The 72,089-nt window shown below is 34.1% G+C and overlaps 2 protein-coding genes and 1 long non-coding RNA gene across 4 annotated transcripts in view; 1 reads left to right on the top strand and 2 right to left on the bottom strand.

Moving 5' to 3' along the window:
* The first annotated feature begins 33,164 nt into the window (after nt 1-33,164).
* Nucleotides 33,165-56,321, top strand: LOC149531592 (mediator of RNA polymerase II transcription subunit 15a-like). The gene is made up of 4 exons (XM_089810680.1): nt 33,165-33,348; nt 48,604-48,682; nt 54,642-54,753; nt 55,634-56,321. The coding sequence occupies exons 1-4, from the start codon at nt 33,309-33,311 to the stop codon at nt 55,763-55,765; spliced, it is 363 nt and encodes a 120-aa protein (XP_089666806.1). The 5' UTR covers nt 33,165-33,308; the 3' UTR covers nt 55,766-56,321.
* A 7,348-nt stretch (nt 56,322-63,669) lies between these two features.
* The window catches only part of LOC149531590 (uncharacterized), a 19,888-nt gene continuing 11,468 nt past the window's right edge, over nt 63,670-72,089 (bottom strand). The window contains exons 3-5 of one of the 2 annotated variants that reach the window (XR_016358912.1): nt 64,274-64,342; nt 64,026-64,152; nt 63,670-63,951 (exon numbers count right to left, since the gene is read on the bottom strand). This is a non-coding gene — a long non-coding RNA (uncharacterized LOC149531590). The remainder of the gene's footprint in view (nt 63,952-64,025; nt 64,153-64,273; nt 64,343-72,089) is intronic. The other variant, XR_016358911.1, reaches the window with a different exon arrangement.
* LOC149531591 (uncharacterized) lies at nt 67,368-69,189 on the bottom strand. Its single transcript, XM_089810679.1, has 2 exons — nt 68,198-69,189; nt 67,368-68,100 (listed from the first exon to the last, which is right to left on the bottom strand). Exons 1-2 carry the CDS (start codon nt 68,567-68,569, stop codon nt 67,951-67,953), a joined length of 522 nt encoding a protein of 173 aa, XP_089666805.1. The 5' UTR covers nt 68,570-69,189; the 3' UTR covers nt 67,368-67,950.

Below are 72,089 nucleotides of genomic sequence, written 5' to 3'. Positions count from 1 at the left end.
CTTACTCAGATGTTGAAGGAATTTATGCAGAAAAGGGTATTAATCGAGCTCACTCAATTAATGAATAAAAATTGAACAAAGCTAGTGTTGACCGAGTTCACTTAGTTGCAAAAGGAATTTTACAAGTTTGTAGTGTTAACTAAGCTCATGTTGGTTAACATAGAAAATTACTTTAGAATTAGTTTCTATGAAGCTAGGTTGGCTACCAAAGGATTTTCTTATTTTGGCATGTAAAGATTAATTGTTTTAACTATTGATTCTATCTAACTATGGTAATGAATATTAGTTATTCTAATTTGTATTTGAGCCAACTTGACAATCTAGAAGGTATAAGGAAAAGTTCAAGTTATGATTTCAAAGTGTGAGATATGCAAGTTGAATGAATCGAAAGAGATAAGAAGAAAAGAAGAAAACTTGAAGGATAAGTAGGTATCCTTGTGGAGCAAAAAAGTGTTATTCAATCAGGAAGGATCAAGTATAAGATAGAACAAAGATCTCTAATCAGTAATTTAGTTGCATCACAATCAAGTCATTTCTTTGTTACTCTCTAACCATTGTAGCATAGATTATTGTAAATCCTCTAACAAAGTGGAAATTCCATTGAATTCTTTCAAGACCTCCTACAAGGCCACTCCTAATAGAGTGATTAAATCCTTTAAGAGGGTCACACCTAATAGTGTATTTTGTAACCTTTAACAGGGTTGGCTCCTAACAAGGCTCACTTTAGAAGAGTGAAAAATAGTAACTAGTCACATTGGTGGTTTTTCCCATATTGGATTTCCACATTAAATCCTAGTGTCATATGTGTTCATTTCTTTTCTCTCATGCATGAAAAACTAAATTTAAGTAATTACTAATAACATCTTAAGGATAATTGATTACCAAGTTTCAGCAATTTCTGTATGCTTACCGAGTATCATCAATAATTAGTTTTGTTAGTCTGAATTTTATAGTTGATATCTAAGGGATCTGGATTTATTATAGTGGTAACTAATTCACCTCCCTCTTAGTTACTCCTCATATATTTCTAACAATTGGTATAAGAGCTTTTGGTGCTTGCAGAGAAGGTTTCAAGGACCTAAGCCAAAGATCTTTCAAGGACCTAAGCCAAAGATCGGAATGTCTTACAAAAGAGAGATTCCAAAGCTAAATAGAGACAAATTTGCAGCATGGAAAGGACTTATGAGGCTTCATTTGGCTACCATCAATGATTCGGGTTGCAAATATCTTGATGAAGAATACAAAACTCCCACTAGAACATTATTAGTTGAAGATATTGCTGGGAAAAAGAACCATAAAATCATAATGATTGATATTGCATCTGTTGTCAGCTATGTTGAATTTGATGAGCTCAAAGACTATAAAACTGCTTTTGATATCTGGAACAAACTAAAATAAATCTATGGAGGAGATGACAATGTAAGAAGAGCCAAAGAAGAAAGCCTTAGAGGACAATTTGATCAAATGAGGTTGAGAGAAGATGAAAACTTTGCAAAATATGTGGAAATAATCAAGTCCAGTGTAAGTGCAATCAGAGCATCTGGAGGAGAAATCAAAGAAGAAACTATTGTAAGTAAAATACTCAAAACTTTGCTTCCCATCTATGCAATTAGAGTGTCTTCTATTCAAGAAAAGAGATGTGATCCAAATAACAAGATAGGCTTGGATGCCCTAGTAGGAAGATTGATAGCTTTTGAACTAGACAACTTTGAGAACTATGTTCCTACTTCCAAGAATATTGAGTTTGCATTTGAAGCTAAACTCTCACTCAAAGAAAAGGTCAAGAAAATAAAAGAAAATCAATCAGGAAGTGAGTAAGAAATTGGAGAAAGTTTTGATAGTGATTTTGAAATTGTTTAAGCCCTACTTGCAAAGAAATATTCTAGGAGCAAAGGAATCTATTTTTGTTGTAAAGAAATTGGACATATTGCTACTAGGTGTCCAAAAAAAGAAAGCGAGGAAGAGAAGAAAAGCCACAAGTACAAGGGGAAGAAGGAATTCAAAGGTCACAAATCCTAGAAAGACAAAGGTAAGAAAACTTGTTTTATGGCTAAAGATTCTAATAAAAGTGAAGATGAAATAGTGTATATTATTGTGAAAGATGAATTTGATGATGGGGATAAGATGACACTTGTCTCTCATGTTAGTAAAAATGATACCTAGATCATAGGAAGTGGATGTTCTCACCATATGACTAGAGATAAAACTAAGTTTGAACATTTTGAACACTACGATGGAGGTTGTGTAAGGTTTGGAAACAATGAACCTTGTTGCATAAAAGGAAAAGGTCATATCTCATTAACCAATGAACTTGTATGTAACAATGCCTATTGGGTTGAAGGACTAGAACATAATTTATTGAGTGTAGCATAGCTAAACAACGTTGGATTCAAGGTAGAGTTCATGAATGGCAAGGCAAGACTATTGGATGATAAAGGAAATCTGATTGGATCAGGTAGCAAAAAAAAGGTAACCTATTTTATCTTGATCTTGGTGATTGCTCATGTTTTATCGCTCAAGTAGAAGAAAGTTGGTTATGGCTCAGAAGACTATGTCATGTAAACTTTGATAATATAGTCAAGATAAGAAAACTCATAAGAGTATAAGGTATTCCTAGTTTGAAGAAACCTGATGTTGGATTATGCAAAAATTGTCAAATTGGTAAAATGGGAAAGACTAGTTTTAAGAGAAAAAACTATCAGTTAGAAGATGTCTTGGAAATTGTGCATACTGATTTATGTGGACCCACTAGAATAAAAATTTATAGTGGAGAAAAAAATTGTATTCTCTTTGTTGATGACTATTCTAGTATGATGACTATGATGTACCTAAAAGAAAAATCTGAAGCTTTTGAGAAATTCAAAAGGTATCAAGGAAGAGTATTAAAAGAAACTGGAAAAATATTGAAACGCTTAAGATTAGATAGAGGTGGTGAATTCATCTCAAATGAATTCAATAATTTCTACATTGAAAGAGGAATCAAAAGACAAGTATTAGCCCTTGGTACTCCTGAACAAAATGGAATAGGTGAAAGAAGAAACAAATCCATCATGGATTGTGCAAGGACACTAATGATTGAAAAGAATGTTGCTATCAAATATTGGAAGGAAGCTATCAGCACTGCATTTCATACTTTGAACCAAGTTCAATTGAAGAAGGACTCAAAAAAAAAACTCCTTATGAACTATAGTATGGCTAAAAACCTAATGTAAGTTACTTGAAAGTATTTGGGAGCAAATGTTATATCTTGAAAGAATCTAGAAAAAGAAAATTTGATGTAAAAGGTGATGAAGGTATATTTCTAGCATATTCCTACAGAAGTAAACCATATAAATGTTTGAATTTGTCCACTCACAAAATCATAGAAAGTGCACATGTGAGAATTGATGAATTTGCAAAAAATAGTGAAATTGAAAGCAAAAGGGAGCCAGAAGATTGCAAAAGATTTGTTTACTATGAGCTTGATTCACTGCCAAATATATTTGACAAAAAGGAGACTTCATCTCCTAAGCTCTCCAAGTCTCCAATAGTTACTGAGTTGCAGGAAGTACAAACTGAGTCACAAGGACTCGAGTCACATTCACAAGCTACCAAGTTAGTGCATATCGAGTCTAAAGGACTTGAGCCACAAATAGAAGGACCCAAGCTTGAAGTTGAAATTCAAAATGAAGACAATGCAATTCATTCAAAATTCAAAGAACCTATATTGGCTAAATATGTCATAAGGGATCATGCACCTGATCAAATCAATGGAGAAAAATTAGATAGAACAATGACAAGAAGCAAACTAAAAGGTATATATTTACTTGTTGAATTTGAACCTAGAAGTGTTAAAGTGCACTAGAAAATGAAATTTGGATTGAGGCTATGAATGAAGAAATGGAATAGATAGAAAAAAATAAAACTTGGGCCCTTGTTCCTAGGCCCAAAGATAAAAATGTGATTGGTACAAAATGGGTATTTACAAATGAGCTGAATGAAGATGGAAAAGTGTCAAGAAACAAAGCAAGGTCGGTATGTAAAGGCTATTCTCAAGAAGAAGGTATTGATTATGGTGAAACTTTTGCCTCTATTGCAATATTAGAAGGTGTTAGGACTTTACTTTCTTATACATCTCATAGAGGATTCAAAGTATATCAGATGGATGTTAAATCTGCATTCTTGAATGAAATTCTTGATGAGGAAGTCTACATTGAATAGCCAAAAGGATTTGTTGATCTTGACAAAAGAGACATGGTTTGAAAATTACACAGAGCACTAAATGGTCTCAAACAAGCCCCTAGAGTCTGGTATGAAAGATTACATAACTATTCGATATGGATTAGTTTTCAAAGAACAAATGATAATAGTAGTCTGTATATTAAGGAAGGAATAGATAAGAAGATTGTGTTGGTAGAAATATTTGTGGATGATACTCTATTTACAATAATTGATGACTTATGCAAAGTATTTTCAAAACAAATGAATAAAGAAATTGAGATGTCCATGTTTAGTGATATAAAATTCTTTGTTAGATTACAGATATAGTAGAATAGAAATGGTATCTATATCACACAATCTAAGTATATCAAAGAGATACTCTAAAAATTTATAATGGAAGATTCAAGACCAATTGGAACCCCCAAGTGTACTAGACTTAAGTTTACCAAAGATGATGACTCCAAAGGAGTAGATCAGACCTTATACAGATCAATGATTGGGAAATTACAATATGTAGTACATACAAAGTCTAATATTGCCTTAGTAGTTGGGATAGTGGAAAGATTCTTAGCAAAACCCAGAGAAAACCACATGATGGCAATAAAAAGAATCTTGAGATATCTAAAAGGTACTAAAGACTATGGCTTATGGTACAAATTTGGAGGAAATCTTGACTGAAAAGTATTTACTGATGCTGATTGGGCAGGGGATCTTGATGATAGAAAAAGCACTAGTGATGGAGCATTCTTTCTTGGTAAAAGGTTGGTATCTTGGACAAGCAAGAAGCAAAACTACACATCCCCATCCATAGTAGAAGCAGAATATGTGGTTACACTAGTGAATTGCTCTAACATTATTTGGTTCAAATAATTGTTGGAAGGAATGAAGGTTGAAATCAAAAATCCAATAGTCATGTATTGTGATAACACTAGTGGAATCAACATATCAAAGAATCTAATGATGCATTCTAAAACAAAGCACGTTTCTATAAAATATTACCTTGTAATAGAATTAGTATGGGACAAAGAAATTAGATTGGAATATGTGCATAGAAAATAACAAATTGTAGATATATTCACCAAACTATTACCTAAGGATGCATTTTTGTATCTAAGAGATAAGCTAGGGGTCATTCCCCTATCTGATGCTCACTAATTAAAATTATCTTTGACATGTGTTATAAAAGAGGGAGAAGTTTACTATCATATCTTTTTGAAATTTTGTCGTTCCAAGAAGAAGAAGTTAAGTAGTTCCTTCATAGAGGAAGAATACTATAGGAAAATCAAAGAAGGAGAAACTTTCTGATAGAGGGAGTCTTACTCTTAATTTTATTGTGCTATGACATGTTGTGTTGCCATCAATGTTAAAGAGGGAGATTGTTGGATACAATTTATTAATTGTGTGTTGTCTTTGATGTTATACAAATGTCATATCAATTGACAGTCAGTACATGCTAAGCTCACTTGGTTAGTGAAGATAGTTTTCCTTGCCTATCGAGTGTTCCTAAGTCTACTCTATACATAAGGCAGTATCTACTGAGCTTATTCGGGCTTCGAAAAAATTTATGTAGAAAAAAGTGTTAATCGAGCTCACATAGTTAACAAAGGAAACTTCAACAAAGCTAGTATTGACTAAGTTCAATCAGTTTCCAAAGGAATTTTACAAGTTCACAATGTTAACCAAGCTCCTACTAGTTAACATAGGAAATTGCTTTAGAATTAGCTTCTACCAAGCTGGGTCGGCTACCAAAGGATTTTCTTATTTTAGCATGTAAATCATAATTTTTTTAACTATTGATTCTAGCCTACTATGGTAATGAATATTGTTTATTCTAATTTGTATTTGAGCTGACTTGACAATCTGGAAGGTATAAGTAAAAGGTCAAGTTGTGATTTCAAAGTGTGAGAGATGCAAGTTGAATGAATTGAAAGAGATAAGAAGAAAGGAAGTGAACTTGAAGGATAAGTAGGTATCCTTATGGAGTAGAAAAGTGTTATTCAATCAGGAAGGATCAAGTATAAGCTAGAATAAAGATCTATAATCAGCAATTCAGTTGCATCACAATTAGGTCATTTCATTGTTACTCTCTAACCATTGTAGTAGTGATCTAAATTCTCTTAACAGAGTTGGTTTAATAGCTATTTATAAATCATCTAACAAGGTGTTAATTCCATTGAATTATTTCAAGACCTCTTACAAGGGCACTCCTAATAGGGTGATTAAATCTTTTAACAGGGTCACACCTAACAATGTGTTTTGTAACCTTTAATAGGGTTCACTCCTAATAGGGCTCACTTTAGAAGAGTGAAAAATAGTAACTAGTTGCATTGGTGGTTTTTCCCATATTGGGTTTCCAAGTTAAATCTTGGTGTCATATGTGTTCATTTCTTTTCTCACATGCATGTAAAACTAAAGTTAAGTAATTACTGATAACATCTTAAGGATAATTGATTATCGAGTTTCAATAATTTTTATATGCTTACTAAGTATTAGTAGTAATCAATTTTCTTATTCTAAATTTTATAATTGACATCTAAGGGATCTACGATTTATTATAGTGGTAACTGATTCACCCACCCCCCCCCCCCCCCCCCTAGTTACTCCTCATATATTTCCAATAGGCACAACTCCTAACAGGGATTCAAAGTATCTATAAGCAGGGACTAATATGTAATGAATTTATTTCATTGGCTCCTAATATGGTCCATCCTCTAACAAGGAACATTTATATTAGTACATCATTTTGTGGGTACCATCCCCATTGGGGTTTTCCCTCTAATCAAGGATTGCCTTATTTAACATATTTGGTGTTATTGTGTATGAGTATCTGTTATGGTTGTTGATTATATTGCTCATATCATTAAGGGTTAATAAGGTTTATAATTGTTATAATAGTTGGATAACTAATTCATCCTCCCCCCTCTCAATTATATTAGTGGACTATACTTTCTAACAATTAGTATCAGAGCTTCAAGTCCTTGAAGAGAAAGCTTAATAGCTTTGGGAGATCAATGGTGGGTCACTTTAGAAAAGAAATTCCTAAGATTGATGGAGTTAACTATAAGGAAACTCAGGTGCAAAAATAGCTTCCTACACTAATCCTTTTAGGAAAGTATTATGCAAATTCTATTTAAATCTTTACAATTTCATATTCGATACCATGTAAACAACAATATTGTAGTCAACCATGAATCACCTTCAAACTTACCTCTACCTATCGTTCCACATAATTCTCCATCGATGGCCTTCTTTGCAAATGCAATAGATTCACCGATCAATTTGCAAGGTCCGCTCAATGACCTTCCCAAGAACCTTGAGAAATTTTGGCCAAGGTTCATCTATGGAGAAACATAGACAACTGAGGATCACATCAAGGTTTTCAAAGAAATATGCAATCGAAAATAGATTCAACATGATAATGTGGTCCTTCATTTGTTCCCATATACATTGGGGGAGGTTGCATTTAACTGGTACATGACTATTTCACTAGGATCTATTCAGAACTGGGTAGCCTTTGAGAAATCATTCCTAGATCAATTCAAAACATTCATCAGTTTGGCTATGATGCACCACCAGTTCATATCTATCAAGAGGGATCTAACAGAGACCATTTTACATTTCAATCATTGCTTTTATATGGCATACCGCAATTGGAAACACCTTACACTATACCAATTGGGGCTACAATTTAGATTTATCTAAATGCTATGGACCAACTTGCTGCTATATTCCTAAGGAGATTGCCTGCTACATATATTGATATAATAGATAAGGTCTTCTAAGAAGTTGTCACTTTCACTAAGCAGGCTAACCCAAATGGAGGAGGGATGATGGTTCCAACTCATGCCAGTAAAATAGTACCAACACATCCTATTGGAGTACAAGTGATGCCTAGTTAATTCATTCCATTAACTATGATTCCTCTACAATAGGCACTAGTTGTGCTAGTTCCAATCATTACCTACCCAGGATATGAAGCTCCAAAAGTTGCTTTCTTTGAGCAAAAGGAAGTACCAGCCACTGAGGCAAAAAATAATGTCACAACCGAGTTAGGTCAAATGAAGAAGATAATGTCTCAGATATCTAATGAGCTAACCCGTTTGAGGTTATTGCAAGGGCAGAATAATAATTTCCAAAGAACAAATGCATCCCCTTATAATAGCAACTATGGTCAAAATTAAAAGAAGAATTTTAGCGAAAATAATAATGTAGGGAATAATTTCAACCCTTCGGACCCCAACAATGGTTTCCAAAGACAAAATCGGCAATGCAATACTTGTCCAAACAATGGGAGTATCCCTGCAGACAACAATAACAATGCTTAGTTTGTGGACATAAATCAACTTGAAACTAGTCAAAACATACCCAATGATGGTAGATCATATTTTATTGGGAATCAAGAAATAAACTAGAATTTGCAATGCACCAGTAATGAGTCCCCTATGCAATTCAATGATAAGTTGTTAGAGTCTTCTGATTCTCCACAGAATAATGAAATGCTGGAACGAGTTAATGAAGAATTTGTCTTTCCATTCAATGAAGAATCAAACCCTGAACTAGCTGAGATGTTCTGTTTTTGAAATGACAACTATAATACTTACAACTTAAAAAACAGAAGGGAACCCATGACATATATGATTCCTCTTGCGTTGCAACCAATGCCTCCAAATCCAAGAGTGAATAATAATCCAGTGCCTCCAAGAGCACCCTATGTTGGACAATAATTTCAAAACCAAGGAAATGTACCTATGATATTGAAGAATCCTACTTAGTCAATAGAAAAATATAGCATGGTTGAAGATTTGAAAAGAACAAAGACCAATATATCCTTGTTTGATATGGTACAAAGTTTCCCTGATTAGAGGGAAGCACTATTGAAGACTCTTGATCATACCAAGAAGAAAATATCAATAGGTTAACACCTCTAAGGTTATGCCTACCATCTATAAGGACAAGGTCGAAGTGGAAGGAACATTCACAATTGTCTCATAGATTTAGGAGCTTCTTGTAATGTAATGCCACTTTCGATAGCTCAAAAGTTGGGAGTCACCCCACAACCCACGAATTGAATAGCAATTCAACTTGACAAAACAAAAGTAAAAGTTATTGGGGTATTGAAAGATGTTCGTATACAATTGACTACAGACCCTCGAATTCAAGATATCATAGACATACATGTGGCATAAATTCTAAAAACATACGACTTATTGATGAGCAAAGAATGGACCTAGTGCCTAACAAGATGGTTCTCAACTGATTTCACTCAACTATGACTTCCTTGGAAGGGATTGAATAACTAGATCAAGATAGACGTTGAACCAAAGCTAAAGATAATGATCATAGCGTACAATGTTTCGAATGAAGTAGCATTCCTTCACTCAAACTTAGGCTCTTACAACGTAATGTCCCTTGACATAACTTCAGTTGAAATATCAGACAATCCAAATGAAGAATCACATAATCCTACCCCATGGGAAGAGATCGTAACTCAATTCATAGATAGCAAGGTTGCAAATTTGCAATGCTCAGGGGAAGAAACAGACCCAAAAATTTTGCTCCTTCCAAGATTTTGCAAGTTGTACAAAGTAAGTCATTTATAATTTGAGTGCTCACATTGTCAAGAAGCAATTTCTTAGGTATTAAATAAGATAATGCATTTAAAAAATGGTTAGATCCCAAGTGAAATATCAAAAGGAAATTCAAGTCCTACATGTGTATTTGAAGTTATGAATAATTCAGAAGAGGAAAAAGAAGATCTAAATTTGTCATATAGTGACGTATCTTCAGATGGTGGAGCTTTGTATTCTCCTCCACCAGGGATGACTAAATTTTTAAGGAGAAGACACTTTGTGAAAGGTCAAGGTTGGACCACGGTAGTCATTCAACCTAAACCACAAAGTGATAAAATCACAAATTTGATTTGGAAAATTCAAGATGAACAAAAGAAACAAATGATCCCCATGTCAAAGGTAAACAATAGTAACTCACCAAGTCCAACACGTGAAAGAATGCAATGGATTCCAAAGAAACAATCCTTCAAAGTCCAAGTGAAAGAAAAGCTTTAGAGAAATAAACACAAGTCAAGGGAGCCGAAAGAACAACCTATATGGACACTTAGGTTTGATGGCTCTAAATGAAAATTAGGAATAGGCATAGTTATTGAACTAAGTAATCCCAAAGGTAGGTCTTTTTATGTTGCATATCGTGTATAATTTGGGTGTACTAAAAATGTTGTAGAATATGAAGCCTTCATCTGTGGACTTCTCTTTGCATTAGAGAAGTACATCAAAGCTCTCGTAATTAAAGGAGAATCTCAGCTGGTGATTAGAAAGGTTAAATCAATCTACTCTTGCAATGATAGAAGACTATTTACTTACCAAAAAAGAGTTTGGGACTTGATGGAAGATTTTGAAGCCCAAAACATATTGTCCATTCCAAGAAGGAGGAATATGGTAGGTGATTTCCTTGCAATTTTAGCAAGTGCATTACAACCCATTGAAAGAACAAAACTCAAAAGGTTTTCAGTTGAACTAGTGGTTGCCTTGTCTATTCTGGATAATATTATTAATTTCTAGGTCTTCAAAGATAATTAATATATTCTTAAGTTCATTATGTGTAATGATTTGTTCAAAGGACAAGAAATCGATGATAATCCTGATGAGAAAATCGAGGACAATGAACTAGAAGACGAAGATGAGATCATAAATTTAAAAACTAATACTATTCCCAAGGGGATGGTAGAGTTGGAACATATCTTTGACTGAGATGAATCAACACGTAGTAAGAGAACTGTTGAAGAAAAGGGGATTGAAGACTGTGATTCATGTAATCTAGGCATGAAAGATAACACTAAGTTGGTGAGAATAAAAAGGGGATGCAACCCCATGAATGAGAAAGTATGCTTTAGTTACTCACAAAGTACGAAGATGTCATTATTTGGAGTTATGAAGAGCTCAAGACATATGATCCTAACATCATCACTCATGATATTCTATTGAAGCCTGATGCTAACACTTTTTGTCAAAGAAAAAGTGAGTCATTAATAATGAAAGAAGTCTAGAAGTTTCTTGATGCTAAAATTATCTTTCCAATTTTACATTCTACATGGATTGCTAACTTGGTACCAGTAAGGAAAAAGACCAGATAAATCTGCCATTCCATAGAATTTTGTAATTTGAACCAAGCATCCCATAAAGACAACTACCATTTGTCTTCACTTGATGAAGTATTGTAAATTGTTAATGGGTCTAAGATGATGTCTTTTCTAGATGAATATTCGAGATATAACCAAGTGATGGTAGATGAGGAAGACAGGTTAAAGATCTTGCATTCACAACAAAATGGGGAACATTTGCATACATTAGAATGCCCTTGGGATTAATCAACATAGGAGCTAAATTTCAAAGAGAAATAGAGGAAGCTTTCAAGGGGCTCATAAATAAATATATAGTTATCTATATGGATGACCTAATTGTCTTTTCAAAAGACCATAGTACTCATATTGCTGATCTAAAACAAGTTTTCAACCAATGTCGTAGATATGGTATATCTCGTAACCCCAAGAAATATTCATTCAGGGTTACCAGAGCAAAGTTATTGGGTGACAATATTTTCAAAGTTGGGATATCCATTGATCCTAAGAGAATAGAAGTGATTCTAAAGTTGTCACTGCCCCATAGTCGCAAAGAGCTTAAATATTTCTTTAGGAAGATTAATTTTGTATGAAAGTTCATTAGTGGGTCTGTTGAGATACTTCGTCCCCTCAATGAAGAAGGGAGTCAAAACTAAATGGGTTCCTAAAATCAAGAAATCTTTTGAAGATATCAAAGTAGCTATCTCCACGACTCTAATACTTGTGAGTCCTGATTATGAGTTGCCTTTCAAGATTTATTCTTCTGCTTCAGAATATTCATGTGTAGGGATTCTCACGCAAAAGAAAGATAAAGAAGATGAGAGACCTATCACATTGATGAGTTGTCCACTAAATAATGCCAAATTGAGCTATTCTAATATTGACAAACAATCATTCACCCTGATAAAGGCAATTAAGAAATTTCACCATTACATACTCAAGAGTAAGGTATATGCTATTATGTTAGATCCTGATCTCAAATAGTTACTAATGAAAATTGAATTAGGCAAAAGAAGAGGAAAATGAATGGCTATATTACAAGAATTTGATTTGGAAATTAAACCAACAAAGCTAGTAAGAGGACAAGGGTTGACCAAGATGATAGATGACAATGAGATCAGACCTGACAATCAAGAACAAATCATAGTGTCTCAAGTAGACACTAATGAAGGAATAATCGCAGATGTTTGGCATCAGGATATTATGTATTACCTCTTGTACAATCAATACCCTCACTAGATGAATAGTTCCCAAAGTAGAGAACTCAAGCTGAAATGTGAATCCTACATGCTTCAAGATAGGAAACTTTACATGAAGAACTATAAGGGGAATTATCTGAAATGTTTAAGATGTGAAGAAAAAAGAGATGTACTGGAACAATATCATGACAAGTATGGCACTAGACATGGATCAATAGAGGAAGATTTTAAGATCAGGTTAGTTTTGGCCTACAATTTTGAAGGACACATTTGAACACATACGCTCTTGCCACACCTATCAAATGAGTGCCAATAGAGAAAGAAACCCAACTATGCCACTACAACTAATATTTGAGGTACACCCTTTTTCCAAGTGGGGGATGGACTTTATTGGACCAATACACCCACTGCCATCAATAGGACACATGTTCATCCTCATAGCTAAAAATTATTGCACGCACTAGATTGAAGCTAAAACTTTACAAAATTGTACAACAAAAGTGGTTACTGATTTCTTGGAAGAGCACTTGTGACTAGGTTTAGAATGTCATTCTTCCTGGAGTGCAATAATGGGTCATCTTTTTCATTGATTTTCCTTACTCAATGGGCATTGGACAATCGATTTATAATCAAGTTTTCATCTAGTTACTATCCCCAAGCGAATGGTGTGGTTGAGTCCAGCAATAAGAACTTTATTATAGTGATAAAATGCTTTCTCTTTGAGAATCCAAAAGATTGGCACACTCAATTGAAATATGCATTATGGACATATAGAGTTAGGATTAAGAATGCTTTGGGAACATCCCCACATCTACTCGTCTATAGGTAGGAACCAATATTCCCACTCAATCTCAAGATACCAGTGTTGAAATTTATGAAAGGCTATGTCGGTGATGCTGACAGAGTGTAGATAATATTGATGAATCCCTTGGAATTAGATGAGAAGAGAACATCAACTTTAGAGAAGATGTTGAAACATCAGGCTATCATAAAATGTTGGTTTGACAAGCGATTAAATCTTTTAGAATCTCAAACCTTGTTCTTCTATGGGACTTTTCACAACAAGTCAAATTTTGATATTGCTATCATGATTTAATTGTGTAGTTTTTGAGTCAAACTCATTGACTCATGTTTCATGAGTAGTGAATCACATATGAATCCATCTCTCATGAGAATAAATGGAGCACTTAACACTCATTGGATCTAGGTGATGCTCATAGAGGTGAAGCACCAAGACTTCCTAGGGGGCCACCCATCCTAGTACTAATCCATCTCGACCGTGCTTAACTACAAAGTTTCCTCCATGGTTAAACCCACTCTGCTTGCAATCCTATTTGCAAAACCTTCACCAAGTGTTGTGTCTCATGAACCGTTCATTAGAAATCCTTGAGTTTCCTCCATGGTTAAAACTACTCTGCTTGCAACCCCATTTACAAAACCTTTACCAAGTGTTGTGCCTTATGAACCATTCAATGGAAACCCCCTTAAGCTCATCACTTATCACTTGATGAGCGTAAGGGAATTTCTAATGAATGGTTCATAAGAAAAAACACTTGGTGAAGGTTTGGCAAATAGGGTTGCAAGAAGAGTGAGTTTAATCATGGAGGAAACTCTGTAATTAAGTGTGCTTAAGATGGAGTAGTACTAGGATGGGTGACCTCCTCAGAAGTCTTAACACTTCACCTCTATGAGCATCACCTAGATCCAATGATTGCTAAGTGTTCCATTTATTCTCATGAAAGATGGATTCATGCGTGATTCATTGCTCATGAAACATGAGTCAATGAGTTTGACTCAAAAACTACATAGTTAAATCCTGATAGCAATATCACAACTAAATAAGATGAATTTATATTTATTCTTTTGTAACATGAATTTAAATAGAAGAAATAAAGTTGCAAAAAATAACTTTAACATATTGTATGTATAGCTTTGAGAATAAAATAACTATATGATATGATTGTTGTATCATCTTTTCAAACTGATTATTTTAAGATTTAAACTTATAAAACTGTATTCAAGTAATTGAATCCAATCATTCAATAAGAAGTTATTTTCTTTAATATATAAAAAAAATGAGAAATTAATCCCTTGTTAAAAAATTATTTTTACAATGAATAATCTAATAAACTAATGAGATTAATTGGTATTCAATCTATAATAAAGTGTAGTTTAAATTAGGTCTTCAATTGTTGTTTGTAAATTTTAAAATTAATTATTTGAAATAATTATCTTGAAATTTGATGATGTGAGTGTGATAAAGTTAACATTTATCTTTTTTGGTTAAATCTGACAACCAAATAATAATAATAAACATTGTATAAAATATTTCCTAATAAATACTCTTTAGAGCTACAAGGAAATATAAACATTTTTAGATGTATTAAATTAATTTTTAATCATTTTGTAATGATATCTATTGACATTTCTTTAGATGGATTTATTTAAGATATCTACACTAGCAAGATAAAAATTGGTTAAATTTATATTTGAACATGGTTTGGAATTGACATAAGAATTAGTAAGATTAGAGTCAATTTTCTTAACATTTAAATTGAGACAGTGTTAGTGAAATGACTTAAGAAACATGACTCAAAATAATAATATATTTTGATATATGAATGTTTAAAATTAAAAAGTAATAAATAATGGATTATATTAAAGATAAATATTTATATAAAGATAGCAAGAAGATAACTTCAAATAATAGTATATTTTAAGAGATAGAAAGTATTTAAATGACCAATCTATAGTTATTTTCCAAATAAAAAGGTGGGAAAGAAAATAATCCCACAAATACTTCAAACATGGATTCTTGCATTTATCTGATTTATTAAATTTGATAGTATTTTTGTTAGATTATAGATTTAATTACATTTTTAAAATAATAATAATATAATCAAATGCAAAAAAAAAACTTATTTGAAAAAAAATAACACACTTATATTTCAATAGTTGCATGTTTTTGTATGTGCAATGATAAGCCAATAGGAGTGATATGTTAAATGTAAAGTATCATGCATGAATGCAACATATATTAGTTATGTATTGTCAAAGCCTATGGTTAAATTAGATAGCCCATAAGGACTATAGTTCTATTAGGGGTAGAATTAGTTAATTATATGAATGTTGGTATTTAATCAAGATTAGTCTTTCATCAGGGTTACATTTTTACATAGGATTGAAATATGATCATGGTTTACTTATATTTAGATTAGTTTTTGATTTTGAGGTAAGGTTTAGTTATAAATAGTTAAGAATCATTTACACAAATTTGTTATAAGGTATTTGTATTTACCTTTTATCCCACATTGGTTGTGTTTGTAACTTCTTGGGTGGTAAGTGCCTATTTAAGCAAGGTATATGAGAATTTGTAATCAAGCTTCAAGGTGTGATCTCTTCTTAGTAAAAGCTTGGAGAGAAGGAGGAAGCAGAGGAGTGAGTTTTCTTGAGTCTGTGGATAGAACGTCAAATGTGAGGTAGTTTACAATAGAATTGTGGTGGAGTTGAGAGTTTGTGAGGAGAGCTAGTGGTTGTGGCTTACAAACAAGGAGATTTCTTGGCGGGCTTGCAAGCACAAGTTTAGATCTTTCTTGGAGATTTCTACCAGAGTGTGGATCTAGACTAGCTAGTGTTTGGGTTGGGTCTTGAAGGATCTTACAGAACTGTTATTGTAATTGCTTTATAATTGGTCGTAATTGGGAAGACCTTGTAGCCCAACACATTACATGTAATAGTTATTTTATGAATAAAGAGTTGTAATTTGTATTAGATTGTGTATCTTGTGTGGTTATTTGTTGGGGGCTAGGAAATCTCCTTTGGGGATTATCTTGCCTTGCACTACGTCAAATCCCTGTCGTAGTACGGGATGGGGTTAAGGGGCAACACCGTCACATTGGTTTTTTTGGGGTAGCACCCTCGAAGCAAAAAATGAGCTTACACTGTAAACGATATCGCCTACTATATTTCTATTATTCTAGCCTTAATTTTGTAAGTAAGAAAAATGTTGTATAAAAAGGCTTAGGGTTAGGGATTTTTCATAAGGTGTGATGTGAAAATTGGTTCTTGCAGTAGTATTGAGCTATAAGGGATTACAAATTGCAATCAGGTTATAATCACTGGATAATAATAATATTAGACTTCTTGTTGGTGGACGTAGCATAGGGATTGGGTGAACCATGTTAAATCTCTGTGTCTTGTGTTCTCTTATGTGCAATCTATTATTTTCTGATATTGGTTATATTTGCATGTAACTATTATTCCTGTCTGAGGTTAATCCTAAAAAGTGGTATGGCTATTTTAACATCAAGCTACTCCAAATGTAAATCTTCGATAGCCACAATACTTAAAACACTATAAATAGAAGTCATCTTAACAATAAGAGAGAATATCTCATCAAAATCAATGCCTTTTTTCTATACAAATCCTTTTACAACTAACCTAGCTTTAAATCTTTTCCTACCTCCATCCTCTTCTTTTAACCCATAAACCCATTTATTCTATAAAGCCATTTTACCTACAGGCAACTTGCATAATTCTCATGTCTTATTTTCCAGCAAAGAGTCCATTTCTTCTTTCATTGCAGACTCCCACTTAATCTTAGTATCCCCTGCATAACTTCATGATAACATTCAGGTTCATCATCATCAGTAAGTAAAATAGAATACAAGGAAGAAGAAAATATTTATGGAGGTCTACTTAGCCTTGTTGATTATCTAACATTCATTGGTGTGTGTGGTATTTGTTGTTGCAGTTATTGCACATCATGAGGAATTGCTGGAACATCATCTTTTGGAGTATCATCCAGTCCTACATAATCATCTTCTTTCTTCTGATGTTGTTGCAACAGATCTTTGTACAACACGTTCTCATTGGATATGACATCCCTACTTCTTACAATTTTGTGATTTTGAAAATTCCAAAGCCTATAACCAAATTCATCAATGCCATATCCAACAAATACACATTTCTTTGACTTAGCTTCTAGCTTGGTTCTATTTTTAAAATCTCTATGAGCAAATGCCTTTAAAAAAAGAATAACTCACCTTTTTACCAGTCCATGCTTCCTCTGGAATACCACAACCCAAAGGAGTAGAGGGAGCTCTATTAATCAACCACATGACAATATTAATAGCCTCTAGCCACATGTATAAGGGCAACCCAACATGCAACCTCATGCTCCTTGAACACTCCATTATAGTCTTGTTCATGCGTTCAACCACTCCATTTTCCTATGGAGCCCTTGGAACAACTTTCTGTTTATGAATACCATTAGTGGAGCAATAATCTTCAAATTTATGACTGCAATACTCACCACCATTATCAATTCTAAGACATTTTAATTTCTTTCTGGTCTCATTTTCAACCAAGCATTTTCATTTCTTAAAAGTTTGAAATACATTAGATTTCTGTCTAAGGAAATAACCCCATACTTTTCTAGTTGCATCATCAATAAATATAACATAATAATGAGAGCCACTAAGGGAAGATACCCGAGCTGGTCCCCATACATCTGTATGCACAAGCTTTAATTTCTTCCTTCTATTTTCTTTCCCAATCTTCACAAAACTCACTCTCTTTTGTTTTCCATACACACAAATTTCACAAAAATCCATATTAACACATTTTAGACCTGATAAAACATTATTTGCATGCAATATTGTCATACCTTTCTCACTCATATGCCCAACTTTGTTGTGCCACAGTGTTGTATCAGAATCTACAACAACTATCTGTTCTCCCTACTCAACTACAACAACTATTCCTGAACATTCAGTTTTCTCTTAAACAATTAAAGTAGAAGAAACAATATGACCTATACAGAGATATAAGTTGCCTACTTTCACAGATTTTGCTACTACAAGGAATCGTTTGAAACCTTGCAATTTTTATCATTAAAAGTAACTACACAACCCTCATCACAGAGTTGCCCTGCTGAAATTAAATTCCTACTCAGCCTTGGAACATGTCTTACCTCATGTAGTAGCCAATGATTCCCAATCTGCAACTTAATCTTAACTTTTCCCTTTCCAACAATCTAACAGGGTTCATTATCCCCCAAATAAACAAGCCCAAAATCCCCTTGGACATAATCAATGAAATAGCCTCTATGAGGTGTAGTATGAAATGAAGCACCAAAATCTAAAACCCATGAATCATCACTATTTTGTAAAGATAGAAGCAAAGCATCCTCTTTGGAATTGTTACTTACCACATTTTCCTCCTTGTTCCCTTCTGGTTTATCTCCTTTATTGCTCTTTCAAGTCCAATAATATTTCTTCTTATGCCCTATTTTACCATAGTACCAGCAATCTCTCGGTCTTCTGGATTGAGACCTCTTCCCCTTTGACATTCCTCTTGATTTCCCATGATTTCTAAAATTATTTCCTCTCTCAATTATTATGCCTTTGCTTTGTGTGTTCAAAGCACTTCCTGATGTAGATCTACCTGAGGATTTTCTACGAGTTTCCTTACTCAAAATAACACTGATCACATCACCATATTTGAGGGTATTAGATCCAAAAACAAAATTACTCACAACCATTACCAAGCCATTCCAACTTTTAGAAAAAGAACACAAAATCAAGAGAGCCCTAATTTCTTTATCAAAATTAATACCCATAGAAGATAATTGACTAGTAATAGTATTAAACTCATTTAAATGATTTGCACCAGATCCACCTTCTGTCGTCTTCATATTAAATAAATGTTTTATGAGAAATACCTTATTTGAAGCGAGGGGCTTTTCATACAATTTCGCTAGGGTTTCTATCAACTCTTCTATCATCTTCACTTTTGTAATATTAAATGCCATTGATAGTATCAAGCATAACTGAATGCTTCCAGGTGCATTTCTATCTAAAAGATCCTAGTTGTCATTTCTCATATATCCCTGATTCTTGATTTTTCCTTCCAACAACTTCCATAAATCCTTTTGATAGAGATAGTCCTCCATTTGCATCTTCCATAACTGAAAGTTCTTCCCATTAAACTTGTCAACCCTTAGCTTACCCTCATTTTCCATTGCTCCCACTCAACCATGAGATCTTCCTACAGAGGATTGTTAAAAAAAATGACAACAGTTTGGCTACAAAAATGATGACCATCTGGCTCTAATACTAGTTGTTAGGATTAACCTCTGACAGAAATAACAGAATGAAGAATACATGATCTATTGCACCTAGATTTAAAGGTTATTGTTACGGTTGTCAAAAGTTTGGACATAGAGCATATGAATGGAGATAATGGGGAAAACCCTAGTTGACAAACAACAATGTACCTAAGAAAGTTTGTTCTAATTGTCACGAGATTGGACATGTGAATAAGAATTGCAGGAACCGAGTACCAATACCAAACAATGTACAGAACAAGGGTAAAGGAAAGTGGATATTGAAAAAACAAAGAAGGAGATGAATCAAACTTGGAAGAAAAGGGTGGAAGATGGAGACAGTGGAACAAATGAAGTTAAGGTCACCCTATCTAATGGAGAAGGTGATCACACCACCTCAAACTAATCAAAAAAGGTATGTAAGGAACTATAAATTTAATAATTTATCTTACATCAATTACTAACATAAAATGTGTTAAAGTTCATATCTAGACAAGTAAAAATGCATAATAATATATCTATGAAAATAATAGTGCAAAAGAATCATTTACACAAATTTTTATATTTTTTAAAGCAAAAATGGGCTATCCACCATATATATATTTATAATGATTTTGATTCAAAGACTCATCCAAAAAAGAATCAGGAAAGAAAACCCATACTTCTCGTCATTACATATATTAGAGGAGAACCTCGATTTACAATTGCCCAATCAAAAAGATAAAATCATGTACATTCAAAGTTGGAAACCAGAAAACATAAGATGATGTCCAAAAACCCAAGGCAAGTAGCTCCAATTCAGACTGTCATTCTGCCACAACTCCAAATTTCATCAACAACTAATTATTCCTCAGAATCTACATTTGCGGTAGTAGGTCCACATGAATCGAAATGCAGGAGATGCATCGTTGGTACTTTGCAAATGAGAAATCCATTTTGATTCCAAAATTCAGCACATCTCAATGACAAGAATAATAATGATATAAAGAGCTTATAACTTTGCACATACGTAGCCAGAGAAATTAGCATCCCATCAGAGAATTCACACTGGATATTAATCGAAGTAGATAGCAGATTCATGGGAAATGAAAGGATGGGCATCTTCTATTGTGGTGACTGATCAGGAAAGTACTATACATACTTCATAAATTCTTTGGGGCTTGGGACTATTTTATCAAGATTTTGGGCCGACATGTAATTATTAATTATAACCCTAAAGTAGTTTAACACTTGTATAAAAAGGGCTTAGGGTTATGGACTATTTTATAAGGTGATGCGAAAATTGGTTTTTGCAGTGGTATTGAGTTGTAAGGGATTAGGAATTGTGATCAAGTTGTAATCAGGTTGTAACCCTCTTTGATTGAATATGAGACATTCCCTCTGGCCCAAATTAACTGGTCTTCCTGTCTAGAAAGATAAACCACTGAACTTGAGAGTAGTTAACAAAATCTGTCTTGATCAAAGGATGAAATAGGCAGCTCCCCTAGGTCCTTCCAAATCACTTTTTTGGATAATAAACAAACTATAGAGACAAAATCAATAAGATATTTACCCCATGATTTTTCCAGAGAGACGATCAAGATATCCATTGGGCCAAGTTTAAGAAGAGGAGGGAATCCATTCTAAGAATCTCTCCAAAATTTGACTTGGAGGCCATTGTTTACCTCCCAATATATATAGTTACAATGTCTCTAGATGTCATCATAAATTCCCATAGTGTCGATCCTTTCGGGGGATCTTGCAATGAGAGTATTGTTGAGGGGCAACTATTATCTAAGTACTTGTATTGCATTATTTGACACCATTTATTTTGAGGTTTAGAATACATTTGCCAAACTAATTTAGCACCAAAGGCTTTATTTCTTTGTACCAAATCATGAATTCCAGCCCCACTCAAAGATTTCACTTGAGCCATATCTTGCAAAGAGATGAGAGGTATTTTATTTCCTCCATTTATGTTTATAGACCATAAGAACTCTCGAATGAGCTTTTGTATAGTCTAAATCACTGAAAGGGGAGCTTTTAGCACTGAAAGATAATAGTTTGGGATATCAGACATCACTATTTTGATGAGAAGAATTTTGCCAGCTAGTGAGAGTCATCTGGCTTTCCAAGCCACACCTCTAGATTTAATTCTATTAATTATGGGAGACTAGTAACTTGCTTTATTAGCCCCGATGAAGAAAAGAATGCCCAGATACACAAACGAGAGATGATCTTGTGAGAACCCCAAAATATTAACAATCCTTGTAGAAATAATTTGATATGTATTAAAAATATATATCTTTGATTAATTCTCATTAATTTTTTATCCTGATACAACTGTATATAAGTCCATAACATGTTTGATCTACTTGGCTTCCTTCACATTGGATGACCCAAAAAGCAATGTGTCATCAATGAACAATGAATGTGTAATCAAAATTTCTGAATTCCCAATTTTTTGTACCTTGCCAATGGCTAAGAGCATGTTGTTGTTGAATAAATATATTGAATGCTTGTGCCATTAGAAAAAAATATGACCAGGGACAAAGGATCTCCTTGCCTGACCCTTTGTGTCGAAGAGAAGAATCCTCCAGGGACTCCATTTATAATAATTGTGAACCATGCTCCCAAAATACAAGCTTTGATCCATTTACAACAATTTTTTGAAAATCTAAATCTTTGGAGAACTTTGAAAAGGAATTCCCAACATACTTGATCATAAGCCTTCATCATATCCAATTTAATGATGAAATTTGAAGAGTTGGAAGAATTAATTGAATGTAGAGCCTCATGGGCAACTAATGCACCATCCATGGTTTCTTGTCAAGGGACAAAACCCCCTTGCTCATGTGAGACTAGTTTAGGTATTAGATATTGCATTCTCAAATATATGGCCTTGGTAACAATTTTGTAGATAATGTTGCATAATGAAATTGGTTTGAAATCTGAGAAAGTTTTGGGAGACTTAACCTTGGAGACCAAAAGTATTTTAACATAGCTTTACTTTTTATGGATTCTTCAATAACCCAAAGTAAGTCCCAACCTAAGAAGTACCAACAAACTTGGAAAAATAGTGTTGCATATCCATCTGGCCGAGGGGCTTTATCCAGAGGTAAGGAGAAAACTACCTTCCTAAGCTCATGCAATGTGAAAGGAGCCATTAAAACTGCATTATCAGATTTTGGAACTAGAGAGAGTATAGCATTGAGAAGATCTTGTGATTGTGCTTCATGGAAAGTAGGCAAAACAAGAGGAGCTAATAAGTTTTTAAAAAATCTAACCCCTTCCTCTTGAATCCCCTGAGAGTTTGAAATTGGAAGCCCATTTTCTGCATTATTGATATTAAAGATACGATCAACAACTCTCTTTTGTTTAGCAGAAGCATGGAAGTATTTAGTGTTCTTATCACCCTCTTTCAACCACAACTCTTGGGACTTTTGTCACCAATATATCTCTTCTCTATTACAAAGTTCTGCCAAATCTAACTAGAGCTTGTTTTGTTTGACCAAATTATCTTGATCCATACCCTCTTTGCTAGTGATTTCAAGAATTTCCTTCGACTGATTCTTAACTATCTCTTTTTCTATAAAGATATTTTTAAAGACCATCTCATTCCACTTTTTTATGTGTTTTTTAACACACTTCATTTTTGTAGCAAATTGATACATTTTTTAACCAACATAGAATGAAGCATTAATCCACCAATATTTAAGCAATGACAAAAACTAAGGGTGACAGAGCCACGTCCTTTCAAATTTAAAAGAAGGTTGATACTGAAATCCTTGTTTTGCCAATGGTAAGAATAATTGTATGGAAATGGAAAAATGATCTGAGCCTGGGTGGGCCATAATTTCATTTTAAAATGTGATGTTTGATAGATTCCAATCTTGAGATACAAGGAACTTGTCCAGTCTGACTACAATTTGAGAAAACTTAGCCCTCTTGTTAGTCCATGTGAAGGAACCATTGTTAGGCTCGATGTCCAATAGGTTATTATCCTTTATAAAGTTGGAGAAATCTTGGACAGTTTTCATGGTAGGACATATTTTGCCATGTTTTTCTGATGGTTTTAAAATAGCATTAAATTCTCCACCTAGAATGATAAGTTGATTATTTTATGATTGAATGACATGTGTCAAATGTTTCCACAATCTCAGTTTGTCTTGTGTTGTTATGGGACCATAAATATTCAATAAAATGAAAGAGAGATCAAACCTCGTAATATTCAGTAATTACCAATTGTCTTGTTGATCTATGAGTTGAATTTGAATTACTTTTGGGTGCCATAATATAACAAGGCCACTTGAAGCACCATTGTCGTACCTATGTACCGAATTCCACTAAGGCCATTTGCTAATTGTTTTATCATAATTCTCTTGAGACATTTTTTTTTCTTGTCACAAAATGATGTCTGCTCTCATAGAAGCAAGCTTAGACTTTATTCTATTTCTTTTGTCAGACGCATTTAAGACACTGGCATTCCAAGAAGTGATTCTCATTGTTGACAAGGAGAACCCTTAGTTCTCCTTGTCAATCTTTTGGTAGGTGTAAATTTGTTATCTAATGTGGATTGAATGCCTACTACTATTTCTGCTTGTATTTTGTCTCCATTAGGTTTTATGCTTCTCTTTTTGGGAATCAAATTGTATTGAGCTTTTTGATTAGGAGATTGTTCGATAGATAGTATCAAATTGCGGTCAAATCCTCCCAAAGGGATGGTTTGAATAGCCTCAGTTGGGTCTATTTACACTTGACCATCGATTTCATTGTCCCTAACACACTCAAGCATCATAGAACTCTAGATGGTATTCTAAGGAAGGTTGCTTTGATTTGAATTCAAACGATCCTCGGAGAGCTCATCTAGAAAAGCCTCAAAATCATGAGGGGTTGTTTTTGTCTCGATCCCTTGTGAAGGAATCCTTGAGTAGCAAGAATTCATTTAGATATTCATGGTCATTGAACTTGCACAGCTAGTGCTCAAGCTTGTCTTCCTCTATGGTCTCTACATCAATTGATGATTGAGAAGGGATAATATCTGAACAAAAATAATGAGTTGATGGATTTGGGTTACTAGAAAGCCAATAGCTTTCCTCTGATAAAATTTCATGGATTAATGTCATGGTGAGCTCTATTATTATACTATCATTGAAGTCCCGAGCCTTATGTTCCATAGTAGCATTACTATGGAATATTGCACTGATATCTAAAATATTAGATGGGTAGACCTGGAACATTAGGTGATGAATAATTGTGTTAAGATCTAAGCTAGATTATTCTATATGATCACAATGAAGGACATTGACAACTGGAGGATGAAACCAGAGCTGAATGGGAGGGTATTGCTTGATCATAAACAAACATCTTACCGAGTAGAGGAAGAAGGCCAACATTTTGAAAATATGAAGAATGATCTCAAAATGGGAGAAGGGTGAGCTGGAGATATAAAGTGAAAGTTTTTTCTAGGTGTCTCCTGTCTAACCTGTTTGGAACCCCAATTCAAGCAATTTGTAGGATAAATACAATGGTTTGCACATACAATCATCTCAGAATGAGATTGTCGATTACATTGACAAGTAAAATGGCCCAGTTTGTATTGAAATTTATGGATTGTATCCTCACTTTGAACAATAATATGTTAAGACCAAACTCCCCATTTTGAATTAATTTTAATCTATTTAGGCAGTACTTTCGAGGTATCTATACGGATACAAACTCTGGGATCATTTTGAGGAAGCTCGAAAGGAATAAGATCATGCATTATGAAGATGCCTATCTTATTAGCAATGATTTCCACAATGTCAACATCCCTGTACTCCAAAAGTAATAAAGGTAAAGTAATCCAATGGGGAAAGAAAAGACAAACGTTTGTCTCCAGTTTAAAGTTAGGGGTCCAAGCCATGGTGAATAATCCCAAACCTTGACAAAACCAACCCTTATTTTTGTCAATGGAATCCCTATAGGCGGTAGACTCAAAAAGAGCAACAAACAAACCTGAATTTGAATCTAAATAGAAAATATCTTTTAGCCCTACCCAAGCTTGAAAGACCTAGGACTTAATATCATAGAATAACAAGGAATTCTTTGATAGCTTACAAATGAGGGTTGTTTGTCGAGGGAGATCAATCTGATCTTGCAACATATGCTCTGGCAGAGTAATAGTGACTGAATTTGGGGAGGAGCGATAATGTTGTGGCGGATTCATTGCCTGGTTGATCTGTGACAATGTTTGCTTTACTTGCCAAATCTACTTTCACTGGTATGGAATTAAAGGTGCTCTAATATTTGTGCTATGGAGCACTTCCTCAGATAAAGTTACATCATGAGAATGATGACCTTTGCCAAAATCCTGGGAACCCATAAGAAGACCTAGTGTGGGGCCAATAATCATTGGAGAACTAGGAGGGGTGCCAAATGTCAAATATAGGTTGTTTCTGGCAGATTCACGCACCGCCTGACACTTGCTGCCTGGTTTGATGGCCTAATCTGTTGAAATGAGATTGGGAAAAGTTTGAAGTTTTTCCCTGCCCATTCGAATTTTTGAAAGGATCCTGAATTGCAAAGGGTATATCTTGTTTGAAGGAGATTGAATGCTTCATAGCAGCTTGCCTTGTTGATTCTCCAACCTCAAAGGTAGAGATGTCATTGAGTCTGGGAGGGTTGACCAAAAGATAAGAAGAAGCCTCCGACTATGCGTGAGGCTTCCCTTGCTAGGCTATACTGAATAGCTATTGATCTTGTTCGATACCTTTCTTTTTTTGGGTACACTACTTAACATGAAATCTGGGGTTAACAAAAACATGCTTTGCTAGTTGAACCGTCACTTTACCTCTGAAGATCTTCACAAGGTTATCCACACCTTGCTGAGGCAATGAATTAACTTTATAAGTATATTTCTTAGTGAAGGGAAAAGCCTAGAAACCCTTGCTTTTGATTTGGTGATTCAGGCACCTTGTTGCTTGCACAATAGGAGGCCCACCAAAAATGTTTGAAATGTCCCTCAGTGATTGCCATTGATGCCCATTGTCGTTCGCTCACTGATCTAGCCATTATTGCTCGCACTCGCCTTTTTTTTTTATAAGTAGGAGATAATTTCCATAACAAGTCAAATTCTTATATTGCTATCAAGATTTAATTGTGTGATTTTGAGTCAAACTCATTGACCCATGTTTCATGAGTAGTGATTCAACATGAATCCATCTCTCGTGAGAATAAATGGAACACTTAGCACTTATTGGCTCTAGGTGATGCTCAGAGGGGTGAAGCACCAAGACTTCCTTGGAGGTCACCCATCCCAATACTACTCTAGCCTGAGCATGCTTAACTACAGAGTTTCCTCCATGGTTAAACCCAAAGCGTGCAACCCCATTTACAAAACCTTCATCAAGTGTTGTGCCTTATGAACCATTCATTAGAAAGCCCCTTAAGCTCATCAATTGAGAAGTAGGAGATAATTTCCACAGCAAGTCAAATTGTTATATTGCTATTAGGATTTAACTATGTGATAATCCATCTCTCATGAGAATAAATGGAACACTTAGCACTCATTGGATCTAGGTGATGCTCAAAGGGGTGAAGCACTGAGACTTCCTGGGAGGTCACCCATCCTGGTACTACTCCAGGTTGAGCGCACTTAACTACAAAGTTTCTTCCATGGTTAAGCCCAAAGCTTGCAACCCCATTTGCAAAACCTTCATTAAGTGTTATGCCTTATGAACCATTCATTAGAAAGCCCCTTAAGCTCATCAATTGATAAGTAGGAGATAATTTCCACATCAAGTCAAATTGTTATATTGCTATTAGGATTTAACCATGTGCTTCACCCTTGTGAGCATCACCTAGTTCCAATGAGTGCTAAGTGTTCCATTTATTCTCATGAGAGATGGATTCATGTTGAATCACTACTCATGAAACATGGGTCAATGAGTTTGACTCAAAATCACACAGTTAAATCCTGATAGCAATATAACAATTTGACTTGCTATGGAAATTATCTCCCACTTATCAATTGATGAGCTTAAGAGGCTTTCTAATGAATGGTTCATAAGGCACAACACTTGGTGAAGGTTTTGCACATGGGGTTGCAAGCTTTGGGTTTAACCATGGAGGAAACTCTGTAATTAAGCACGCTCAGGCTGGAGTAGTATTGGGATGGGTGACCTCCCATGAAGTCCCAATGCTTCACCCCTGTGAGCATCACCTAGATCCAATGAGTGCTAAGGGCCCATTTGTTTGCTGGAATACAATCATCATAGGAATAGAAAATTAGAATTGATTTTTAATTCTCTGTTTGGTGCACCAAATCAGAATTGGGAATAGGAATACATATTCCCATTTTGCGCCAAAATGAGCATTTGTCCATTCTCCAAAATACTTGTAATTGGAATTGCTATTCCCATTCTCATTTTTAATTTTTCTTATTTGAAAATGTTTTCAGATCCGCTTCATTATAACTTCCTGTTGGAGCTCTCCAAAATGAAAAATCATGGCCATTTTCAAATTGATGATACTGAAAAAATATATATATTCCTCGGATTCTACTCACGGAAGACCAACGCACAGTGGCCAACGAATTGCTTAGCAATGCGATTCGATCTGTAGTGCTTGCCCCTAGTTTACATTTTTCGAGCTACATTTATGATATGATTGCCAAACTCTTTTAGGCCAATTTATGTTTGATGAGTAGTATTATTATTTTAGAGATTATCAGAGGATGTTTACACTCAGTTTATTATATGATGAGATTACTTGGTACTCTATATTTCGTGCATGTATGATGATTATTCAATGGTTTTAGTTATCGATGATGATTAGTTAGATGGCTTATTATTTCATGTGCCTCTTATGGATACTTACCCCATATTGCATGTGTATGGTGTGCGTGTTGTTTTATTTATGTATGGTGTTTCTGATATGGTTAAGGAAGGGAGTCGTAGTCACCTGCTAGTCGGGATCTACACGATGCACCACTTCTTGCCATTGCCTGTTTAGCTTAGAATATTGTGTTTGTACATGCGTGGATTTTATGCAGGTTGCAGGTACCGGGTATCGACTTCCCTGAATTGTCAGGATGAGCGTACCCTATCGCACTGTCTCAATGGTAAGAGAGGGGAGATAAACTCTTAAGTCCAAATCCTAAACCCTTTAGCCAATTGTCCTAATTGATAATTAGGACAAGTATCTGAGTTAAGTACCCTCCAAATGCATCAAATGATGTAATTTTGTGATTATAACCCTTTTGTTTGATTTGGTATGTATTTTTCTATGTTGGGTTTTCATATGTTGCTTTATGAGTCCTTGGTGTATTTTCTATAAATTAAGTCTAAATAAAAAGACTAATTAATGATTTAATTTAATAAGGAATTATTATGATATCTTTATATTTAATTAATTAATTAATTAATTAAATAAAAGAATTAAAGTTGGAAATTAAAGTTCAAGATATATTTAGAACAGGATCATATTTATTTAATTTTATTATTGGAGTTCATTTTTAAATAAATGCTAAATATAATTGTTATTTAAATTAATTAAATATGTTATCAATTAAGTTCTAAAATAAATTAAAAGTTGAAAGATATTAATTTTATTAAGAATTCTAGATCGCATGATCTAAACATGAGTTAAATATAAGAATTAAATTAAAAGATTAAATTATAAAAATTAATAATGTTATTTTAATTTCTTAAAAGTGCACATAAGATTTAAAGTAATAAATTAATTAAGAATTGAAGTCAAGTGAAATTTCAAATAAAGTTATTTAATAATTCAACTTGATGTGCATGAAAGTTGAATGCAAAAGAATTAGAAAAGATAATAAAAGTTAATTTGGAGTTAACTGAGATGTGCAAAGAGTCTTCTCAGGTAAACGCACAATTAGTGCCCCGAATTGAGGAGAATTTGCTTATCACAACTTTGGGGGTTCATTTTTGTGATATACGAAGTTGGACGAGAATTTTTGGGGGGGGGGGGGGGAGACAATTTTGGAAGCGAATTTCAGAAAGCTGATACCAAGAAAGTTTTCCAGAGGAAGGTTATTGAGAGGAGCGAATTCTTTTACAGTTCCTGGAGATTGCATAATAGCATCAGAATCAGGTAGGGTCTGGTGTTTTCGATTATCGATTTAATACGCAATTATCCTTTCCTGTCTTCTTGGTGTCTGGGGTTTGTAAATTTGAAATTCCTTGTGAAGAATACTTAAACATTACGATATTGGTATTTATCAGTTACTTGTTTATAAACTTCTTTATTCATGAGATTTAAATGGGAAGGGTTGAATTTAATACCGAGATTCTAGATTAAACGTTTGGATGAATGACTATATTTTCTATATCAAGATAGAGGAGGAAACAATCTTTCAAAGCATATATTTATATATATATTAAAAATAAATAAAAATTTAATTAATTATTTTAATATATATATAGTTTAAAAATGTTTATATATATTTTGATTGTACCCCCTTTTTAAAAAAAAAATTAAATTAAAAAAAAATTATAATTTTTCTAAGTTTGTGGGGGGGGAGGGAATTACCCCGTGCCCACCCCCCACGGTCGGCTTAGCCGACAGACCTGCGTCGCAGGTACTGCGACAGCAGGTACGACGTACCTGCTGCCGCAGGCCCTGCGTCCGCAGGACTGCGACAGGCCGTCGGCTTATATAAGCCGGCGGTTTTATATTAATAAGTTTGATTTTTATTTTTTTTTATTATTATTTTTAATATATATATATATATATATATATATATATATATATATATAGTTTGTAAATTCGTTTTTTCTTTAATATATTATTTACAAAAAAAAAAGAATTTTATTATTAATTAAAATTTTTAATTAATAAAATTATTATATATTTTTATTTAATAAAAGTTTTATTTTATTAATACTTAAATAATAAATATTAAATGTATTTCACATAAATGGTAAATATTAAATTATTGATAATTTTGGTTTAATATTAATAATTTAACAATTAATGGATAGATTAAAATAGGTAATTAGATCAAATGATTATTGATTTCTTTAACTAAAATTAGTTTAATTAAAGTTAATTAATAATGAATACTATCTGATTAGATAGTAGATTTGGAAGATTGACTTAATGGAAGTTATTATAGAAAGGGTTAATCGTAAAGGGGGTAAATATGAAAACTTTGTTACTTGAATTCGACATTAAACTGAAACATAAACCTTACCTTAACTCAAATAATATACTTTCAGATCCAATCTCTAAGACTTTGATGTTGTCTTTGTACTTTGAATGTTTTGGGGTTGGTTTAGTGTTGACCAGTTCAGGTTGTTACCAGAGGCTCGGTGTTGTGAATGTGATGTCATGATGATTTGGTCTCGATCTTTCTTAACTCGACCATGGTAATGTGATGAAGTGCTCTATGACATGATCGTGTTTACTGTTTGTGATTGCTTTCCAGTTTCCTTGTGTGAAGCTGAGGTGTATGTATTTGAGAATACCTAACTTAACCATTTTTGAGTCTCGATCAGTTATATTTGATAACCATTTCTGAGTCTCGATCAGTTATACTTGTATTACTTTCTGGTTGCTCATTAGAGAACCATTGGATTTTGTGACTTATCATTAATGCCTTCAGTTGCTGATAGAGGACTGTCGTGATTACATGATTACTATTTGATGTTATCCGTTGCTCATGAAGCACTAATGTAATTTTGTGGATTATCTTTTTATGATATTTTTCAGTTGCTCGTATAGGACTGAGATGGTTTTATTATGATTCTTTGTTTTACGAGTTCATGAGCTAGGGTAGGTTATCTATGTGTAGAGTCGAGAAGTGGCTTGCAATGGGGGTCGGAGCCCTAAGAGGCTGCCTTGAGAAACCCATTGTAAGTCGTTTTTAATAAGTGAAAACATTTACACTAAATGAGAGAAAATGAACCTAACAAGATAATTGTATGTTCTCTCCCATGCCATGAGTGCTAGTACAGACTAGGATGGGGTAGAGAGGACGCTTGGTTACGACCTTGCATTCCATAGTATGCCTCGTCAGTACGAGAGGATACTAGTGGCCGCAGGATCAGTAGGGACCCGGGATTCCTAAGGGATTGCTCGGGTAACTTCTACATGACTTTTGCGATGACACTTTCCCGCTTGCATATTAGGTTTCCTACGTGTCTTGTGGTACCTCTGGGATTTAGATGTCGATCTTTTTAGGAACCCTTGAGTTAGCATACTTATAGGATTTCCTGGACTTAGAGAGTATTTATGATTATAGGTTTTGTTATCCTATTTGGGACTTGAGACTATCTCCTCAACGCGGTGGGAGTGGACCATTTAGGTTCCACGCGGTCGGGTGGTAGTGCTTTTACTCTTACCATTGAGATCCGTTCCGTGGTCACCGTGGTTGGAGATTTCGTGATTGGCATTTACCTACACTATGTTCTTGGATTAGTATGATGGATGGTTAGATTTTATGATAGATGTTTTATCATTATGGATGTATGGATGTATCATGTATGGTGAATAGTTTCATATATTTTTACTGTACTTTGTATCATGGATTTGAGGATGTTGTATCTTGATCTTTACATATGTATATTCTTTTAAGCCTTTCATACCCTGTGACATGTACAGTGGATGAATGAGCATTCCGAATTAATTGGCCAAGGAGCATTCGGAATAAATGTATATTATGGACATTGGAGTTTCTGATTATTCTTTTATATGTATGTGTTAGTTGTTAGACTTAGAATTAATTAAATTTAAACGTGACTTAACGTCTTGGGATCTTTAAGAAATGTAACTTGCAATGTATGTTTGTCGATGATTACATGTTATTGCTTCCGCTACTATTTGTTTGATGTGTATGTCATACTTTCTTATTTAAAAAAAAAAAAATGTTTAGCAAACTTAGTGAAACTTTAGGTTAATTCTTTTGGATCCCTTGGCGGGGCGTTACACGATCGCTCGATGTGGGGATTTGGATTCACCCGCTTTACTAATTTTTTGCTTTAGATTCTTTTTGCAAACGTCATGAATTTGTTAAAAATAAGCGTGTGAGAAGATGAAACCCTCTATAAATTATGGTTTTTCTTTTTCATTCATAAAATTTGATGGGGTTTGAACCTTCAATCTTCAATTCAAGTTTGTGCAACCAAACAAGAAATAAATGGGATTGGATTGTAATTTCCTATTCTCATTCCCCATTTCCATTCCCATTGAAATTTTCTCTTCTAATTCACAATTCCTATGCATGGACCAAATGGGCCCTAAGTGTTCAATTTATTCTCATGAGATATGGATTCATGTTGAATCACTACTTATGAAACATGGGTCAATGAGTTTGACTCAAAATCACAGAGTTAAATCCTGATAGCAATATACATTTTTTTAATATTTAGTTACAAATTATTAATTCACCCTAAAAAAGAATAAAAGTCTCACAACTTTTCTCACAATAAAATGCATTTCTCTACAACTTAATTAAAATTCTATCAAGTTAATTAAAATGTAAAACATAACTAACCCTGCGCAAAACAATTAATGTTGACACAGGCTATGTGATGCCCCTATAGAGGTCTCCGTTATCGATTGACTTCATTTCCTTCTCGTAAGCGGAAATTTAGAGGCATTTTTTCACCGTTGAACTCTGTCCGGCCGCGCTGGTTTCTGATTTCTGCCAGAACTTAGTGGAAATTCCTCAGCGATTGAAGCTATGCCAGGACTGCCATACCCTAGCACTCTGGGCACGCCTGGTAAGCCGCTAAATATTTCATTCCTTTTTAATGGATCCTCTCGTATTGCAGTGATATGTTTATTAGCAATAATTTAGCTCAGATCTGTCTGGATCTCTTCATATATCAGTTGATGGTGTCGGAATATATATCGCTAAAACCCATCACCCAATACCCCGTTTCCGTGATAAAATAAAAGGAGTTTCGGTAAAACTACCCAAAATACATATCATTATATGGTCTAAAGAACATCGAGGGGAATTGCATAGCCCACACATATGCATACCCAAAAATGCAGATTAGTTCTTTGAATTTTATATCGTTAATATAAACCTTTCTACCTTGATTGGTTCTTTCTAGAGCAAGTTTATCGAATATGGTGAGCACTTATATCAGCAGTTAAACTCGTTTTTGGTGGTGGATGCTAAAAGATATGATAATTTGGAAGACATTTAATTCTTGTGAAATACCACAAAAGATATCTTTAGGAGTCAATTGCATATTGTTCAAACTTCAATATACTGTGCATATCTGTTATATTTAACTGGATCAGCATTGAATGCGGTAATGATGGATTTGTTCTTACAGTGCGGAGTGGCCTACAGAGCCATTGGTAGGAAAATTGTAGAATTTATTAATTTTATTTGGGGGCCTTCTAGAAAATTTTTTTATTAATTTTATAAATTGTCTTGGTGATCCATTAATGAGTTGGATTATTTGGCTTATAATTTTTTAATTAATTTTTTTAGATCATTTTGTTTTGGAAATTTTTACAGGTTCAACTTGTTTTATTTTAATACAGAGAGGTCAATCCCATTTAAAGTTTTAAACTAATTTAGATAGCAAGATTTTTGTTCTTATGCAAAAGTTTTTCCTAGGTAATGTACACACTTGCCGAAATATTTAATGATCTTAAGTGTGGGAATGTGACTAGACTCTGTGCAAATGCTTTTTATGAACATATTATTTTCTGTGCCACTATGCCTGAAATTCGTTTTGACTCCTTTGGAAGGAATTGAACAAATGGCCTTTTTAGGGTCAATTTGTGGCCTAATTTTGATGGTGTCAATAGAAAAACTAAAAAAAAAGTTGCATGGATATGGATATAGATACAAAACAAAGTTGCATGGATATGGATATAGATACAAATAGTGATACGGTATTGTGTATGGATACGGCCATTTTTTTAAGACCACCAATATGGATAGGGATGGACACAACATTAATAAATAAAACATACACATATATTTAACATAGTTTTAAAGTTATTATAGGAGATTTTCATTACTTCAAAAGCAATATTGACACTTATAATTTAATTTTACACTCTACAATTTGTAAACATGGTAGAGTTACATTAGAAGATAACTGAAAAAATAGGTTGCTGAAATAGAAAAACATTTTATTTGTCTTTCTGATTTGGTGCAGGTTTTGTTTAAACCATTTTAAAAAAATTGCTTTAATAAAGCTTTTTTGAAATCAAATTTGGGAAGATTTGCATCAAATCATTTAAAACATCAAGTCCCATAGTATTTGGCATGGTTGGAAAATCAATTTTTTTTAGGCAGACATGGGTACAATATTTGACGTGTATCCAGGCAGTATCGGATACATTTCCTAATTGGATATGGGAATATGAGCGCCCAAGGAAGGAGAGAGGAGTTTCTGTCAACTCTGACTAAAAATAATAATTTATTAATGTTTACTTTTGAACCTCTCAGATTGAGTCAAATTCTTGTTCCACATAATTAGCTATGTTTCTGGTAAACTGTGCTTGACATAAGTTTTTTCGTGCACCCCATAAAGTCAATCATCAGAGCCATCCGTGGAGTTACTATTTATGAGCAGCATTTGATTTTTTCCCCCTTGAGATGATACTTCTGCATGATCTTTTGTTCCAATCTACTTTCTAGAGTTGTTTTACTCTACTCCAAGTCTCAGCTTTTGCCACCTAATTAGAATGGTTGAGATCTTCTAAAAGTTAATTTATTTTCGTCTCATTAGAATCAAATTTCTAGACGTATTTTCCTTAACCCGGAGCCTAGCCTTTACCAACTGATTAGAACAGTTGAGGGTGAGTTTCTTAGAGTAAGCTCAATTTGTCTCTTTGGAATTGAACTTTTAGATGTACTTTTATTTTATTGTAATTCTTTTTGGAAGCCCCAACAAATTGGAGCATTAATTGATCAAGAAAAAGAAAGATCAAAACCAATAATCTGTGTAGGAAATTCCATATTAAAGAAAAAAACTGGTCTAGGACCTAAATTTTTTTTTTTTGAAGAGTTTAAAGATTTATTGTCAGTTTGACAACATAAATGTAGAGAAAAAGTAACAATCACAAATGTTAGTAGAAGCTCATTACTAAGGAATGCAATTGAAGAGAACATAATTAGCATGAAGACGCTATGAAGTGGAAGAAATAAAATTAATTATTAAATTCCTTCAAAATTCAAAAGAAGCGCAAAAAGGTTAACATCAAGTATTTACCTGTTGAGGTGAGTTTTGTTCCACTACAACATAAAAATGTTAATACTTAGTATTCCAAGATGAAATACCAAATTTCCAACTCTCTTGAATAAGGTCACCGCTCATGCTAAGCTTGCAAAGGAAGATTGTGAGAAGACTTTAAGGATCCCTTCAATTGTGGATACTCACTCACTGAAGTAATGCGATGTGCTGGTAATCACTAAGGGTGCTTACGCTATTCACTTAGTAGACATCAACTCTTCAGTTTCTAAAGATTCGGCTTCACAATGTGCAATGAAAATATAGCTTTTGAGTTTTCAATTCATGAACTCTCAATTTAAACTTTAACATAATTTCTAGTTCTTTACTTCTTTACATCTACGCCTAACTATGAATGCAAGGAAGTATGGATGACTTGGACCCTACTAGATGTAATCTTGTTAGTGATTCCACCCACTTAGTGCAAGCTTCTAAGACAAATGGATTTCAAATTAACATGTCCACTTTAATTCCATCAAGGGATGTAAACTAAAGATTATCAATGAAAGTTACACTCACTAGCTCACCACACAAGTCACTGACAATCAACAAGAGGCTAGTGTTGTCTTTATGTTCGAGTCAAGCAAGTAAACATCCACAATTTCTTTCATTTGACTAAATGACTTCTAAACACCATGAAAAGATATCTACTACAAGTGAAGGACTGAAGAAGACATGCAACATTTCAAAGCAACATCAAGTGATTCATCATGAAGACCAACAAGGAGTCATCAATCACTTTAATAGCATTGTGGCAACAATTTCGACAAGTTTCTCTCTTTTCTAGCCTACCTATACTTCTAGCTCTCTAATCTATTTCTTCCACAATCTAACCCCTTACAATTGTGAAGGCCTTAGCCTTTTATAGTTGTTCGATTGCAATGAAGGCCCAAGATTAATACTCACAAACCCTAATTAGGGTTGCCACCCTATCAACCAATTAAATGAAGGCATCACCTTGTGGGTCTTTAAGTAAATTATAATGCTTTTGAGAGCCAATGACAAAATTGTACTCTTGGCATAATATGATCAGATGTGCTTGAACATGTGTAACTAGAATTTTCTAATTGGTTGAAAGGAAGTGGGCGCCACCTCAATATCCTTATCCTATAGACTTGATCAGTCTTTTGGTGATGGGAAAATATCTTTTGATACTCAATATTATCAAGTCTTCAATTGTAATAGCATATTCCCTAATTGCTTTGTCTTCTTGAATCTTCTCCACCTTTCACTCTTTGTAATTTTCTCCTTGCTATGACTTAGATTGCTTGTACTTGTAAACTTGATATCTTGAACTTCTCAAAGTGATGAAATCTTCATGTAGCTTGGATTCTTTCAAAGCAAACTTAGATTTTTGGAGGAAATTCTAGTTGATGGTAATTTTCTCTACTGCAGATTCTGATTTCTTAAGTCCCATCTTGATCTTGATTTGAATTTGCACTTTGATAACTTGATTTGGATCTTCCCTCATTCAAAATTTTGAGCTTGACGTTTGGAGTTTGACCTGCGATCATCTCCTTGCACTCCTAGCTTTCATCTCAACCGAGTACCATTGGATTCAACTTGAAACCGCTTCTACATGTGTCAAAATTAAAAAAAATGAAGTGAGTAATCGACAAAATCTGATTTCAGGCCTTTTTACATTCTGCTCAATACAAGTCTGGGAGCATCCAAAAACACATTCAAACACTGACCAAACACTTTCCTAGAGCCATGGAAATTGACAAGCATGCTGACTGCTATTGTGAGAACTGGACTACCAAGTGGATTTGGATGACATGACCCGAGGTGCATGATATTAATCAGTCAAAGTTGGCAACTTCAGCATTTCTGAACTGACCTTTGGAACCTTACCAAATCACTGCCATGAAAAAATATCAAACCATGCTCTTCGAAGCTGACAGAGGGTGGGTACATTCATTTAGGTACAATGAACACGTGTACCATATGGATTCAAATAGCCCCAGTAGGTCTGCAAAATATCAATTGTGATGTACCCTATTACGCTTAGGCTTAGTCATTATCAGATTAACCCAAATTTAATATTTATATCCTAAGTTAGATGGATAAAGATACAATGATTCAGTCTCAGACATTCAAAGTAAAGAAACTTATTCATTATCTTATTAGATCAAGTTATCTATATATATCATTAACATCTATACTGACCTTATTACTACTTCAACTCAATGAAGGATGGATTAGTAATGTAACCAAGGTGCCTAGATACCAATTTCAATAGGCTCTCTCAAAGTTTACTGGTCCAAGCTCATATCCTATCTTGAGATTCACCCTCAAGGCTTCTGGGGCGCTGACCTTCACCCTGTCTAGGGAGTATTACCATTGATTGAATTTAGACAAAGCCCCTCTTGCAACAATATAGCCCCTTTCTACCCACCCTAAACAGTAATAAGTTAGAATATAGTTTGAATGCATATTTATAAATATCCTTATATATGTATGTATATATATGCATACTACATATCTATACATTAAATATAATATGAATATTTCTGATTGATTTTTTTAATAGATGATATATATATATATATATATATTCCATATGTTTTGGATGTCAGGAGGCTTGTTGCCAGATGGTGCAGATTTATTGCTGTCTATACACCTGTATTGCCCTCTATATAGTGTTTTTCTTCCATGATATATTTATTTTTTTCCCAAAACAATACCTATGTCCCTTTTGTTAATGTTTTAGCCCAGGAATAGAGATAAACAGCAATAGAAGTACATAAATCATACACAAAACACTCAAATCATTTATTTTGGGAAAACTTTTCCATGGAAAGGGAAAAACCCAACCACACCAGCAAAATATGTCTTTTATTGATCATCAAATATTCAGGTACATGGCTTTCCAATTGATTGATAACAATATACTGAGCAATCCCATAAATGGATTGCATTTGACTCTTCATTTTACACACAATGGTTGCTTCAAATCCCAAAAGTGAGACCATTTAAATCTCCAAATATACAACACTTAATATGTTCCTAAGCATGCCTCCTCGCATGATGTGTGACACGTCTTTTTATATATATTAACTTAAATACCTCTTTCAGCTTAAGGTGACTGTAATGGTCATATCAAATGTATTTCCATTTTACAATTTTGGTCAATAAATTTGCAAGGCTTCTCAATCGTGTCCCCTCAAACAGGGTGCTTAAATGGTCAATTGTCAAGATGTTTCAATAACTTATTTGGATGACTTTGTACGTTGAGCATTCACTGACAAAGTGGCATTGTCTCTCTACCATTCCCGAAATGAAAAGAAGAGCCATTCAATCTATAGCTCCCACCACCAAAAACAAAATCTCTGAATAGGCATAAAATCTATAAAAAGTATAATCTCTTTAATATCTGTACATTCAAATATTTAATTGTAAGTTACATTGATCTTTCTCAACTTTTCATTTGAACTTCTGTTTTTATGTCTCATCTTTTTCTTAAGTTCAGCTAGCTGACACGATCTTTTTCCTTTCAAGAATGAACAAATGAATTAAATGTTTAATAAAGCTTACGAGGCTAAAGCAAGATATGCGACTCAAGAATAGTTCACGGCCCTTGTAAATGACATTGATGTTTCTATAGATCTGATCTTTGACAGTGAGTGACGAGGCTAAAGCAAGATATGAGACTCAAGAATAGTTCATGACCCTCTTAAACGACATTGATGTTTCTATAGATCTGATATTTGAAAGTGAATTTTAATTGGTAAATTTGCAAGTTTGCTCAGCACTACCTGCTAAAACAAGATGCTTACATTGCCAATTTTCAATGTACTCATAACTTATACAGATATTTTTGCATGCTGAATGTTGTCAATTTTCAAGACGTCTTTTTCTCTTTTGTGTCAAACTTGGCTGCTTGCATTTCATTTCCCATAAGAGTGACATGTTTGAGGGCAATCTTCTTAAAAACAAATTTTATTGTAGTGTTTTTGGATTAACTTTTTCTGCTTGGATGAAATTCTGCACAATTCTATATATTGATAGCAATAATTTACATGGGTTCTGAATGAGGCAATGATCTTGAATTTCAGGATGCAAATAGGCTTGGTGTGAATGTTTCTACTTGGTATATATCTTGTGGTACAAATACGCTTAGACTGACATTATTTTGTCCACTTTGAAAGAAAATCAGTTGCCTTCATGTTTAAGGTTAAGTTGTAGTCTAATCTCAGTGATGTCCATAGTCCAACTATAAAGAACAAGTCATTAGTTTTTCTTTTTCGAACCTTTGGAATTATTGTTCCATTTATTAGCAATGTTTCTGGCTATTCCATCAAGACCATGAGTTATTTTAGTCAAGGGGCAAGGGTGTTCTCACTTTCTTTTAATTTTAAATAGAAAATTACAAAGTTCTGCTGTGATGCTTGGGGAGGATACCAGATCTTTCCATCATTGTATGACTGTTTGGTATAATATCATGGCTATATGGACTGAGGGTATGAACTGCAATACAAAATATATTTACGCAACCCTTACAAAGAATGCAGATATACAGTCTAGACCTCAAGGAAACCTAATGTTCTGTTACCTTCCCATACAGTAGAAGCTTGTAAAATGGAGCAGGTAAATGACTCGCATTTTGATAAATTCAGATGCACAGGTGCCATCTTTGTGCTTGACCAAGCCAGCTTGAGGCAAGAGAAATATTACTGCTTAATCTGGATTTTCTAGATTAAATCACTCATAAAGAAGAGAGAATTTATCCGTACTGTATACTTTGAGCATTGTAATCGATGGTGGATATCTTCTGATCAAAGCTATTTTAAAACTTGTCATTCCTGATTTTACATTGAGGTAATATCTTGTGTTTATCTTCCCTAACTAAGAGGGAGTTTTGATGTTTGGGTGCTTCAATTGGATAAACCCATGAGACTAAACTATATATATATATATGAAATATAATATATATGTATTTATTATATTAGTTAAATAATAATGAATAGACATGTTCCCTGAAGGGACATGTCTCTCCATATCTCTCTTCCACAATATAAATAAAAGAGTTCACTGCTCTTGGAGAACACAATCTTTTTCCTTTCAAGAATAAAGCTTACTAGGCTAAAGCAAGCTATGAGATTTAAGAATAGTTCACAACCCTCGTAAACAACATTGATGTTTCTATAGATCTGATCTTCAACAGTGAATTTTAATTGGTAAATTTGCAAGCTTGCTCAGCTCTTTCTGCTAAAACAAGATGCTTAAATTGCCAATTTTCAAAGTCCCCATATGGATATTTTTGCATGCTGAATGTTGTCAATTTTCAAGATGTCTTTTACCCTTTTGTGTCAAACTTGGCTGCCTGCATTTCTTTTCCCATAAGAATGATTGAGGGCGCTCTTGTTTGAAGCAAATTTTATTGTAGTGTTTTTGGATCAACTTTCTCTGCTTGGATGAACTTCTGCTCAATTCTATCTATAGATAGCAGTAATTTACATGGGTTCTGAATGAGGCAATGATCTTGAATTTCAGGATGCGAATAGGCTTGGTGTGAATGTTTCTACTTGGCATATATCTTGTGGTACAAATATGCTCGGATTTTGACATTATTTTGTCCACTTTGAAAGAAAATGATTTGCTTCCATTTTTAAGGTTAAGTTGTTGTTTAATTTCAGTGATGTCCATAGTGCAACTATAAAGAACAAGTCATTAGTTTTTCTTTCTGAAACCTTTGGAATTATTGTCCCATTTACTAGCAATGTTTCTGGCTATTCCATCGAGACCATGAGTCTTTTTAGTCTAGGGGCAAGGGTGCTCTCACTTTCCATTAAACTTTAATAGAAATATACAAAGTTTTTGCTGTGATGCTTGGCAAGGATATCAGATCTTTCCATCATTATATGACTTTGGTATAATATCATGGCTATATGGACTGATGGTATGAACTGCAATACAAAATATATTTAAGCAATCCATACAAGAATGCAGATATACAGTCTAGACCCCAAGGAAACCTAATGTACTGTTACCTTCCCATACAGTAGAAGCTTATAAAATGGAGTAGGTAAATGTCTCTCACATTTCGATAAATTCAGATGCACAGGTGCCATCTTTGTGCTTGACCAAGCCAGCTTGAGGCAGGAGAAGTATTACTGCTTTCACTGGCTTTTACAGATTTAATCACTCATAAAGAAGAGAGAATTTATCCATTCTGTATACTTTGAGCACTTTCATTGATGGGATGTACGAGAAACAATAGCATCTGTCTTCAGAAAGCTGGGAATGGTAGGCACCTCCTTTATTAGAGATTCCAGTTTTGATTCAATTCTTCCGACTGTTCCCATTGGCACCAAAACCCTGTACTTATAGTTGTAGCCTGTGGAAAGAAGAGAAGACAGAATAATATGAGAAGTGTTCTTCTCCACTGCCTCAGTAATAGCTAACATGTTGCTTTGAAATATAGATGATGTGACAGATTTTACCAGTGCCTTGATGCTTGCTTGATTTAATCATTTCCCAACATCTTTTAGATCACTTCCAATGCATCAATTCTTTGAAATAGAATACCTTTATCATTGTGCAATGTGGCCTCAATAATTTCGTCCAGGGAAGCCATCTGCTTGATGTGTCTTTTTAAACTGAATTAGAGGCCCCTCGGATTAAATCATTGAGAATGCAGAAAATAAAATATTGTTTTGGGGATTCCAGAAATGAAAGCTGGTAGAAACTTAAAGCCATTCTAGCTCGCAAATTGATGGAGGGTACCTCCTCAACAAGGGAGAAATGAACAAATGCTATGAATTGCCAATCCAACTATTCTTGGTTGCATTTGTATAATTACAGGGGTGAAAGCTCTTTACTCAATTGACTGCGAAGATACTGCCACCTATCAAACATCATCACTATGGGTTCCTCATTTTGTTTGAACCCTTGGTTTGAAATAAAATTAGCTATTTTATTCGCCTCTCAGTACGAATGGTAGATGGAGCAAGATGGTACGTTATCCAAAGTCTTTTAACCTTTCATTGGGTTGTTGTTTATCCTCCAGTTCGCAGGATGTCTTTTTTTTGAGGCAGAGGAGAATAACCAAAGAATCCCCTTTAATAATTATATTGTCTATATTGCTTGAACTCACCGATTGCAATCCAAGTAGCAATGCCTCTGCCACCACTTCATTATATGTGCGTGGTTTGATCTTTGTTGATGCTTTGTTGATCAGTATATCTGTGGTGTCACGGATAACACAACTTGCTAGAGGATCCTGGGTTACCATGGCAGGTTCTGTCAAAATTTAATTTTTCATGTTCCTATCGCTGGGGATTGCTATTTGATGTAAGAAATATGTTGGGAAGAGGAGTGAGATCCAGAGATCCCGTGAAGGGGACCAGATCCTGAGTTTTCGTTGGCACTCTCTTTAGTGAATTATCAGAGCCATCCTTGGACATACTAGAAATGAGATATCTTCAGGTGTTTTCCTTTACCTGAGTCTTAGCCTTCACAAACTTGATAGAATAGTTGAGTGTGACTAAGGGCCTGTTTGGTTGCTGGAATACAACCAGAATAGGAATAGGAAATTAGGATATGTTTTGTATTCTCTTTTTAGTGGGCCAAATCGGAATTGGGAATATGAATACATATTCCCATTTTGCCCCTAAAATGAGCATATGTCCATTCCAAAAAATACCTATTATTGGAATAACCATTCCTATTCCCATTTTAACTTTTTCTTATTTGATAATGTTTTCAGATCTGTTTCAAACTGATGATATTGAAAAAAATATTTTCAAGATCTGTAAGCAGACATTTTTACTAAGAAGTTATGTTGGTAACCACCCATGAGACATTCTTCACAACATCCAACTGCTAAATCCATGGCTCATCATCGTAGTTTAGAATTTTAGAAATCTCGAAATCGGCAATCTTGTGCTCGAAGTCCATGTCCAACAAGATGTTGCACGGGTTCAAATTGCAGTATGAAATTGGCTGCAGACAATCATCATGAAGGTACTCCATTCCCTTTGCCACACCCCTCGCAATCCTCAAGCATCTACTCCAGGTAAGTGTCTTTTCTTCAATGTGCTCGGCCAAGGTTCAATTCAGCATCAACTCCATAACCAAAGCCATGGCCCTTGAAGCCCAAATGTACCCCAAAAAACAAACCAAGTTATGGCATCTTGTCAAGTACTTGAATTTCAGCGATTAAGCTCTCCCTCACGATGACACTGCCAATGATTTCATCTTTGAATCTCTTCACAACTACAACTTGCTCATTGGGGATGTGGCTTTTTGAAATTTTTAACCCTTGAGAAAACCTAGTTTATTCGCAACTCAAACCCACAGAAGAAACGAGTTGTAGATAATGTATCAGATTGGAGGATGATTGTCTGTCTCAAATGCATTCAAAGAGAATGTCTGACGAACATAAAGAGAAGACCTTTGGCGGCCAAATTCTTTGAGAGCTGGAGCATGGGATTGGTGTGGCCTATGCAATTCTCATTTCTATTTTGTCTAACCAAACAGAGAGAAAAAAATCCAATTCCAAAATAGCTATTCTGGAATAGCAATTCCCAATTGTCATTACCTATCCTTGCAACCAAACAGGCCCTAAAAGAGTGTAAAAAGACTACTATCATTGGTGCTTGCAAAACTCATGAATTCTTACCTCACCATAGGTGGTATGGGATCAGGAAAGTGGGCTGCCTTGTACCAATGAGCAACTTTAAGCTAAGTTATCGATTCAACCTCGTGGACGCTGGCTGTCGAATCAGATGCAGATAGGTGCTGGAGGTGGATGGGTGTGCTATGGGTGCCATTCAGATACCACTCATAGGCACCTCGATGCGGACAAATGCTTGTTTCAGGCATCCGAACGCATTCGGGTGCTTGTGAGTGGCATCCGAATGGCACCCATAGGGCACCTGAGAGAATCCACATGCTTCCTTGCCTAGAAAAGAATGACAAATATTTATTAATATATTTTTAACATGTGGTGTGGTCCTATTAGGCTTAAATCATGAGTAAAATGAGTGAAATAATTAGACAAATGTAATGAAAGATAAGAGCGATATGATAGATTTGAACAACAATGAGACATTGATGCCTCGAAGAAGCTCTTTCTGGGTGAAAACTTCAACCAAATAATACTATATGCTTAGTGCTTAAAAATGGATTACAAAACTAATTCCACAACTCCTTTTGAATTGCAGTAGGTTTCTTTGCAAGGGTTTCTTTTGGGCTGCTGTCTAGTTGAGCTTATATGGAAATGCATTTTGCAAACCTTTTCAAGTTTGAGAGCATTTTAAGTTGCCATTTTTGTGACAAATAGTGAGAGGAAATTCTCTCCTCAAATTATAGGGCAGGATTAAAATAAATAAATCTATGCCTAAAATCTAAAACAAGTAAATAGATTGCAGATTATGTACCTTGTAGAAATAACTTTCTAGGGGTTTTGCATCTGAACAAAATACTTGAAAGAAACAATGTAGATCATCTTTTGATCTTGAAGGTAAGAATACAAGATTGAAATCAAGACTGAAATTACTTATCTCATTTCTTTGCATATACATAGTATACATATATATTTGGAATATATATGGATATATATGCATCCATATGCATCCGCATCCCGCCCCACCAAAAAAAAAATCCCTCATCCTTTATCTGCTTCCTGCATCCACTTTGGAATCCACATCCAAATCGGTAATTTAGACTTTAAGATCTTTACATAGAGCAACTCTAGTGCTACTTTCATTAGGGACCAGTCGACTGTAGTACCCTGGGGTAAATGCAAAGGCAAGGAGATGCAAACGGGTATTCTTTTTTTATCATCTCGTCACCATGATTTTTTGGAGTTCCTTAAATAATCTTTCTTTAGAATCTTATTTTTTCTCATTTATGATTAAAAACAAGATAAACCTCACCCAAGCAAGATCTATCTATGTCAGTGAATTGGATATGCTCAATTTAGATTCAGTAAATCTTAGGAGATATAGAGCTCAATACCACCAAGATTCATCTAGTATCATTGTCTTGCCATAATGGCAGCTGCCACTGTATTACTAGATTGCCTCCATATGCTCCCATTAGCATTGATTACCATTGTAGAAAATGCCTCCTTATCCTTCACAAGGTGTCTCAAAACAATAGTGTTGTAGGCGAATTGGGTCTCAACAACCTATTTCAAAATCAAAATAGTCATAAATTAAAATAAAAAACTTTGGGAGTTTTACTAAAGTCTAATACATATTTAATTTTAAAATATTTTAACTAGCCTTCAAGAGCTTAAATTTCAAGAATTGTCTAAATATGGCTTGCTGCATTTGGTGGTTCGTGATGAACGTTTGGATCTCTTGGGCATCAACATATATTTGTTTGATCCTGTTGAGATAATCGCTGTTGCACACATTGCATAATATTGTAATATTTTGTTATTTTATTATGTAATGTTGCACCTAGGAGTACCTAGATGGACATGCAACATGTAAAGATTCCCATGGGATATCCTTGATGAGTTGTATTGTAACATTGTGATAATATTTGATGAAATTATTTAATGTTGGGGAAAAGAATTAAATGTCCGAAATTGAACGTGGGGTTAATGGGTTAGGTAGCACAATGTTTATGTAATACCACTTGGTGGTTTTGTGGGACTTGCTACTATATAAGCAACCACAAGGGTAGTTGTTGTGTGAGAAAGACAAAAAAGATAAGAGTTGAGCAAGACAAAGCTTGATAGGTTAGCCAAGGGAGCATTTGTGAAGATTGGAAGCATGGCGTGGGATGTGTGGATTCATGCTTGCTCACATGGATTGCTTGGTTGTGGCTATGGTTTAGAAGGCTTCCATGGTTGTATTGCAATGATAGTTTTTGTTGAATAATACATGGTGATGGGTGCTTTTGGAGGTTGGGGTTTTTTCCCTCAATGAGAGTTTCTTAGTGTATATCTTGTGTCACATTTTTTGTGGGTATGTAATCTATTCTTTTGCATGTGGATTTCAATTGCATATTTATTTCAAATCTATTATGGGTTATGTGAAAACGATAATATTTCTGGTTACAAGTTTTCTTAAAAATCCACTCAATTTTTATGCTGATTTTTTGTAGCATTAGGTTGAGTGAGTGGATATCATAAGGTGTCCAAAAAATGTGTTTATACTGCTCCTTAAATAATAACCCAACAGCCCTACAATTGTTGGCATCGTTTGTTATCACCTAACAACATTTTGAGAGCCAACTTGCTCAGTGACCTGGAAAAGAATGTTTTCAATTGATGGACCGTCCATCACTTGTCCTTTACAATTCACTACTCTCAAAATCACTGCACTTCTTGTGGACACTGTAATATCATATAGCGAAGGGTGAGTTCTTGCATCTTTCCATCCATCATATGCCATAGGCACATCTATTTCGATCCATGAATCCCTGATGAGCTTCACAGAATCATCTAAATGTGAAAAGCATTAAAGCGAAAGTCTTGAGTGCCTTTCTCTATTTACCATTGGTTGGACAATTGAAGGCATCAAAATTGAGCCATGGGTTCAGCTCGCAATCCATGCAGAAGATTGTCAATGAGTTGTCATAGGACACCAGGCAGGCGATTGTCAATGAGATGCATGTCACTAAATTTGTCATTCCTTTTTAATGGATTCTTTTATATTGCAGAGCTATGTTTATTATCAAACTTTTAGACCGTTTGGGAAAATCTCACCTTGTAATTTAACTCAGATTTGTCTGTGTTTATAAAATTTGGATGAATATCAGTTGATGGTGCCTGAACATATATGGCAAAAACCCATTATCCAATCCTCTGCTTCTGTGAATAAATAAAAAGAGTTTCAGTAACCCTGCCCAAAACATATATCATTATATGGACCAAAGAAGATCAAGGGTAATCTCGGATTATGCACTGCCACACATATGCATACCCCCAAAAGGTGGATTGGTTTTTTGGTTTTTATATTATTAATATAAATCTTTCTACTGTACAATCAAATTTGTCTTTAGTTGATTATGCAATTTAAATCTAATTTTTATAATTATATCTTTCCTGTCCTTTTGTTGAATTTCATTACTGGTAAAGGTATCATGATGTTGTCTATCTAATTGTCTCAAATATTGCATTCCTTATTTTTCTCTTGATAATGCACTCCTTATTTTTTTCCTTGTTCTTTTACCCATTTGGGTATCTATTAGCTTGAATGTCTGAAGGCAAAGAGTTGAAGATACGAACCATTTGTACCAATCTATATTTATATCTATATAGATGATTATTGATCAATGATTTTAAACATTTTGGTTTACTTGCAGGTGCATCTTGAGAAAATATAATTAAAATTTTAAAACCAATCAAATTTACAAATAGCATTTGTTGTTATTAATTGTAGAGTAAGAAATTTTAAATGTATATGTTATTCTTTACTAGTAAGAAATCAGTTAATATAATTAGCAAGAAATATGAAGAGAATATAATTAAAAAGTTGAAGGCAATCAAATTTGCAAAATATCACCTTGTGTTATTTAGTCTAGGATAATAAATTTCAAAATTTAAATCTGTACATTATTGTCCATTAGCAACCAATTCTATATAAACATTAGTAAGTAAAAGAGATATAAATCATAAATTATAATTCATAAACTGATTTTTGAACCTTTGGAATTATTTTTCCATATTATTAGCAATTTTTCTGGTTATTCCATCCTTACCAGGACTTTTTTTAATCATTTAAGTTAGGAGTAAGTGTCCTCTTACTTTCTATACTTTATGTGTAAATTGCTGAATTCCTGCTGTTATGCCTTGCGAGGATTCAGCCAGCACCATGACCACCAATAACAACAACTGGAGGAATGAGTTACCACACGATTGCAGGCAGAAGATCATCAATAAGATGTACGCAATAAAGTTGTGCATTCCTTTTTAATGGATCCTTGTGTGTTGCAGTTCCATGTTTATTGTCAAAATTTGAAATCAATTGGGAAAAGCCCACCTTGTAATTTAGCACAGCATTGTCTAGGTGTTTTAAAATTTGGATGAATATCAGTTGATGGTGCCTGACCATATATTGCAAAAACCCATTACCTAATACTTTGTTTCTGTGAATAAATAAAAGGGAGTTTCATTAACCCTACCCAAAACACATATCATTGGATGGATTAAATAACATTGAGGGCAATCTCAGACTATGAACTGCCCACCCATAGGCATACCCTAAAAAGTCAGATTAGTTCTTTGATTTTCATATCATTACTTAGAATTTTTTTATTTGAGTATGATGTAAATCTAATAGTTATTTTTTTCCTTGTTCTCATTTATATCTGAGACTCTAATAGCTCACCAAGATATCTGAAGGCAAAGAAATATTGATGATAGGGACATTCGTACTAATCTTTACTTATATCTATATAGTTGATTATTGGTTGTAAACATTATGATTTACTTGCAGGGGCATGTTAAGAAAATAGAGTCAAAATTTCAAAACCAATCAAATTTACAAATATCATTTGTTGTTATTCATATTAGAGTAAGAACTTTGAAATTTATATGTTATTCCTTGTAATGGAATCAGTCAATAAAATTCAAGAAAATGTTAAGAGAAAATAAAAGGTTTGCAAAATATCACCTAGTGTTATTTAGTGTAGGATAATAAATTTAAATTTATATCTGTACATTATTGTCTTTTAGTAACCAAATCAGTTGAGCAAGATTGTAAGTAAATACATTTTATATAAACATTCGTAAGAAAAAGAAAGAAAAATCATAAATCACAACAAATTTGTTTGTACCACTTTAAAAAAAGTTATTTAAGATAAGACTTATTTTAAAAGTAAAGAGAGGATAGAGTTATTTTAGAGTAAGTTTATCAAAGTTGGTGTTTAGATTTTAGATATTTTTCCTTAAAACAAGTAAAAGCATTTTTGGTGGTGGATGCTGAAAGAAATTTGGAAGAAATTAATTTGGTGGATAAGATTATTCCTGTGAAATACTTTGAAAGATTGCTTTACGAGTCACTTGTATATAGTTCAATATACTGTGCATTTCTGTTGTATTTAACTGGATCAGTATTGAATGCATTTATGATGGATTTGCCCTTACAATGTGGACTGGCCTACAGAGCTAGTGGTAAGATAATTGTAGAATCTATTGATTTTGTATTGGGGTCTTGTAGAATTATTTATGTTAATTTATTTGTTTTGGATTTCCATTGACAAATTGGATTGTTTTGACTCTAAGTTACCAGATCCTTGCATTTAGGCGTGGATCCTGATTTCAGTACTATTCTGATTCTGATTCCTTCTGGATTCCAGCCAGGGATCCAGAGGAATCCATGGGCATCCAAGGCTGTGAGTGCTCAAAAAGGGGCCCCACATGCCATTGTTTTATTTATTTTTAAATTTTAATAGCATGCATTTAGCCATTTGATGATCATTCATTCATTTCTCAAGCATTTTCACCATTTTTGCTTTCTTCCACTGCTTTGCATTTTTCTTCAAAGATGAATTTGGATATTAAATATGAAATATGACTTGTAATTTAAATTTTCATTGTGTAACGACATTTTGAGACTTTTGCAAAATATGAATATGATATATGAGGTATTTTATTTATAATGTTATTGGCAATTACGGGTTTATGAGTATCACACGTCTAACTTTTCTTCTTCTTATTATATGATTAAAATTTTGAACCAATGATGAATGAACATTGAATGTGGCAATTATGGATTTATGAGTATCACACTTCTAACTTTTAATGATCCTTAGAAGGGGATACACAGAGATGTCAGTCTCATTTTAACTAATATAGAAAGCAATGTCAATGACCCAAAACCTTAGGGAGTTTACCATCACTGGCATGGGTTAGACCTGGTGCCTGATTCCAACATGGTAACTCTCTCTGAAATGCAGAAAAATAACACTCCTGCAACAGCACATACTTTATAAACTGTGATCAAGCAACACTACATTAGTAGGAAACAGTCAAAACTTCATGAACAAACCCAACCAGATTTTTCCTGTGTCAAGCAAAAATTTCAGCCTAAGTTTGAATACCTTATCCAGGTTCTTGTGCTTATGCAAGAGTTTTTCTTAAGTATGTACTCAGTTGCTGAAATACACAATGATTTTAAGTTTCAGGATATGATTAGACTCTGCAAATGAGCATATTTCTTTCGGTGCCATAATGCCTAAAAATATTTTTTTTAGCTGGTTTGGAAGAAGTTGAACTAACCTTCTTTTTAGGGTCAATTTGTAGCCTAAATTTGATAGTGTACATGGTCAGACTGAGAATAGCGATTTACAAATATTTATTTTTCGATATATGAAATTGAAATAAATTCCTGTTCATATAATTACCTGTGTTTCTGGTTAATCTGTGCTGGACACGAGTTTTCATAGCAGTCCCTTAGGTCAGTCTTTAGGGCTATCATTAAAGTAACTAGATAGAAGCAGCAATTGTTTGAAGGATTTGTTTTTTCTTCTTGTCCCCTTTGTCTTAGCATATTTTAACCAATAAGAATGATTGAGGGTGTTCCTCTCAATAGTGAATTTGATTTTAGTGTCTTTGGATCAACTTTTGCTCCTTGCTTGAATTTGTGCTCAATTATATGTATAGATAGGAGTAACTTACATGGGTGCTGAAAGAGGCGATGATCTTTAATGTCAGGATGCATCATTATTAGCAAACCCTTGTACTAGTAGCCTGGGGAAAGAAGAGAAAAGAGATCAGTAGGTTTATTTATCCACTGACTCAGTTGTACCAATCAAAAATGTCTTAGATATAATACTTTACCAGTACCTCAGTTAGTTCCTTGTCCCCTGTAGAACTAAAATGGCACTTACGTACATGGAAGAAATGGCAGAATTTACCCAGTCTTTTTTGCCCCCTCAGTCAAAGCATTGCCCAACATCTTTGAATCGTTTCCAATGCATCACTTCCCTGAAACAAGGATACCCTTGTCTTTGTGGCCTCCATAATTTTGTCCAGGAAATCTTTCTGGAAGATGTTTCTTTTTCAATTGACATAGAGGTTCCTCGGATTAAAGCATTGAGAATGCAGAAAATAGACAATTGTTTTGAGGTTGCCAGAAATGAGAGCTCGCAGAGAATTAAAGCCATTCGAGCATGGAAATTAATGGAGGATACCTCCCTGTTGAGACAGCATTGTTTTGCTCTTTTATTTTATTCCCCTCTCTGTACGAATAGTTGGTGAGAAAGATGGAAGGTCATCCAAAGCATTTGTACCATTGATTAGGATGTTGTTATCCTCCAGTTCATAGGGTATCATTTTTTGAGGGATGACAGTTAACAAAGAATCCCCTTTGATGATTATATTTCCTTTGTTGTATGAACTCATCGATTGCTATCCGAGTGGCAATGTCTCTGCATCTTCTTCATGATATGTGCTCGATTTGATCGTTTTTGATGCTTCCTTAACCAGCACATGTGTCACGTCATGTATAACACAATTTTCCCCGGAGGATCCTAGGTTACAATGGGAGGTGCTGTCAAAATTCAAAATTCTTGTTCCTATTGGTAGGGGTTTCCATTTGATGTTGGAAATATCTTTAGCAGAGGAGTGAGATCTAGAGATCCCATGTATGGGAACTGTGAGATTTACTTGCCACTCCCTTAAATGAATGATTAGAGCCATCTGTGGACACACTAGAAATGACATTTATTTCATGTGTTTTTCTTTACTTGAGTCTTAGGCTTTGTGAACTGGTTAGAATAGTGGAGAGTGACCTTAGAAATAAGTTTGATTTTTGTCTCTTTGGGATCAAACTTCTGTTGGACCTTTTGTGCAAATTTATTTTCAGGAGGTGTCTTACTTTACCCCAAATCTTAGCATTTGCAAACTGATTAGAATGGTTGAGGGCAATCTTCCTAGAAGTAAATTTGATTAGCCTCTTTGGAGTTGACTTTCAGGAGGTGTTTTCCTTGTTTGATTTTCCTCTTTGGAATCGAATTTCAGGACCTGTTTTCGTTTACTTCCAGGCTTAACCTTTGTCAACTGATAAGAATGGTTGAGGGTGATCTTAGAAGTAAGTTCAATCTGTCTTTTTGGAATTTAACGTTCGCATGATCCTTTGTACATATTTTACTTTTAGTTTGTATTATTGTCATTTGTAAAGTTAAATTTGTCTTTTTGGAATCGAACTTTTGAATGACCTTTTGTACAAATTTTACTTTTAGTTTGCATTATGGTTATTTGGAATTTTCCTTGGAAGCCACAACAAAGTGGAGCATCCTTGGAAGCCACAAAAAAGTGGAGCATAGATATCTAGAAAAACAAAGAACATAACCAATTTTACTTTTAGTTTGCATTATTGTCATTTGTAAAGTTCAATTTGTCTTTTTGGAATCGAACTTTTGAATGACCTTTTGTACAAATTTTACTTTTAGTTTGCGTTATGGTTATTTGGAATTTTCCTTGGAAGCCACAACAAAGTGGAGCATAGATATCTAGAAAAACAAAGAACAGAACCAAGAGTCTGCTTAGGAGATCCCTGTATCAAAGAAAAAACCTGGTCTAAGGAGATCCCTATATTAAAGAAAAAAACTGGTCTAAGACCCTATAGTAATTTTTTCAAAAGAGTTCACAGATTTATTGGCAACTTGACAGACAGAAATTGAAGTTGCAATCACAAAGGCTAGTAGAAGCTTATTACTAAGGGATGCAACTGAAGAGAGCCACAAACTTAAAGCCTTAACGTCCAGTGCAGCTTTGGCAATATTATATAAAACCCCAATATTATATAAAATAATAAAACCCCAATTAACCAAGGAGGCTAAAGAAGAAAAAGTTACATTCTCAGACAATGCCAAGTTTAACTTGACATATACAAAAATTATAAAGCTTGTGATTGAAATAACATCTACCTCTTGAACAATGCTTGCATTGCTGCCATAGGTGCTATATCCATGCACGATTGCCTCCATTTGAATGGAAATTTTCTACTTTAAGAGTCTTAGCTCCAGATTGTACTAAATGTTATACCATTCAAGCATTTATTTTATCTTCCTAAATTTCACATTTCAAAGGGTAACTCTGATTAAGAGGCAGGGTCCTAATGGAGACATTTATTCCAAGAATTGTGGGAAAACATCTCAAATATATATACATGCTTTTTTGTCTGGATGTGCTTGAAAACTTCAGATTTATAATTTTACCCAATTCTAGATCTTCCACCAGCCCCCTATTCTAAAATGTCTGCAGCATTGTTATCTTTCATAATAAAATTAAAAGCGATGATAGTGCAAGATTTTTCAATTGGTGATATCCCAAATAACAATATTTGACATTCAATTTTGAAGCCATTTTTGAAAATATGGAGCCAACAATTAACTTTTAACCTCTCCTTATTCTATATTTAGATTCATATTAAAGATGGGAAGGAAGATGTCTTGGAGGAGCATTCTTTATTGATTATTCATTAGATAAGTTCCCATTATTCGAGCAATAAATGCTTAATCCTTCAATCTTTGCATTTAAAGACTCCACCCATGCTTACACAGCCAAGACCATCTTTTGGCAGCCTATCAAAATTCAGTTTCATTCTTCCTTTCCTAGGGATGACTTCATTTGCCAGTAAGCCAGCTTTGCTTCACTGTTCTAACACCATTTGCAGGGGTGAATAATTTTTTACTGTAGAAGAACTTTTGTGTGCAAACTGACTGGCTATCAAGCTCAACTCTCAGCCTTATCATTTTTTCATATAACATGGCTACCCTTTCATGGTAGCTCTGCGCTTTAAACTACCAAAACTAAAGTGTTTGTCATGCTTGCAATTGGTTAGTTTACCTAGAGAAACCATGCAAGGTGTTTTCTAATGGCAAGTATTTGTGTACAGAATGGACACACTACAGAGACATATGCCATTTACAGGTCCTGATGGCATGCATGAGCTCAAAAGGATTGCTTTGCGATTTGAAGATAAGGTTTATGGTGGTGCTGTTGGTCAGGTCAGTTAACTTCACATTTATCTCATAGATATGTTTGTGTGTGTGTACACAAGTTGTTATAATTATTGGCTTTTCATTGAGTGTTGTATTTATAGCAATTATTTGTTATTTTTAAACAGTAAATAATGAACACATCCTTTAAATGATCCGAAATGGCATTATGGGAGGTTGAAAGATTCACCAATATAATTATTCTGCATGAATTTCCTTATCTCCTGTCTATGTCATCATCATACATGTCTTTTTCAAAATCCCATGTGATTGGTTATTGAAAAACAATTATAGTAGAATTGTTTGTTTGCCATATTGGGAAGAAAATATAAAATATGAGAGCTAAATTACTGAAATGCTTGATCAATTTAGGAAAAAGACAGCTGATAATTGTATATGTGCATGGGTGCTTTTCTCTGATATAATAACTAAAATTTAAATCCCAAATCCCTTAATTTATCATTTTTAGCTTTAATATAGTTAGGTCTCTGAATTTGGGAAAACTTAACGAGCGCTTCAAATTCTTAACACTCAGAAATGTTCCAGGTCTTCAAGTATCCATCATCGTCTTGCAATAAAAAATAATTTTATCCAGATTTCTAAAACTTTTCCTTGATGTGAATCTTTATATTCTTGAATCAATTTGATGGTTTCAACTTTTATAAAAAGTCCAGAAGGCAGCATAGCTATGGTTCTTCAAAATAGCTATGTTATTGCACCCTTGCTACAGCAAGATGAATCTCTCACTGCATAACATCTTCCAAGTCATGGTTTCTATTTTTTTTGTCACGTGTTTTGAAAACTATCCATGTTTATAAAGGGATTAAATGTGTGGAGTTTTGTTTTCCCTTTTCTTTGGAGGATAATGTTTTTCCTCTATCTTATGCAGGAAGACTATCTACGAAAGATAGCTCTCAAGATGCTAGTCATAAGAAATCATGTTTCTCGAGATGGAAACTCTTTGGCAGGTGGTTCTTCTAGTAGCAACCAGAAGGCTGTGGATCTTGGTGGATCTTGGTGAGCACACGAGGTCTGCCATGGACTCAGCCAGCACCATGACCACCAACACCATGACCACCAATAACTACAACTGGAGGAATGGGCTGTCACAGGGCTTCAGGCAGAAGATTGTCAATAAGATGTATGCAACTAAATTCTGCATTTGTTTTTAACGAATCCTCTGATATTATGTTTTTTGTCAAACTCTTCCACTTATTGGGGAAAACTCACCTTTTAATTTAGCTCAGATTTGTCTTGGTGGTATTAAAATTTGGATGAATATCAGTTGATGGCCCCTGAGCATATAATGCGAAAACCCATTACCTAATACCCTGTTTCTCTGAAGAAACAGCAGGACTTTTAGTAACCCTACCCAAAACACATATCATTATATGGATTAAAGAACATTGAGGGCAATCCCCGATTATGTACTGCCCACACATATGCGTACCCAAGAAAGGCAGTTAGTTCTTTCATATGCATACATACATACTACTGTACAATCAAATTTGTCTTTATTTGATTATGCAATGTATATCTGATTGTTATTATTATATGTTTATTCTTCTTTTGCTAAATATTATTACTGGTAAGGGTATCATGATGTTGTCTATCTAATTGTGTCAATATTGCATTCCTTATTTTTCTCTTTGTTCTCCAATGCATCTGAATATCTGTTAGCTCACCAAGAATGACCAGAGGAATATAAACATTGATGATAGGAACCATTCGTTTTGATCTATACTTATATCTATTTAGTTGATTATTGATCATGAAGATTATGGTTTGCATGCAGGTGTATGTTAAGGAAATATAATAAAATTTTAAAACCTATTAAATTTAGTATTTATAAATATCATTTGTTTTTATTTAATATTTTATTGAATAGTACAAAGTTCGAATTATATGTTATGCTTCTTTACTAATGAAAGCAGTTAATAGAATTTTAAGAAATATTAAGAGAATATAGTTAAATAAAAAAGGCAGTAAAATTTGCAAAGTATAACCTAGTGCTATTCAGTGTAGGATAATAAATTTTAAATTTTGAATCTGTACATTATTGTCCATTAGTAACCAAATGAGTTCAATAAGAAGAAAAAGAAAGATAAATCATAAATTACAACAAACTTGTGTATACATCTGAAACAAAAAACATTAAATCTATTTAACTTAAAGATGGTATCTAAATGTTAAATATTTTTTCTTATTTATATAAATATGGGAGCAGTTATCATAAATAGATGAAGGCATTTTTGGTGGTGGATGCTAGAAGAAATAGTAATTTGGATTACATTAATTTGGTTGACAAGATTGTTTACGAGTCACTTGTATATTGTTCAATATACTGGGCATTCTGTTATATTTAACTGGATCGGCATTGGATGCATTGATGATTGATTTGTCCGTACAATGTGGACTGACATACAAAGCTAGTTGTAGGATAATTGTAGAAGTTTATTAAGTTTATATTGGGGTCTTGTAGAATATTTTTACTATTGATTTTATAATTTATTTTGGAGTTCTGTTGATGAAATGGATTGTTTTGGCTTTTAATAAGTATAAATAATTATATTTAGATAATTTGTTTTGAAAATTTTAAAGGCTTAACGTGTTTTGTAACAAAACTTTTGTTTCAATACAGCGGGTTCATTCTCATTTTAACCAATATTGATAGCGACGACAATACCCCATAGTTGTAGGATGTTTACCATCACTGGCACAGGTTAGACCTGCAGCCTCATTCCAACATGGTACCTACCACTGAAATACAGAAACATAACACTCTTGCAACAGCATATATGTTATAAACTGTGATCATATAATGCTACATTAATAGGAAACAATGAAACATAGTAGCTGAAATGCACGATGATCTTTGGTTTCAGATTGTGAATAGGCTTTGTGTGAACACTTCTGAGCATATTTCTCTTGGTGCCACTATGCCTAAAAATTGCTTTGACTGCTTTGGAAGGAATTGAATGATCTTCCTATTTTTTAAGGTCAATTTGACTAATATTGATAGCAATGGCAATACCCTAAATCTTAGGGTGTTCACTGTCACTGGCACAGGTTAGACCTGCAGCCTCATTCCAACATGGCACCTCCTACTGAAATACAGAAATGTACCACTCTTACAACAGCATACATGTTATAAACTCTGATCATATAATACTACATTAATACGAAACAATGAAACATAGTTGCTGAGTAGGCTTTGTGCAAACACTTCTTCTGAGCATATTTCTCTTGGGGCCACTATACCTAAAAATTGCTTTGACTGCTTTAGAAGGAACTGAATGACCTCCCTATTTTTTAGGCTGATTTTGTAGTCTAATTTGCTGGGGCATATAGTCAAAACAGGTAGGGCAATTTATTATTTTATATTTTCAAACCTATCAAATTGAGTCAAATTCTTGTCCTGCATAGAGTCAAGTTCTTGTTCCAAATAATTAGCTGTGTTTCTGGTTAATCTGCCCTTGCCATGGGTTTTTCGTAGCACCCCTTTAGGTCAATCATCAGAGCTATCCATGGAGTTACTAGATAGAACCAGCTTCTGTTTGAAGGATTTGTTTTCTTTTTCCTTTTATCTTACCATCTTCTAACCAATCAGAATGGTAGAGGCCGATCTGCTCAAGCAAATTTAATTTTAGTGTCTTTGGATCAACTTTTGCTGCTTGCCAATAGTGGCATGTTGTGATGGTTAAGTTGTTGTGTTGTACTTGCCGTCAAGGTTCAAATCCCATGGGGATGAGGTCCCCCATTGCTGGCCTCATTGGTTCAGAGCTCTAGATCAAAACATTTACCCCTCTAAGAGAAAAAAGAAAAACTTTTGCTTCTTGCATGAACTCGTGCTCGATTCTTCTTATAGTTCGGTGCAATTCACATGGATGCTGAGAGAGGCAATGATCTTGAATTTCAGAATGCAAATAAACTGTGTGAATGTTTCTACTTGGCATATATTTTGTGGTCTGACTTATTATGAAGTGATTGGAAAATATTTGCTTGATATTAACAATGATCAAGAAATCAATTTATACGAGAGATTGGACGATGTATAATTGCGACTTTTGGACTTCTGATTTCCGCCAAGCAAAATATTAGTCAGAAATGCCATAGCACATTTTATAGTGATAAAGCGTGAAAATCTGTGAAGGCATGTACTTTGACGCAAAAAAATGGAAGACCTAGAAAAAATGAAGAGGTATCCTGAAGAGAGCTCAAAAAATCCAGAAAGAATATGTTGCCAAATTTTGGATCCGCCGGCTCAAAAAGTGAGGCACACAAATTGAGACACCCAGAAAAATATGACAACCCAGATGTGCTCTCGAAAAACTCATCAAGGTTATGTAAACATATTTCGGATCTAGTATTGAAAAATTAGGGTTTTGAGGAAAATCCTAGTTGGCTGCAAAAAAAAGCTTAGAAAAATGGTGGATTTCCAGAGGAAATTGCAGAATTTGGTCACAAATCAAGACCAGAGGTTTATAAAAACCCTAGATGTGTCCAAACACTACAAAAAAGGACCACTTTAAAAAAAAAAAATGGTGAAAATGAGCCTCAAAACAGACGCATGATTTTCAGAGAAATTTGGATGCAAGTGGTAGAAAAATCTGGGCGCGAGTTGCAAAGAAATGGCGCCCAACAGAGCTCCACATGAATGGCAGAGAATAACCCTTGATTTTCAGAGGATTTAGTCGTGCTAGTTGTGGATAGAAGGGCACAAGTTTGCAGACCAGAAAAAAAACATGTTAGTTACAGACAAAATTGGCCATTTTTTTGGCTGTAAATCCTAGTCAAACTAGAGGTTTTGTAAGCAGATAGGCATGAAAATAATTTTGAAAATAAAAGGCAGATAATTTCAACCAAGAAATAATAATAATTTTTGAATTTTTTTGGAGTATTGGCTCTGATACCATATTATCAAGTAATTGGAAAATAGTTGCTTGAAATTAACAGTGATCAAGAGATCAATTTATACAGGAGACTGAACGATGTTTCCTTAGGAAACAATTGTAAATAATAGAAACATTCTATTCTAGAAACATGAAATTAAATAATAGAAACATTCTAATATTTACAAGAGATTACAATAGATAACCATTAGATATTAAATAGAGATTAATAGAAACTATCTATTATCATAATATGACTATGCCTAGAAGTTGATATTATTTTGTCCATAATGAAAGAAAACAAGTTGCCTCCATTTTTGGGGTCAAGTTGTAGCATAAATTGAATAATGTCTGCAGTCCAATTATAAAGAACAAGTCATCAGTTTTCCTTTTTGAACCTTCCGATTTATTGTTCCATTTTATTAGCAATGTTTCTGGTTATTCCATCCTTAACATGCATTTTTATGAATCAAGTGACAAAGGGTCATCTCACTTTCCATTGAGCTTTATGAGAAAATTACAAAATAATTGCTGTGATGGCTTGCAAGGATATCAGATATTTCCAACATTGTATGACTGTTTGGCATTATATAATGGCTACATAGAATGACAGTATGAACTACAATACAAAATATATTCAACCAACCCTTGTAAAGAAAGCAAATATACATTCTAGATGCCATCATATGTGGCTTATGGAAACCTACTGTTATGTTACCTTTGCATACAAGAGAAGCTTATAAAACAGAGCAGCTAAATGACAGTCACATTTTGATAAGTTCAGATCCATAGGTACCATCTTTGTGCTTGACTAAGCCAGCTTGATACAACAGAAATTTTATCACTTCTGTGGGTTTTCCAGGTTAAATCACCTCTAAATAAGAGTGAGTTTATCCATTCTGTATACTTTGAACACTTTCACTGATGGGCTGTGCAACAAGAAAAACCATCAGTCTTAAGAGAGTCCTGAATGGTAGCCATCTCCTTTATTAGAGTCTCCAGTTTTGGTTCTATTTCTCTGATGGTTCCCATTGACACCAAACCCCTGGACCAATAGCCACTGGATAGAGGAGAAGACAGATTAATAAGTGTTCTCCACTGCCTCAGTCATAGCAATCCAAAATTTGTCTTAGACATAATGCTTTCCCAGTGCCTTGGTTAGTTCCTCATCCCCTTTAATATTAAACATGTTGCTTACAAACATGGAGGATATGTCAGAGATTACCTGGTGTCTTGCTGCCCCCTCAATGAAATCACTGCCCAACATCTTTTGAAACACTTCCCTTAAAGAAGAATACCCTATCATTTTGGCCTTCATGATTTTCTCTAGCAAAGCCATCGGGTGGATGTATCATTCTCAATTGAAATGGAGGCCCCTTGGATTAAAGCATTGAGAATGCAGAGAATAGAAGATTGTTTTGAGGATGCTAGGAATGAAAGCCGGCAGTGTTAAAACCATTCTAGCATGCAAATTGATGGAGGATACCGTTGATGGGAGTTTTGAGACCACTTCAAGATGCAAAATAAAATACTTACTATCCTATTCTCTCTCAAATAGGGAAACCTTATATGCTAAACAATATGGCAATTGTGTGATTAAATTAGGCAACTCGAGGTTTACACTGCGAATTAGCGACCTTGTGTTGGATATAACTTAGTGAAGTGATGCGATTTGTATTACTTAGGAAACAATCGTAAAGAATAGAAACATTCAATTCTAGCTAAAAGAAAGCTAAAAAAGCTAACAAATAACCACAACTAACTAAATATTAGAAACATTCTAATATTTACGATAGATTACAAATAGATTACCATTAACTAATAATAAATGTTTATCTATAATTGTAACACCTTTTCTTAATGGTTAATTTATCCATAGCACTAAGTTGTCCCTTGAATTTGACAAACTTATTGTGAGCAAGAGGCTTGGTGAGAATGTCTATAGTCTAATCTGTGGTAGGAACATATTGCGAATCTATTGTCTTATCTTCAACCAACTGTCGTATGTAGTGATAGTGAACATTTACATGCTTGGTTCGTTCATGGAAGATTGGATTTTAGGCTAACTTGATAATGCCTTCGTTATCAACAGACAAAGTAGTTGATCTTGTTGGTGACACTTGCATATCCCCAAGCATCCCATAAACCCAAACAACTTCACATCCTGCCTTAACAGTTCCTCTGTATTCGACTTCTATAGAGGAGAGAGAAACTACCTACTGCTTTTTACTGGTCCATGTGACGGCACTGGATCCCAAATTGGACATATCCAAAAGTTGACTTTTTATTGTCAACAAAGCCTACCCAATCTAAATCTATGAACCCATTGAGACTAGAATTAGAACTACGAGAGTAAAGAAGTCCATAATTTGAAGTGCCCTTCATATAGCGAAGCGTACGCTTTGCGGCCATCCAATGATCAGCCTTGGGAGCTGTCATAAAGCGGGAGATGTAGCTGATTGTGAAGTTGATGTTAGGCCTAGTAGCATAGGGGTAGATGAGGCTACCTACTAGTTGCTTGTTTGTAGTATTATCAACAAGAGGAGAATCAGACTTGGCTGATAACTTGAGACCTTTCTCCATGGGTGTAGATGTAGGTTTGCAATCTTGCATACGGAACTTGTCTAACAGACCCTTGGCATATTTGGACTGAGAGATGAATATACTAAAAGACTATTGCCAAACCTCAACACCTAGGCGAGTGTATGAGCCCAAGGTCAATCATATCAAAAGAGTGGCATAAATTCTGTTTGATTCCCTGAATCAAAGATGTCGAATTGCCAATGATGATCAAATCATCCACATAAATAACCAGAAGGATGATGTCATTGTCAGTAGTCTTGATGTACAAATTTGAGTATGAAAAACTCCTCTTGAAGCCTTGATCACTGAGGGCCCGTTTGGTTGGAGGAATATGATTTCAGAATTGGCATCTGGAATCCTTGATTTGGGATTCGAGAACTTGAAATCCAGATTTTGGTTTTGGGAATTTGATTTGGGCCCGTTTGGTTCACCAAGAATTCAATATGAGAATATGCATTTCCTTCGTTTGGTTGCACATTTAGGAATTGGAATTGGAATGCCGACATGAACAAGTTATTTTTTCAAAGATGAATGAAATATATTTTTAATACATCATTTTAAGGTGATTACACATTATATGATTTTAAAGCCATTTAATATATTTATTGTCATCAAAATTGTGAAAAATACTTAGTCCACCAAAAGGTGTTAACAATTCACGTCTCAAAAAAAGTAGTTCTTGTCATTGCACAACAAATATTGCTAGGTGTAAATAATGTAATTTGCGTTGATAATATTTAATTTAAAATGGATAATTTTAACTTATATGTAAAAATACAAAAGTAAAAATTTTCTGTAGTCTATATAATATGTGAATTTAGTGCTAAATATAAATAATACTACTAATTTTTAATAATTATAAGTAATTATTTTGAAGAAAATTGTAGAATCTAAAACCAATGAAATCTCAGACTTTATCTAAATTTTGTATTGTAAAATTTAATATAAAATAGAAAACGCAACTATGCTTCTAATAATACAAATATATAAAATTTAATGTTCAAAAAAATACATATAAATATACTATAACATTTGTGAAATATAAAATATCCTTTAATTTAACTAGAACAATTTAATTAGTAAGAAACAAATATAAAAAATATTGTGCAATATTTAAACAAAATAATATTTAAAATGAGTTAGAATATATAAGAATTGCTAAACATCTTATATTATCTATATTTTTCAAATATTTTTGACACAACATAAGATACATTTTATTTATAATTTCTCATATTTCAAATTTTCATATAATTGTCTTGAGATTGTTAATTTTGGAAAAGAAAGTCTAATAATTTCAAAATTAAAACTAGGAACTAAATTAAATTTACAAACTTACAAAACATATAACAAAGTTCTATCTTTATTTAATCGTTCTCGCATAATGTTTCAATATAAGGCCAAGTTTCAATATAAGGCCGAGTAAGAGGTCAAAAGGCAACACAAAACATGTAATAAAGTTCTATCTCTATTAAGCTCATTGTCAAAAAAGGGCCCAAAATACAAGGCCGAATAAGAGGCCAATAATTACACATAGAAGGTAACGTAAAAAGGCTATTTCAGCCTCTTGTGCCTTAAACATTTTACACATTTCATCATACATTTCATCTTTTGTCATTGAACCAATGTTAGCCCTGGCCACCTCTCGTGCCTTACACATTTTCCCCTGGTTTTTTTCATTATCAGTAGTTGTAGAGTTGAACCACTTGAAATGTCCACAACCTCCACTCCCCTACAATACATAACATGTCATAATTAATAACATAATTTGAAACATACAATACATAACATGTCATAATTAATAACCTTTTTACTCTCAGGGTAGCACCAAAAGTCGTGCCTAGGATTTTTCTTGTGCGCGACACTTTTAATATGCATGCCCCAGCACCACATGGGCAATTATAAATGGGCACAACTTTCGAATCCATGAATCCTATATCAAAAAACAATTTGATCTACGATAGGTTCTTAGATAACTATTTGACGAAATTACATGTCGCAAGAATACACATCAAAATCCTCTACTTGTTTTCAAATCTGGATATTAGTATTACCTTGCAAGGAAACCGTGATTTCTCTTCTGTCTAAATGTTATTGGGTTGGTATGTCCTCTTTGGAAAAAGCTGCATTGGCATGTTGAAAGTAAGAAATATGCAATGAAATCTCACAATTTAATCATAAATAGTTCGGATATATGCTATAAAATTTCACAGTTTAGCCATAAATAATTCCAACTAGTTAAAATTTAAGAAAAAAATAAAATAGTAAGCAGTATTACACTACGCAGTTAGGCGCTCCAGGGAGCAATGCTAGTCACAACACAACAACAATGAAAAGATTCTCAAAACTCTATGTAAAGAGAACTAGAAGGTATCATTGACTCATGATGATTTAGTGGAATCAACCTACGAGATTTATCAAAGTTCCTTAGTTGAATCCTAATAAATCATGATAGAATGACGATAAAAAGCTCTTACCATCTTGTTGTTGCAAGAGAAATGGAAGTGAAGGACAAAAGCCATTGTTAGCGCCAAAATTAAAAAGTAACACGTAACCAGCCTTCAAATATTACCTGAACATAGAATAATTTCTACTCACGCAGGGAGTAAGACTAGGAATTGCAAAGTATGATACTGGTAGGAGCATTAGTCGCCAATTTGTATACTTAACAATTAAATGGGCATAATCAATACAAAAAAGTTGGGTAATTGGAATATCTGGTTTAATGACTTGTTGATTAAAAGCTACTGAAAACAAATGCCAAAGATAAATTCATGGTTTGGATTGTTCACATAAAGTCATAGAGGCAAATGGAACAAGTCTCAGCGAGAGTACTATTTTTTTCAAGCCTGTTCTTAAGTGGGTTTTATTGTGGGAAATTTGTATAGCCAAGTGCATTTAATTTGCAGGCTTCCAACATTACAAATGTCCTCCTTGATTAGCAAAAATTTCCAATAACAAATGCTATATTATGAATATAGATTTGCTGCTATATATATGGGTCCCAAACTGTATGTAGGTGTAGAAGTTCAACAACTCCAACATTTCTAGGATACACGAACAGGATAGCTAGAAATATGATATTAAAACCAACATTCCAAAATTGAATCAAGCAATTTAATCTCAATTCAATAATAGATGTACACTCTGCCTTTCCTAATATTAAATGTCAACTCGCGACTTTTGGGCTTTCATGCCCATTGTAAACAAGACAACTCCATATGCATCAAGTCTATAGAGAGTTACATATGTACATGTCACACTTTCACAAATTATTATGCACAAAAGGATTAAAATTCCAACATGGATGCGCAAAATGAACATAAGCCTTTGAAATGAGTCAAAATTGAAAGCTCGATATTTGATATGCACGTCAATGCCAACAGCCAACATTAATTGGATCACCAATAAGAAAGTTTGGAGTACAGATAGAAACACATTAATATTTGATTTTCAACATCATTGTTACAAGCTGGCCGCAAAAACTGCCGTAGTAAAACTCAACAGTAGAGACACACTATGATTGCTAACATAACACATTCCATTGATTGAACTACAGATGAACAATGCACACCATACTGATACTCCATGTTAACCTAAACAGACCAGGATAAGATTTGAACACGATAACTTCTAAGAGAATATACAAACTTCTTGGGGTAAAAAAGGTACTGACTACAATAAGAGTAGAGAAGACAGAGGAATATATGACAATTACTCACCTTTGAGAAGAAACTCTGTACCATTCAATTATAGCTACCCGGTCCATAATACATATCAGTTATGTGGTAAGAAAATCCCACACCTTTTAAGACCTGGATATGTGAGTGGGCCAATTATATATGCAACAGCATGTTGAGGTGCCACATATGCTAATCTTGATGCTTCACTCTTATGAACATATGTAGATGCCATGGGTGCTAAGTGCACAATTCATTTTCATGAGACATAAGTTTGTGTGAACTACTATCAATACAATATGAATCACCAAATTTAATTAGGAAACTCTTCAATTGAATTTTGATAACAATATCATAAAATGCTGCTAAATCAGGCCCAGATAACGAGCACAACTTTCAAATTAATATATAGAAGATATTCCCATTGTTTGTTTGCCCATCTACACAAAGGTTGCAATTGATTATACCAAAATAATTTCAATTAAATAATATATGCTTCAAAAAATACTTATCTTTTAAGCGTGCTCGGCAATAGTTACTATAAAATTTCAATCAAGTACAAAAAAGTGAATGAAAAAAATGGTCGTTGTGCCTTTTTATACAAATAAAAACAACGATAATAATGAAGAAGCTTCCTTGACCGATAAAATCTTTCACCAAAGATGAAGCATTACTCTCTAACAACTCATATCAAACTACACATTGTGATCTGGAGTACAAATTTCTTCACCCAAAGATCTAAAGCCCTACCAACAACTCTGAGCAGAAATCCCCATAGTAGACAAAAAAAACTAGAAAGTTTACTGTTTAGTATTCTTTCTACATTTGCTATTGCAAATGTCACATATTCACTTAGACCCAGAATGACACTCTACAGGAGTAACTCCCAAATAACGAAACAGTTAATCTAACACCTTGGTCCTAGCCATAAGTAATGGCATACATTCTCATTTGTAGAATGATGTCTTCCAACTTGACTAGACTACTGAAAAGTGGGAAAAAAAACTGGTTAAGGAAGAGAGAACTGAAAAAGTAAAAATACCATTTTACAGGTCTGAAGCTCTTTGCCAGCAGAGTGTCCAACAGGTGACTGACCTTCACAAACCCCACAAACAAGGGATTTTTCAGGGAAGCTCTGGATTTGTTCCACAAAACTACAAGCTATTTAACAGTGATGAATGCATTCATTCTGATAAGTTCAATTTCAATATACCTAATTTGTGTTACTGTCTTTCCCAATCTGAAGTTAATTCAAGTCATAATCCCTTAATCAAGTTCCACAATCTATGATAAAAAGAGAATGTTATTTCTGGACTCAATTTGGAAAGATATTAAACATTGTAGAAAATCAAAAGACATCAGATTAAGTTAATTGAAAAGTACATGGTAAGAGACAATAACAATCACTGTATTCAACCTTATGAAAAATTTGAGCAGGAAATGATATTTCATCCATAAAAAATGAAAGGATAGGGAAACAAGATTTGCATTGAAAACTTTTGCCAAAAATCTGTAAACCCTTGGTCACATCCATCAAATGTGATGTGAACCACCAAAATAAAGCAACATCCAACTATTATAAAACGATTGTCATAACTATGTCAAACATAGTAACTAAAGCCCTAAAAACTTTATTCGAACATATTTTGCTCTCTCATCATCATTCATAATCAAGAACCCTTTGGCTCTATCAGAATCAACCACAAAGGTGTCAAACGTTGTAATCAAAGTACCCATACTAAGTTCACCAGTGGCTTTTAGTGCAACATAGACCCTTTCCAAATCTTTTGTCTTACGTTCTTCACTCAATTCAATAACTTGGGACTTGCGGAGGGTCTCATTTAGTTTATCGATTGAATGAGACATCCCGTCCATAGAATTAGCCATACTAGCCTTCATCCTCTTCGGCCTCCTTAAGGATGATGCTGAACGAGTATGTTTCCCAGTTGCTGTACTAAACTGATTGGACGTTGAAATACTTGTATCTTCCACATCTAGATCAACAGCAGCCCCAATAGGTGTATGAATTTCATCTTAATCATCATTAAGATCTATTGTCTCATCCATATCGTGTCCTTCTCTTGCTTCTTGTGCAGTGCCGACAATGACACCCTTAGCGAATTGCTCACAATCAAGGCAAGGTCATTATAGTAGTGGAAAGATTGCCTTTTAAACACTTTCGCACTTTTAAATTCCTTCCTCTGCATGTTGTCAAAGATATTGAATTATTCATTTGATTATCAATAATAACTTAATCAGTCATTAAATAACATTAAAATATTCAAATGGACATGTTACCTTAAACAACTCATCCCAAACAATTTCATCAGCATCCATAGTTTGCGTAGACTCATTCCACGCAAAACCACTAGTGCTTTTCAGCTCCTTCATTATTCTGTAACCTTGTTTCCAAGTTTCTAGTTTATTTTTGAAATTGTCCTTAGACAAGCTCATGGTCATATCTGCATTAAACTTTCTTTCAATAGCTGTCCAAGCTTCTTTTTTGAAGCCTCCCTCTCCTTTCCTTTCAAGCGTAACTTGTTCATGTAGCAAGTCCAAAAGCTTACGTTCCATACACAGTTTCCAAAATACCTTTTTTGTAGAAGGTGGTGTTTCAACAACTTGAATGTCATCGTTATCCATGCTCATCCGAAGCGCTGTATATGACATCAAATATTGTGTAATGCATACAATTTACACTGATTCGATATAAAACCAAGATAACAAATAAATAGCAGTTAAATATTACTTCTGGCAGGGATTAAGTATAAAGCAGTCATTAATAACTATAACATTTATTAATTTGCAAAGGGTAGCGATATAGAGAAATGAACATTTAACATCACAATATTATTGAATAAAAAATAAAAAGCAGGTTCAACTCGGATCTGGGCATGTTGAGATAATCATCTTGATACATTAGACCAACATAAAAAAATATGAGAATATCAATAAAAATTTGAGCATCATTAGTGTCTCTTCTTTCATCCATGCAACCCATAAGGCGACATGAAGGATATATGGCATAAGGCGACATGAGGGACACCATTTTTAATTTAATGATCCATATCCACTGTATCAGTGGTATTTCCACTGTATCAAATTATACTATTAATATCGGGGTTACTAATCAACTTTTGAAGTCAAACTGATTGAGAGAAGCGTATGAATTATGATATTATAATTAGAATAACTTATTATTAATATCCTAAGATTTTATCCATATTGAGAAAAATTAAAATCTATAAAACATTTTACATTTTTTTCTTAATGCTAAAGTTCTTCCTAAAGCTCCTCTAAACCATTGGTTGCTCCCCAAAACAAAAAGTTGGACTTTGGCATGCTTGAGTTTAATGCATCAAGTACAGTCAAATAAGGAGATGGTGCAAACCAGTTGTGCGCACCCTGTCATGTTGGTTATATCAAATCCTTGGGTTTAGTTCACCTGATTTGGAGAGTGAAATAGAAGTGTCTAAAGATAAATGTAGTGCAATTTTATCATGTTTTAATTTGATGAGAAAGTATCAAAATCCTCAACACAAGAATTTCTCTTTCTATTTGCTGATTACTAGCACATGTAATTTGTGAAAAAAGAAGGAATGATTCAAAATGATTTTTCAAATTTAGAGCTACAATAAGATTGTCTTGATTGTTGTAACAAGATGCATGAACAAAAAATGGAGTTTACAACTAGTACTAAATACTACACTTTCACAACTAAGATGGAGCTTTGTAATCATCCCACATCCTTTTTGCTATTTCATCTCGAAACCTCCCCCAATCATCTCTATCACGTTGAGTCATCCCATATGTCTCAAGTATTGGTACATCGATCCCCTCATGATCATCTTCCTCTTCAATGTCAACTTCAAAATTAATGCCATCTTCTATGGTGATAAAGTTGTGCAGTATGTAACATGCCAAAACAATCTTTGTTTGGGTCTTGGTTTGATATGACGTCGCATGTCTTAGGATAGGAAAGCGCTACTTCAAAATGCCAAATGTGCACTCTATTGCATTCTTGAGCGATGAGTACCGATGGTTAAACAACTCTTGTGGAGTGTTTATTGGGTTTGCCCTTGAGAACTCTTTTAGGTGGTAACGTGTGCAACGATAAGGCGCCAAAAATCCAGGTACATTGGGATATCCAACATCCACTAAATAATATTTTCCTACATAAAATGAGGTATATTAATATATTTTATTAAAAAATGTCATATGCATCAGTATATAAATATATTTGACATACCAGGGGGGACTACCAATGGATCGGATCTTGACAAGGCCGAAGCTAGAACACGACTATTTGCAGCTGACCCTTCCCATCCAGCAAGGACGTACTGAAACTTATAATCCAATGAAGACACACCAATAACATTTTGTGACAAGTTTCCTTTTCTGTCGTGATATGGAGCTTGCATGTCGACATCAACAATGACCGAAATATGAGTTCCATCGATTGCTCCCACACAATCCTACATTAGGAAAATTTATAATCAAAAGGACATGCAATGATAGAATTTAGAGTCAAGGAAAAAATAGTGTACCAATAGGGTATGTACCTTGAAGTGCAGATCAAAACGGTCTTCCCCGCTAATTTCTGGAGGAGTGTGTGGACTAGGTGGCAAAAGATAATTTTCATGGAGTGCCAACACTGTCGTCAAAACCTTGTGGAAATATCGGTTGATTGTCTCTCCTGAGTGACCAAAGTTGTGAGCAATCTTACGATTCCTTAGATTATGGCCAAGAGTATGGAGAAAAATCACCAATTGTTCTTCTAGAGTTAAGTGCATGGTATTTGTGATGCTTCCTTTTTGCCTGAGAATATCTACTAGACAAAAGAAGGCTCGTCTACTCATTCGAATTTGATCATGACAATCAATCTCATTTGAATAGATAATATATTTATAAAAAGGAATCTCGCCTCTTTTGCGCTTGCATATTGATCTTCTACCTTCTTCTGCAACTACTGCTATTGATGCGGCAAAGGTTGCAAGACTAACTACAAGAGCACAAATGACTCGTCTCTTCTTGGCAATGTGCCCTAGAATACGTTTGTCTTTGAGTACATCCATCAACACCCTAAAACCAATGTAGAGAAACTTTTTATTAGATCCTTGGAATTACTAAAATACGACTAATCCTATGTTAAGAAATGATTAATACCATAACCAAAGTGGAAATAATTAACCACCCAATCTTTGGTTGACAAAATTTAAACATATTTATAGGACTATTAAACTAATAATAATGAAAAGCGTCGCTTTCCTATTAGACTAGTGTTGTCATGAGTAAGGACTGACTATTCATATTTATAGGACCAAAGAAATCAGTCATATCATCATTCTAGTTTAATTGTCAATAGATATTTGAATCTCAAAAATTGATAGCTATTGGAGCAAATAGCTATTGACATTTGAATCTCAATATACCCAAACAACTCTAGGTCATTGTTATCGAAATGCACAACTTTATGAAAAATAAAATACAAGAATGAGAGTTGTGAGGCCTCGCCCCGAACCATCGTAGCATAGTGATACATTACTATTATTTTGATACTCACGACTCGAGATGTCGAGACATATTCTGATGCTTTGAACATATTATATTATTTCATGTTGTGTGATGTTACTTTCAGATATTTGATGTTCGTCATTTAATGTTTTATGTATATATATGTTGATGAAATAAGTAAATGTAGGATTAACACTTTGATTAAGGGATTTTAATGGTTAAGAATTGAATAGGATGAGAGGAACCCTGATTGTTTTATAGATGTATGTTTTAATTTATGTGATTTCCTGATACGTATATACATATGTGCATGTGATTTTATGGGACTACTGATTTGTGCAATGAGTGTGCAGGATATTTTAGCCGAGAAACCCGACGGAGGAACAAAACTGATCCCTATGTGCTAATTGTGGAGACCTTGTTGTTCGTAATTCAAGTATTTTATTGTGAGATGTATGAATGTGTCTTTCTGTGATCAGTAAATGTTAATGTTCGTAACTATGTTTTTTTAGTGTTGCTTGACACTCGTGAATTGTTTATGCTCTTCAGTGTGCTAATTAGGGTTAGCTGTGTAACCTTTGGACCTAAGTCGGATTTAGTTAGTGTCTTTTTGCTAATTTGGTTCTTAATCGAGTTTAGTCACCCTTAATTCGGACGAGTGCTTAATCTGCATTTT

Source organism: Cupressus sempervirens, chromosome 11, assembly GCF_028749045.1.
Source record: "Cupressus sempervirens isolate cs-2001-9-10 chromosome 11, ASM2874904v1, whole genome shotgun sequence".
Taxonomy (NCBI): Eukaryota; Viridiplantae; Streptophyta; class Pinopsida; order Cupressales; family Cupressaceae; genus Cupressus; species Cupressus sempervirens.
The sequence above is the reverse complement of the archived record's forward strand: the minus strand, read 5'-3'. Positions and strand labels throughout refer to the sequence as shown.

Bases quoted from the DNA above. Each gene is read 5' to 3' on its own strand.
- LOC149531592 (XM_089810680.1), top strand. From the start codon at position 33,309: ATGCCAGGACTGCCATACCCTAGCACTCTGGGCACGCCTG. The intron at 33,349-48,603 runs GTAAGCCGCTAA...GCGAGGATTCAG, and splicing joins TAGCACTCTGGGCACGCCTG to CCAGCACCATGACCACCAAT. The intron at 54,754-55,633 runs GTCAGTTAACTT...TATCTTATGCAG, and splicing joins ATGGTGGTGCTGTTGGTCAG to GAAGACTATCTACGAAAGAT.
- LOC149531591 (XM_089810679.1), bottom strand. From the start codon at position 68,569: ATGTCATATACAGCGCTTCGGATGAGCATGGATAACGATGACATTCAA. The intron at 68,101-68,197 runs GTAACATGTCCA...GACAACATGCAG, and splicing joins TTTGGGATGAGTTGTTTAAG to AGGAAGGAATTTAAAAGTGC.